Source organism: Anomaloglossus baeobatrachus, chromosome 1 (assembly GCF_048569485.1).
Source record: "Anomaloglossus baeobatrachus isolate aAnoBae1 chromosome 1, aAnoBae1.hap1, whole genome shotgun sequence".
In the NCBI taxonomy this organism is placed as follows: domain Eukaryota; kingdom Metazoa; phylum Chordata; class Amphibia; order Anura; family Aromobatidae; genus Anomaloglossus; species Anomaloglossus baeobatrachus.
Window position 1 is genome coordinate 530,916,949 of NC_134353.1, and position 72,089 is coordinate 530,989,037.

Here is a 72,089-nt window from a genome sequence, read left to right on the forward strand (position 1 = left end):
TGCTGCAGGGGCTGGGGGCGGCATGTTTGAGGTCCATCTATGATATGCTGCAGCAGCTGCGGCATCTCATAGCTGGATCTCACAGGATCGCACTAATTCGGGCATTATTTTTGCCGAAATTAGTACGATCGATGTGGTTGGCGGTTCAGATTTGAACAGCCAATCACATCGATCGTCGATAGGGGGTGGCGATGCCGCCCCCCCTGGGGTCAAGCAAAGGTCCCCTGCTGTAAGAAACAGCAGGGGACATCATTTGAAAGCCGTTGCTATGGCCACGGCAATCAAATGAAGTTTAGGCAGTAAAATTACGTCCCTGGTCGTTAAGTCACGTTAAAATAGGACGTAATTTTACTGCCCGCGGTCGTGAAGGGGTTAATGTCCAAGTGGGCGGGGCCTGATCTTCGTGTTTCTCAAGCTAGGAGTCAGGTCTCCTTGTGTTCCTGTGAGATATTCACCTCTCTCTCTTCTAGAGCCGAGCCTGCCTCGCCATCCGGTCCTGCCGAATCCCGAACCCCGAACGCTGCCTATCTGCCATCCTGACAGTCCGTACCATCTCGGATCCCTGCGGTGACCCGTCATCTCGCTCCAAAGGTTCCGGACCCCGCCTGACATTTTCTCGGCTTCCGAACCTGAGCTCCGTCACCCGGACTACCATCAGTGACTCCGTGGTCCCAGGGACTTCTCCGTTATACTCTTGTGCACGGACTGTTCTGCTGCCTATAGTGCTCCAGCTACCGGACCCCTTACCATCATCAAGGAGTTCGGACCAGTGGATCCACCTCCTGGGTCTGTCCGTCCACCTGGCCCTAACAGCATGGGGAATCTAATTAGTAACATACCTGGTTGCCGTCTTCCCAGACTGTGGCTAGATGCGCTGTGTCACCCGGTTTGCAGGCTATTTAGCACTGCAAACCGGAAGTAACGTAGGACGCCCGCGCATGCGCAGTAGCGATCTGCGCTTCCACTAGGATATGTATGGTATCGTGCAGTGTGTAATAGAGGCGCCTGCGCATGCGCAGTGGGTGATTTTCCGTACTTAGATGAAAAACAGTACTGGGAAGACGTACATTGTGATAGAAGGTGGTTGCCTGTATTGTTGTAGTATAGCAAATGGCAGAGTAGTCAGATAGAGTCCGGAGAGGACTAGGAGACGTACAAAAGGAGGGGTTCTAGGAGATGTATAGAATTTAGAAACGTTTTTTCAGGAGAATGTAATAATACTATAATGCCTATATAGACATATAGTTATATATGAGTGATGGTGGAATGGTCTGATAGAGTCGGGGGGGAGGGGCGGACATGTATAATAGGTTCTAGGAGATCTATAAAACAATTAGAAGACATTTCTAAAGGAGAATGTAAGAATGATGTACAATTAACGTATAGTTGTATACATGAACTTCAATCATAGGTGATAGAACACATGTCCTCATAGTTAATATATTGCAACATATAATCCATCTTATATGATTCCAATATTCATAGGGAGAATAAACCTAGAAAAAAATTTTGTTGAATGAAACACAGTAAGGGTCCCAATACTCTAAATAGGAACAAGACTATATTGATTAGACTATATAGAGGGTGTCGACTTATACATTACTGTCACGCTCCCCGGGTCCCCTGTCACGCTCTCCGGCTCCCCTGCCTCGCTCCCCGGCTCCCCTGCCATGCTCCCCGGCTTCCCTGCCTCGCTCCCCGGCTCCTCTGTCAGGCGTCCCCCGCTCCACAGCCTCCAGGCCTTATCACCTGCGGTCCCCAGGCGGCCCGGTCCCCGCTCCCGGCGCCCGTCGGCAGCTTTGCTCCAGCCCGGCTCTCCTGCCTCCTGTTCACCGCTCCCTGCCCTGGCTTCTGGCACCCGGGCCTCGCGCATGCGCATTAGGGCGCGCGGTCATTGACCCTTTCTTAAAGGGCCAGTGTCCTCCAACAGGATATTGAAGGATCAGGTACTGGGTATATAGGGGGATCCTTTCCAAGTGGGCGGGGCCTGTTCTTCGTGTTTTGCTAAGCTAGGAGTCAGGTCTCCTTGTGTCTTGCGGTATACTTACCTATCTCTCTCCTAGAGCCGCTAGAGGATTTTTCGGGTGTGTGTGTTTTTTAACTGTAATTTACAGATTAATCATGGAAGGAATCTCGGGGAGACGCCTGACATGATTAATCTAGGATTTAGTGGCAGCTATGGGCTGCCAATAACTCCTTATTACCCCGATTTGCCAACGCACTAGGGTAAATCGGGAAGAGTCGGGTACAGTCCCTGAACTGTTGCATATAATGTATGCGGCAATTCTGGGCGGCTGCTGACTGATATTGTTAGGCTGGGGGGCTCCCCATAACATGGGGCTCCCCATCCTGAGAATACCAGCCTTCAGCTGTATGGCTTTATCTGGCTGGTATTAAAATTGGGGGGGACCGCACGCTTTTTTTTTAATTATTTATTTCACTTCATAGTATAGACCCGCCCACCGGCTGCTGTGATTGGGTGCAGTGAGACACCTGTCACTCAGCGTGGGGGCGTGTCTCACTGCAACCAATCATAGGCGCCGAAAAGCAGGAAAGCAGGGAATATGAGATTGTTTAATGAGCAGCCGGCTTTTTCAAAAGAGGAAAAGCCGCCGGAGTTTAGTGAACAGCAGTGCAGCGCCGCGGCAGTGATCGGGGAACGGTAAGTAAGAGAGAGGGGGGAGAATGACCGACAGACTGTGAGAGGGGGACAGACAAGACAGAGCGACAGACAGAGCGAGACCGACCGACGGGAGATAGAATGAAAAAAAAAATGACCGACATCGCTAGTAAAAAGCACAAAACGTGCGTTTTGTACATCGGAGTGCCACACAATGTTTTACGTAAAATCTTTCATGTATTAATCTCAAAAAGTAACATACACCAGCTCTATCTCACTATTGGGTATGTGCCCTTAACATTTCCGCCATGAAAATTCATTTTGGTGTCATTTTGGAAGGTTTTCTGGTGAGTCCGTAAAAATGGCGTAAAACTCGGACAAAATTGTTCACAGCTGTGACTTTTGAGTGATAAATGCTTCAAGGGGTCTTCCCCATGCTGTTGCCATGTCATCATTTGAGCACTCTTCTGAGACTTTTGTGACATTTTTAGGGTTTCTACATGCTGCCGGGGGTCATTTCAGAAAAATACTCGGGTCTCCCATAGGATAACATTGGGCTCGGTGCTCGGGCCGAGTACACGAGTATCTTGGGATGCTCGGCCCGAGCCTCGAGCACCCGAGCTTTTTAGTACTCGCTCATCACTAGTCTTTAGATGCACAGTGAGCGGAGTTTCCATATCATTCACTTTGCATGGACAGCTAAATGCAATAGATTTTGTGAACACAGTATTTATGCTATGTGACTCACAGATCCACGCCAACCGGTCCGAACATGGACTGCAAATGCACGGAATGGCCATGGGTCTGCCGACCCGAGTGTGACAGCTTCATCAAAATGTACAGATAAAAAGCAGCTCATAAAAAATGTAGCATTTACACAGCTTCAGCATTTCTTTTTTTAACAACACCGCCATCGGCGATCCCTTGACGCAAACACAGGCTGTCGATAAGTTATAATGACAGCCGGGGGTCATCTGATGACCACTGTCATGAGTTAGTTTGTGTAGACAAATATCATACAAGGGAGGTAAAGCATAAGAATAACGTTCTACCTGCCTTGTCCGATTTTTGTGTGACATCATGTTTATTATATTTTTTATATTTTTTCAATAAAAGAAGTTTTAAGGAATTTACTGGTTTTGAAGCTGCATCGTTTTTCTTCCTCTATATGTACAACTCAATGCCCAGCAGCGGTGAATTCTCGTACTTCCTCCTGGTTCCAGAAGATATGGACAACATACTAAGGCCCCCTTTACATGTCAGAGAAAAACACACGTTTTTCACCGAGGTGTTAAAGATACAATTGGCCCTCCGTGTGCCACGATTTTGGCATGTGTGTGTTCTTCGTGTGCTATCCGTGATCGCACACGGAGATCAGGGACTTCTATATTCACCTGTCCACGCCTCTGCTGTCCATGGTGCTGATGTCTTCAGCCGCTGCTGTTACTTCCGGGTCGGGGGTGCAGTGAATATTCATGAGCATAATTAGTCGGCCTGGAAGCAGGAGACAGCAACGACCGTGACAGCATCGCTGGAGACAGGTGAACTTAAAAATAATTTTATTTCAATGATATGTTTTTTTCTGGTACATGTTACACGGCTCACCCCACTGCGTGGTCCTCGTGACATCAGTGATGCCAGAGAAAAACTGACTTGTCTCCGTGCGGAACACGGTCAGTGAAAAATCACTGATGTGTGCTCAGACCCATTGATTTTAATGGGTCTGCATATGTCCGTGATTCTGGTACATGTAAAAACAGCATCATACGTACCAGAATTAGTGACATGTGAAGGGGCCCCAAGTGTGAGCTGATTTTCTTGTTTTTCTCCTCTACTAAAGTAGTCAGTGTACAGCTTGTATAACAGTGTAAATTTTGTGTGCCCCCAAATAACTCAACACACAGTCATTAATGTCTAAACCGCAGGCTACAAAAGTGAGTACATCCCTAAGTGAAAATGGCCAAATTGGACCCAATTAGCCACCTTCCTACCCCAGTTTCATGTGACTCATTAGTGTTACAAGGTCTCAGGTGTGAATGGGGAGCAAGTGTGATAAATTTGGTGTTATCGCTCACACACTCTCTCATACTGGTCACTGGAATATACACCTCAGCAAAAGGGATAAGACTTAACTTTTATTCCATACGTGTTAAAATTATTATTTAGGTCATTTTATTAATAGTAAATAACCACAGACAAAAATGTCTCAAATATCTCTCACATTTTTGTTAGTCTTGTCCATCATCCCACGAAAGGACTTTAACCCCTTCAGCCCCCAGCCTGTTTTCACCTTAAAGACCCGGCCATTTTTTGCAATTTTGACCAGTGTCACTTTGACAGGTTATAACTCTGGAACACTTCAACGGATCCTGGCGATTCTGACATTGTTTTTTCGTGACATATTGTACTTCATGATTCATGACAGTGGTAAATTTAGGCCGATATGTTTTGCGTTTATTTGTGAAAATTTCGGAAATTTGGCGAAAATTTTGAAAATTTCGCAATTTTCAAAATTTGAAATTTTATGCCCATAAATCTGAGAGATATGTCACACAAAATAGTTACTAAATAACATTTCCCACTTGTCTGCTTTACACCAACACAATTTTTGAAAAAAAAAAATTCCGTTAGGAAGTTAGAAGGGTTCAAAGTTCATCAGCAATTTCTCATTTTTCCAACAAAATTTACAAAAAAAAATTTTTTAGGTACCACATCACATTTGGAGTGATTTGAGAAACCTAGGCGAAAGAAAATACTCCATTCTAAAATCTGCACCCCTCACTCTGCTCAAAACCACATCCAAGAAGTTTATTAACCCTTTAGGATCTTCACAGCAACCAAAGCAATGTAGAAGAAAAAATGAAAATTATACTTTTTTAAACACAAAAATGTTACTTTAGCCATTAAAATTAGTATTTTCACAAGGGTATCAGGAAAAATGCATCATAAAATGTATCGTGCATTTTCTCCTGAGTACGCAGATACCTCATATGTGGTGGAAATAAAATGTTTGGGCACACGGCAGGACTCTGAAGGCAAGGAGCGCCATTTGAATTTATGAGTGCAAAATTAGCTGTACTCATTAGCGGATGCCATGTCGGGTTTGAAGACTCCCTGAGGTGCCTAAACAATGGAGCTCCCCCATAGGTGACCCCATTTTGGAAACTGGAGCCCTCAAATATTTTTTCTAGATGTTTGATGTGCACTTTGAACCCCTGGGGGCTTGACAGACGTTTATAACGTTGAGCCGTGAAAAGAAAAAATTTTTTTTTTTACCACAAAACTGTTGCTTCAACCAGGTAGCTTTTTTTATCACAAGGGTATCAGGAAAAAATGCACCATAAAATGTATTGTGCATTTTGTCCTGAGTACGCAGATACCTCATATGTGGTGGAAATCAAATGTTTGGGCACACAGCAGGACTCGGAAGGCAAGGAGCGCCATTTCACAGCAAAATTGGTTGGAATTATTAGCAGACGCCATGTTGCATTTGGAGACCCCCTGAGGTGCCTAAACAATGGAGCTCCCCCACATGTGATCCCATTTTGGAAACTAGACCCCCCATACAAAAAAATTTGTTTGGCGAAATAAAAAATACAGACATCAGTAAACAAAAAAAATGAATAAAAACAAAAAAATATGAGCGCCTGCCACTAAGACCAGTGCCAAACGTGAGAGCAATGCACGAGTCTCGCATTGCATCATCCACTCCAGTCTGGAAGCGAGCAACTGCGCTGGATAATGCGATGCGAGAGGGCGGGGCGGCAGATGAGAAAGGGCGCAGCGGATGGAAGATGGGAAAGGGCGCAGTGGATGGAGGAGCGGCAGAGGATGGGAAAGGGCACAGCGGATGGATGATGGGAAATGGTGCAGCGGATGGAGGAGCGGCGGAGGATGGGGGGAGGGAGGTGAGATGGGGATACCTACCTTACAGGATGGATCTAGGCAGCAGGATCACAGCAGACAGAAGAGGCAGCAGATGAAGGAGGCAACAGATTGAGGAGTGTGAGAGGGGGCAGTAGATGAAGGGGATGGGAGAGAGCAGGCAGCAGATCGGGGAGGGGGGCAGAGTCTGATGGGAGAGAGAGCTGGCACATCGAGGAGGGGGGCCCCGGGGGGAGGGGGCCCCCAGAACATGGAGGGGGGAGGGTGGCTTGCAGCACATGTGGGGGGAGGGTGGCTTGCAGCACATGTGGGGGGAGGGTGACTTGCAGCACATGGAGGGGGAGGAGGTGTAGTGGCGATGGAGAAGGGGCAGCCGATGAAGGAGGCGGCAGCGGCCGATCGGGAACAGTGGGGGCCGATTCGGGGGCAGCAGCGGCTGAAAAAGGTGGGTGCGACGGCGGCGGGGACAGTGGCGAACGTGGTGGCGGGGACAGTGGCGGGCAGGGAGATCGGGGACAGCGGTGGATCGGGAGCAGCGGCGGGGCGATCGGAGACAGCGGCAGGGCTGGCGGTGGCGATGGGAGCCGCGGCAAGGCTGGCGGTGGCGGGCGGGGCGATCAGAGACAGCGGCGGGGCTGGGGCTGGCGGGCGGGGCGATCGGAGACAGCGGCGGGGCTGGCGCTGGTGGGCGGGGCGATCGGAGACACAGTGGCGGGGCTGGCGGTGGCGACCGGAGCCGCGGCGGGGCTGGCGGTGGTGGGCGGGGCGATCGGAGACAGCGGCGGGGCTGGGGCTGGCGGGCGGGGCGATCGGAGACAGCGGCGGGGCTGGGGCTGGCGGGCGGGGCGATCGGAGACAGCGGCGGGGCTGGCGGTGGCGGGCGGGGCGATCGGAGACAGCGGCAGGGCTGGGGCTGGCGGGCGGGGCGATCAGAGACAGCAGCGGCGCTGGCGGGCGGGGGCGATCGGAGACAGCGGCGGGGCTGGCGGGGCGATCGGAGACAGCGGCGGGGCTGGCGCTGGCGGGCGGGGCGATAGGAGACAGCGGCGGGGCTGGCAGGGCGATCAGGGACAGGAGCGGGTGGCGGGAGCAGCAACTTACCGATGGGCACCCGCAGAGACCGCTCTCCTCGGCTTTCAGGGACGGACACAGGTCACCGGCACCAGATCCACGGTGATTGGAGAGATCGGTCACAAGACTGGTCTCCAATCAGAGCTGGGGGCGGGTGAAGCACCGATCACCCAGCTCCAGCCAAAGGCCAGTGCTACAGCAGCACTGATCAGGGCTGGATTTCAATGTTCCAGCCATTTTCAATGGCTGGAACATTACAGTGACTGTAATTGGCTGAGCGGCGTTCGTCAGCCAATCACAGCCTCTGTAGGTTCGGGGAGGAGGCACCACCCCTCCTGAGGTCAGGCAGAGGTCCCCTCCTTCCCGAATCTACTGTTTAATTAAACAAATTTCACTCCCCGGGGCTCCGGGACCGCGATTTCGCCATGACGTACTGGGTACGTCATGTGTCGTTTAGCACCATGTCACCATGACGTACCCAGTACATCAAGGGTCGTTAAGGGGTTAAGGATTTTGTTCCTGTAAATCAGGAAATCAGTTTTATTAGTGCACTGGTTATTATTCAGGTCATTTTATTAATAGTAAATAATTTTAATAAACTGTATGTATGTATATATATATATATATATATATATATATATACCAAAAGTTTGGACACACCTCATTCAAAGAGTTTTCTTTATTTACAGGACTCTGAAAATTGTAGATTCACATTCAAGGCATCAAAACTATAAATTAAAACATGTGGAATGAAATTCTTAAAAAAGTGTAAAATAACTGGAAATATGTCTTATATTCTAGGATCTTCAAAGTAGTCACCTTTTGCTTTCATTACTACTTTGCACACTCTTGGCATTCGCTTGATGAGCTTCAAGAAGTAGTCACCGGAAATGGTTTTCCAACAGTCTTGATGGAGTTAACAGAGATGCTTAGCACTTGTTGGCCCTTTTGCCTTTACTCTGCGGTCCAGCTCACCCCAAACCATCTCAATTGGGTTCAGGTCTGGTGACTGTGGAGACCAGGTTATCTGGCGTAGCACCCCATCACTTTCATTCTTAGTCAAATAGCCCTTATACAGCCTGGATGTCAGAGTTCCGGGATTTCCAGTTTTCTTCTGAAGGATCTTGCCCTTTGTTAACATGGAGTTTTCTGTTCTGTTGCCCTACTTCCTGTTCATCTGTTTAAAAGCCCGCCCCTAAGCTTTGTCCAGTTGCCTGAGTATACTGCTTCCTGTGTACTCCTGCCCTGCTGCTCTCATCTCCTGATTGCTGTTTGGATCCTGTTGAAACACCTGACACCAGCTCTGGACTTCACCTGTCTCATCAAGCTGTGCTCGGACTCTGTCTGCCGTCTCTGGTCGGCACTTCTGCCCGGTCCCTTCCGTTTCAGATCCACCCTAGGACTCACATCACGTACGGACATTTTTTGGACTATACCTGTTGCCCTTTCGTGTCCCGGCTGCTGCGCATTTAGGCCTTCTGGGGTGATTGCCAGACAGCCCCTGTATAGGGGTTCGCTCCTGGTGGTCTCCCTGGGGGAGTCCGGTGCGCGGTCCCGGGAATTCCCCTTTGCTCTGAACCCGGCAGGTATTTACTGTGTTTATGTTCTACTGTGTATATTCTGTTCTGTGTACATATTGTGGTTACATATTATAAAACGTCTTTGCACCAAGAACCCATCTCTGGTTGTCATTGCCCTAACGCAATCGAAATCCTCAGTACATACAATAGTATTACATTATACTCAGGCCAATAAGAGGATTTCGCTGGGGCAATGACGGAGACACGAGTAGATCAGCTTTTCTCCATGATTAACTCCTTGCAGCAGGAGATGGAGGCGGTGCAAACTAAGCTTAGAGACGTGGAGGTACAGCTGGGCCATGATCACCAGGTACTGGGTCCGGCTATTCAGGATTTGCAATCCAGAATGAAGGCTCAGGAAGCCACCCCCGCTACATCCGTATCAGCTGCCGGTATGCCTAGGTTACCTCCATTTCGTTTCAGTGGTGATTGAAGTCAGTTCCGTGGGTTTGAAAACCAGTGTATACTGTTTTTTGATGTACATGCTGATTATTACCGGTCTGACCGGTCAAAAGTGTTATGTATAATCATGTTGTTAACCTCACGAGCACTGGCTTGGGCTAATCCTATGATTGAGAATCGTGATATCCGTTTAAATAACCTGGATGACTTTTTAACAGCAATGGCGCAAATGTTTGATGATCCTAATCGCCGTGCTACCACTGAATCGGCTCTGCTTTCCTTACGTCAGGGAAAGCGGTCTGTCGTCGAATACGCCACTGAGTTCAAAAGGTTAGTGGTAGACACCGACTGGGGAAACAATGCGCTATTGTCAGTTTTCAGAAAGGGTCTGTCCGGTACCATCAAGGACGAGTTAGCTCGTGCCGAATCTCCACAGGATTTTGAACTATTTCTCCAACACTGTGTGCGTATCGATACCCGCTTGACGGAACGCAGACAGGAAAAATGGGCAGCTGTAAACCGGGTAACCAACTTTGCGTTTCCTTCTAGAGAACCCGCTCACAAGACGCCACGGGAGGCCGAGGATGTTCCTATGCAAGTGGACTCTCTACAAAGGCGAGAGACCAACGAACGTCGTGAACATCGGCTCCGTGAGCGTTTGTGTTTCTATTGTGGTCAATCGGACCATTTTCTGATTGACTGCCCAAAACGTCCAAATCGCCCGAATAAGGTACTGGCAGCAATGGCAGAGTGTGACAACACGGACGCAGAGTCCGATATCTCTGAGGCAAGTTTACACCTGGATGCGGTATTTCCCTCGACATTGATGTCAACTTCACCTAAGGACCCAGAAGGGAAATACACCCATTGCTCGCTTCCCATTCAGATACGGTGGGAGGGACAGTTAATTCCTACATCTGCTATGATAGACTTTGGGGCAGGGGGAAATTTCATGGACTCTTCTTTTGCCAGGAAACACGGTATCCAGACTCAACAAAGATCCTCACCGGTTACCATGGAGACGGTAGACGGTTCTCCATTAGTTTACGGACCAGTGGATCGGGAGACAGTACCCTTTGAATGTGTGATGAAACCAGGTCAGCAGGAGACCCTTGTTTTCATGTTGATTTCTTCTCCCCATTTTCCGATAATTTTAGGAATTCCTTGGCTGCGGTCTACAAATCCAGTCATCGATTGGGAGACTAAAGAAATATCCTTCCCACCCTAGAGTGGTCCGACCATTAGTCCAACTGTACCGGTTCCAGTAACACCGAATGCGGAGGGCACTGTACAGGTACGTGTTCTACCCCCGGTTTATAATGACTTCGCTGATATATGCGACAAAAAAAAAAGCAGATCGGCTTCCCCCGCATAGACCGTATGATTGTCCCATAGACTTACTCCCAGGGGCAGAGATCCCGTTTGGTCATGTCTACCCGTTGGCGGCACCTGAGTTACAAGCACTAAAAGATTACATCGATGAAAACCTATCCAAGGGATTTATTCGACCTTCTACCTCACCAGCAGGGGCCCCCATCTTTTTCGTGAAAAAGAAAGAGGGGACTCTGAGACCTTGTATCGACTACCGGGAACTAAATAAGATAACCATCCGGAACCGGTATCCATTACCGTTGATTCCCGAACTATTGGAGAGAGTACAACAGGCCAAAATATTTACTAAATTGGATCTCCGTGGGGCATATAATCTACTCCGCATACGTCCCGGGGACGAGTGGAAAACAGCGCTCAGATGTCGGTATGGACATTATGAGTATCTAGTGATGCCTTTCGGACTTTGTAACGCCCCTGCGGCTTTCCAACACCTAGTCAACGATATTTTTAGGGATATAATGGACCAGTTCATGGTGATTTACCTGGATGATATCTTGATCTTTTCTGATTCCCTACAGGAACACCAGGAGCACGTCAAGACAGTACTTACCCGTCTGAGGGCTAACCACCTGTATATTAAACTGGAGAAGTGCGAATTCCATTGCTCAAATATACAATTTTTAGGATATGTCATCTCTCCTCAGGGACTGAACATGGAGTCTGGCAAGATACGGGCAATTCTAGACTGGCCGGAACCGGGAAACATCAAGGAGGTACAACGCTTTGTCGGTTTTGCTAACTTTTACAGACGCTTTATCCGCAACTTTTCAGAGATCGTCCGTCCTATCACTCTGTTAACCAAAAAGGGGCAGACGTTTGTGTGGTCCGCCCAGGCCCAGGAAGCTTTCAATCGTCTCAAGGTTTGTTTTTAACTCAGCGCCAATACTAATACACCCGAATCCCGCACTCCCTTTTATTGTGGAAGTCGATGCTTCCGATTATGCATTAGGGGCTATCCTTTCACAAAGGACTGGGGACAAGAGTCTCTTGCACCCGTGTGCTTTCTTTTCTCGCCGGTTGTCCCCTGCAGAAAAAAACTATGACATTGCGGACAAGGAATTGTTGGCGATTATTTCTGCTTTTAAGGAATGGAGACACCACTTACAGGGAGCAGCGCAACAAGTGATAGTTCTCACAGACCATCGTAACCTAGAATTCCTTAAATCTGCCAGGTGCCTGTCTCCACGGCAAGCCCGTTGGAGCCTGTTCCTTAACCAGTTCAATTTTATCGTTACATACCGTCCAGGGTCACGTAATGGGAAAACCGATGCCTTGTCCCGAATCCACGCAATGGACTCCGTGCCTGGAAACCCGTCTCAGACCATTTTATCAGATGCCAATTTTGTTGGAGTAATCCGGGACCAGGACTTGTGGAAGGACATCAAGCTGGCCTATGATGGTGACGTATTTCTTGCTGCCCCCCCGAATGATGTGACTCTTGTCTTTCGGAATGGTGTGTGGTTGAGAGAGCAACGTATTTATGTCCCGGAGGCTGTACGACTTCGGGTTCTCAAGTTGGTCCATGACTCCATGTTGGCAGGTCATAGGGGGGTACAGAAGACACAGGAATTACTGGGTCGTTTTTTCTGGTGGCCTACCTGTTTAAAGGATGTGAAAGACTATGTCCACTCATGTGTGGTTTGTGCCCGGTGCAAGGTCCCTCGTGTGGCTCCTACTGGACTCCTTCAACCGTTACCCGTACCATCTCGCCCTTGGGGATCCATCTCAATGGATTTTATTGTGGAGTTGCTCGTCTCGGGCGGTAACAATACCATTTTGGTGGTAGTGGATCGGTTGACAAAGGCTGCTCACTTTATTCCATGTACCGGTCTTCCCTCAACCGCAGAGACAGTGGATTTGGTTATCCGGAATATATTTCGGTTGCATGGGGTACCGGATGAGATCATCTCTGACCGGGGCGTGCAGTTCACTTCTAAGTTCTGGAAGGGTTTTGTTCGGCACTCCATATTGATGTCTGTTTGTCTTCTGCATACCATCCCCAGACAAATGGGCAAACCGAACGGACTAATCAAACCCTGGAGCAGTACCTGCGATGTTATGTCAGCCATCTGCAGGACGATTGGTTGCAGCTGCTTCCTTTGGCGGAGTTCTCGTATAACAACACTCAGAGCAGCTCCACTAAGGTAACGCCCTTTTTCGCTAACTTGGGTTACCATCCGAATATTTTGCCTAGGTCACCGGTGGCGGTTTCGGTGCCAGCGGTGGAGGACAGATTGACGGAGCTACAACGGAATCTGGAGGTTTTAAAGGACTCTTTGGCTTCGGCTCAGGAGCATTACAAGAAGTCGGCAGACACTCACCGGAAACAGACACCCATGTATAAGGTAGGGGACTCGGTGTGGTTATCCACCAAGAATCTGAAACTAGGTGTTCCTTCGCAGAAGCTGGGGCAGAAATTCATTGGTCCGTTCAAGATCACCGGGATAGTGAGCTCTGTGGCCTGTCGGCTGAGGTTGCCGCACAATTTAAAGGTACACCCGGTCTTTCACGTTTCTCTGCTGAAACCAGTTTCCCCTAATACGTTTCAAGGTCGTATCGTGCCTCCTCCTCCACCAGTGATGGTTGATGGCCAGGAGCAGTTTGTGGTTGAGGACATTATTGACTCCCGGCTCCATCGGCATCGGCTTCAGTATCTGGTACGTTGGCAGGGGTACTCCCCCGAGGACGATTCCTGGGAACCTGTGGGTAACATCCGAGTGCCCCGCAAGGTTGCTCAGTTTCATCGGAGGTACCCGGACAAGCCTGGCCCTGGTCCGTCCTGAGGCCGTTTCTGGGGGGGGGGAGTACTGTCAGAGTTCCGGGATTTCCAGTTTTCTTCTGAAGGATCTTGCCCTTTGTTAACATGGAGTTTTCTGTTCTGTTGCCCTACTTCCTGTTCATGTTTAAAAGCGCGCCCCTAAGCTTTGTCTATTTGCCTGAGTATACTGCTTCCTGTGTACTCCTGCCCTGCTGCTCTCATCTCCTGATTGCTGTTTGGATCCTGTTGAAACATCCGACACCAGCTCTGGACTTCACCTGTCTCATCAAGCTGTGCTCGGACTCTGTCTGCCGTCTCTGGTCGGCACTTCTGCCCGGTCCCTTCCGTTTCATATCCACCCTAGGACTCACATCACGTACGGACATTTTTTGGACTATACCTGTTGCCCTTTCGTGTCCCGGCTGCTGCGCATTTAGGCCTTCTGGGGTGATTGCCAGACAGCCCCTGTATAGGGGTTCTCTCCTGGTGGTCTCCCTGGGGGAGTCCGGTGCGCGGTCCCGGGAATTCCCCTTTGCTCTGAACCCGGCAGGTATTTACTGTGTTTATGTTCTATTGTGTATATTCTGTTCTGTGTACATATTGTGGTTACATATTATAAAACGTCTTTGCACCAAGAACCCGTCTCTGGTTGTCATTGCCCTAACGCAATCGAAATCCTCAGTACATACAATAGTATTACACTGGAGGTGTGTTTGGGGTCATTATCCTGTTGAAAAATAAATGATAGTCCAACTAAACGCAAACCAGATGGAATAGCACGCCGCTACAAGATGCTGTGGTAGGCATGCTGGTTCTGTATGCCTTCAATTTTGGATAAATCATCAACAGTGTTCAACAGTGTCACCAGCAAAGCACACCCACACCATCATACCTCCTCCTCCATGCTTCACGGTGGGAACCAGCCATAAAGAGTCCATCCGTTCACCTTTTCTACAAAGACACGGTGGTTGGATCCAAAGATCTCAAATTTTGACCCATCAGACCAAAGCACAGATTTCCACTGGTCTAATGTCCATTCCTTGTGTTCTTTAGCCCAAACAAGTCTCTTCTGCTTGTTGCCTGTCCTTAGCAGTAGTTTCCTAGCAGCTATTTTACCATGAAGGCCTGCTGCACAAAGTCTCCTCTTATCAGTTGTTCTAGAGATTAGGTGTGTCCAAACTTTTGGTCTGTACTGTGTGTGTGTGTGTGTATATATATATATATATATATATATATATATATATATATATATATATATATGCACTAAAAATATTCTCTTTTGCAGTGAGGTGTACATTATCCAGGGATTTTTTCAATACTTCAGTGAATAGTCACTGAAACCTCAACATGACACCTTATGGCAAAGAGTATTCTGTGGATCTAGAAAAGAATTGTCGCTCTACAGTAAGATGACCTAGGCTATAAGAAGATTGTCAATACCCTGACACTGAGCTGCAGCACGTTTGAGAAGATCATATAGCGATTAAAGGGAATCTGTCACCACATTTTTGCTCCCCCATCCCAAATATAAAGCAAAATCTACAATGTAATGGTTCACAAATAAACGTATACAGGTGTTAGAATAGCCAAGTCAAAGTCCAGACCTGAATCCAGTCGAGAATCTGTGGAAAGAGCTGAAAACTGCTGTTCACAAACGCTGTCCATCTAACCTCACTCAGCTCGACATATTTGCAAAGGAAGAATGGGCAAGAATTTCAGTCTCTCGATGTGCAACACTGATAGATACATACCCCAAGTGACTTGCAGCTGTAATTGCAGCAAAAGGTGGCGCTACAAAGTATTAACTTAAAGGGGCCGAATAATATTGCACACCCAAATTTTCAGTTTATTATTATTTTTTATAAAAGTTTAAAATAAGCAAGTAAAATATATCTTTGTACCGTGTTAGCCAGTAGAGATAAAAAAATTGTTTAAAAGAACAGAGAGTCCTCAGTGGTTGATACCTTTTAATGGCTAACTGAAAAGATGGTAATAATTGCAAGCTTTCGAGACTACTCAGGTCTCTTCATCAGGCATGGTATAACACAAAATCTGAAGAGTCACGTATTTATACACAACAGGACTTAGAATAGTGCAGTAAAAAAAAAAAAAAAAAAAAGAACAAGTTATATGAAACAGAACTATCTCTATGGCAGGGGGACAAGCTGTTCTAGCCATAAATACTGCTGCAGTTCAGTGTGAAAGTTTTATTGTCCTTTGATAAGGGTCTGGTCCAGGGCTGTGACACGCTCGGATGGTCAGAGGAGCACATCTTTTAACTGATGTAAAAAGACATGAATCCATGAGACACATTCATTCCTTCTCTGAATGTGTCAAAGGTCATCATAAGTTTGTACTCCCATAGTCTCCTGTCTCTCTGGGACTTGAAGTTTCCTTTCAATACCAGCAATTTCATGTCCATGATGCTGTGGTCTGGGTTACAAAAATGTTTGGCCACAGGTAGATCCATCCTTTTTTCTCTAATTGTGTGGCGGTGAGAATTCATCCTTGTCCTGAGCTGTTGTCCTGTCTCCCCTACATACAGACCCCCAGTTGGACATTTGGTACATATAATTAAGTACACCACATTGGTTGTGGTGCAGCTGAACGTACCTGGGATCTTGTAGTCCTGATGTGATCTGGGAATCTTTATCTTGTCCGTTGTCAATATTAATGGACAGGTCTTGCATTTTTTCTGGTTGCAGGGAAATGTTCCTGTTGGTGTTGGAGAGGACAGGGAGCTTCTGACAATGATGCTTCTTAGATTTGGGGGCTGTCTAAAACACAGAAGTGGGGGGTCTGGAAAAATAGATTTTAACCGGGCATCTTTTTGCAGTAATGGTTGTAGTAGTACAAACTTATGATGACCTTTGACACATTCAGAGAAGGAATGAATGTGTCTCATGGATTCATGTCTTTTTACATCAGTTAAAAGATGTGCTCCTCTGACCATCCGAGCGTGTCACAGCCCTGGACCAGACCCTTATCAAAGGACAATAAAACTTTCACACTGAACTGCAGCAGTATTTATGGCTAGAACAGCTTGTCCCCCTGCCATAGAGATAGTTCTGTTTCATATAACTTGTTCTTTTTTTTTTTTTTTTTTTTTACTGCACTATTCTAAGTCCTGTTGTGTATAAATACGTGACTCTTCAGATTTTGTGTTATACCATGCCTGATGAAGAGACCTGAGTAGTCTCGAAAGCTTGCAATTATTACCATCTTTTCAGTTAGCCATTAAAAGGTATCAACCACTGAGGACTCTCTGTTCTTTTAAACAATTTTTTTAAAATAAGCAATAAATTTCGTTCAACTTCACAATTGTGTCCCATTTGTTGTTGATTCTTCACCATAAAATTTATTTTTTTTTATCTTTATATTTGAAGCCTGAAATGTGGGAAAAGGTTGAAAAATGAAAGGGGGACAAATACTTTCGCAAGGCACTGTATTTCCTTTCCTCTGGGCCGTGACCCATCCAGAGTACCAATTATTGGAGAAAAACTGTAAACCAAATGAGAATCGACGACTCTTGTCACGTAACAGAAAACAGTGGTGGAAAAAGGGTTTTCATAAGCAGCGCCACTGGTTCAAGTAGTCCGATTAATGAATCTTTATTTAGCACAGGTCTACGCGTTTCTGGAGGCTCAGCTCCCTTCCTCAGGACCGTCAGGCATAAGATACAGTGACTACAAGTAGTATTCAACCCCCTGCAGATTTAGCAGGTTTGATAAGATGCAAATAAGTTAGAGCCTGCAAACCTCAAACAAGAGCAGGATTTATTAACAGATGCATAAATCTTACAAACCAACAAGTTATGTTGCTCAGTTAAATTTTAATAAATTTTCAACATAAAAGTGTGGGTCAATTATTATTCAACCCCTAGGTTTAATATTTTGTGGAATAACCCTTGTTTGCAATTACAGCTAATAATCGTCTTTTATAAGACCTGATCAGGCCAGCACAGGTCTCTGGAGTTATCTTGGCCCACTCCTCCATGCAGATCTTCTCCAAGTTATCTAGGTTCTTTGGGTGTCTCATGTGGACTTTAATCTTGAGCTCCTTCCACAAGTTTTCAATTGGGTTAAGGTCAGGAGACTGACTAGGCCACTGCAACACCTTGATTTTTTCCCTCTTGAACCAGGCATTGGTTTTCTTGGCTGTGTGCTTTGGGTCATTGTCTTGTTGGAAGATGAAATGACGACCCATCTTAAGATCCTTGATGGAGGAGCGGAGGTTCTTGGCCAAAATCTCCAGGTAGGCCGTGCTATCCATCTTCCCATGGATGCGGACCAGATGGCCAGGCCCCTTGGCTGAGAAACAGCCCCACAGCATGATGCTGCCACCACCATGCTTGACTGTAGGGATGGTATTCTTGGGGTCGTATGCAGTGCCATCCAGTCTCCAAACGTCACGTGTGTGGTTGGCACCAAAGATCTCGATCTTGGTCTCATCAGACCAGAGAACCTTGAACCAGTCTGTCTCAGAGTCCTCCAAGTGATCATGAGCAAACTGTAGACGAGCCTTGACATGACGCTTTGAAAGTAAAGGTACCTTACGGGCTCATCTGGAACGGAGACCATTGCGGTGGAGTACGTTACTTATGGTATTGACTGAAACCAATATCCCCACTGCCATGAGATCTTCCCGGAGCTCCTTCCTTGTTGTCCTTGGGTTAGCCTTGACTCTTCGGACAAGCCTAGCCTCGGCACGGGTGGAAACTTTCAAAGGCTGTCCAGGCCGTGAAAGGCTAACAGTAATTCCACACGCCTTCCACTTCCGGATGATGCTCCCAACAGTGGAGACAGGTAGGCCCAACTCCTTGGAAAGGGTTTTGTACCCCTTGCCAGCCTTGTGACCCTCCACGATCTTGTCTCTGATGGCCTTGGAATGCTCCTTTGTCTTTCCCATGTTGACCAAGTATGAGTGCTGTTCACAAGTTTGGGGAGGGTCTTAATTAGTCAGAAAAGGCTGGAAAAAGAGATAATTAATCCAAACATGTGAAGCTCATTGTTCTTTGTGCCTGAAATACTTCTTAATACTTTAGGGGAACCAAACAGAATTCTGGTGGTTTGAGGGGTTGAATAATAAATGACCCTCTGAATAAACTTTTCACAATTTAAAAAAAAATAAAAAAAGAAATAACATTCTTTTTTGCTGCAGTGCATTTCACACTTCCAGGCTGATCTACAGTCCAAATTTCACAATGCCAAGTTAATTCCGAATGTGTAAACCTGCTAAATCTGCAGGGGGTTGAATACTACTTGTAGGCACTGTAATATCAAATCTATTGCAACAGGAATGGACAACACATATATACATTTGCTGACGTCAAAGGACCGCCTCTGTTAGAAAAAAACGGACGGGAAAGGGTGCATTGCAGTATACTGTGACGCAATACTTGTAACTTCATAATAAATATAAAAAACCAAATACGAAATCCCTGACATCATTATATCATAAATGGTCATACGTTGAAATTCGTGACGAAAAACATAAAACAAAAATACATGTGGTAATGAGACTCTGAAAAAACACAATATATATATTTATATCCACAGATAGTGTCAATCTACAACATAACAACGTGAGATGAGCCTAGAACTCACCTAGAGGTGTCAGCGCTGGAGACGAAATAGGATCAGAAAACAGGAGCATGAAACCACACCGCCAGCAGAGCGTGTAGTGCTTCAAAGAAAAAAGTCACCATCATTTCCCCAGTATCGGTATGATAACAGAGAGAAAATATTCCAAAAAAACTCAAATGACATCCCATCATGAAAGTAAGATAGAATCCACACATCCAGGAGTAGCTCATAACCTCAAACAGTGTAGGAGTTCATAAGTAGTAGGGGTGGGGGACAAGTCATCAAAAGAAATCTGACAGTTGCCCCGCCCCTATCAAAGTGTATTAAACACGCCCCCCTTAATCAAATGGCTATCATTTTATATCCTTTTGATATCAAATGGCTATCATTTGATATCCTTTTGATATCAAATAAATATCATCTGATATCCTTTTGATATATCCTTTTGATATCAAATGGCTATCATCTGATATCCTTTTGATATCAAATGGCTATCATCTGATATTTATTTGTTAGGTTGTTATGTTTCCCCTTAATCCTGTCCTATTATTTATCTGTCCAATAATTGTTCTCTTTTATATAGGTATTTTGATACTGTAATTTTCCGTTAATCAAATTGATATTCAAAGTGTATTATTGATATCAAATTGTCTTACTGACACGCTTACCCATTAAAAGAAACTTTATTCCTATAATAGTAGAATGTTCCCCATGATATTGTCAGTAGAATTATATATAGTATAATGTTCCCCATGAGTCTTATTGATACGATTACCCATGATATTAAATGAGAGAAGTCGGTCTTATTGATACGAGTACCCACGATATTAAATGAGAGAAGTCATTTTATTTCATATAATAGTATAATGTTTATTGAACCAAATCCACAATACACAGCAAATATCAAATCATAATAGTATAATGTTTATTGAACCAAATCCACAATACACAGCAAATATCAAATCAATTATCATGTGAACAATATCAAAAATCAATACAGTTGAATATCCGCAATACACAGCAATTATCAAAGCCGCAAATAACTGAGCAGTTGAATTTAGGATTCAAGCATCTTGTAGAAGCATTAGGGACAACAGCTGACTTTACAAGAGACCAGTTCTTGTGTTAAGTGTTTTCAATAGCAAATGTGTTTTTTCAGCTTCCTAATGACGTTGCAACAGTTGTGAGTCTTGAAGCGAACATTCATTCACCATCACCTGTTTGCCGTGTATTCATAGTTTTTCAATAACAGAGAGAAGGTACAGTTGTAGTTTTTTGTCAATTACCTCTCAGTAATGTTTTTTCAAGTGCCTAATGATTTTTTCAAATGGATCATAGTCAGAGACAGGATTCACTGTAGTGTGAGAACCCCAGTTGTCATTTTGAATCTCGAAAGGAACAGAAATTAACACATCGTTGAACAAAGTTAAAATGATTCATACAACTATAGCCTTTTGGATCAGATGAAATTTTCTTTACAAAAGCAAGAACTATATTATCGTTTTGCTTTAAATCATTACTAAATTGTTCCAATATTTCACTATATGTCCGTCCTCTTGCTAAATGCCAAAGCATAAACACACAATATTGACCGCAAGCAGTACTAAATGATTGCTGAAGCTGCTTATCTTGAAAGCAGTATAATTCACTATTTCTCTTTAAAAACTTTACAAAATCACGAGGAAAAATTTCATTTTCCGGGGGTAATCCATAACTGTCAAAAAATATGGACTTCTTATCATCGCATAGTAAAATTAATATCCAATGTTTGCCACTCTGATTGGATTTGTCTGTATTGACGATGTACGCAGCGGGTCTCTGAGTGACTCTGGTTGACGGAAGCAAATCACACGGATACACCCCAGAAAATATGCATTCTGTATAGAGATCGGCCTTCATCATGTTTGTGAGTTGTAGGGAATCCATCAGTAAAAATCATACAACACTTCACGACGATTATTAATCTCTAGAATAGTTGAGTTCAGGGCATACACTATCATATTTACGGTGTGTGGCGTAGGTAGAGCAAAGCGTATTTCAGCCCGCAGGTTGCCCGTTTTGATGAGTGAGAAGTGACTTCCAGGTTCTTGATCGGCTGATAAATCAAAAGCAAAGAACGTGAAGCCGTCCATAAATTCTTCTCGATCGATCGACAGAGCGCAGTCCGCTTTATATTTCCCTGAAATTTGCGCTAAAGACATATATTCTCTGACGGCTAGATCAATATTAAAATTGGGTTGGAAGGGTTGAGATGGTATTTGATGCCCCTCTAAATATAAAGAGGCGTGGTTAATGTTGTAATGCGGAAAGTACAATGGATTTTTATTATACGCACCGCTAAATGCTTCGTTATCTACAAATCCCAATATAACAGTTTTCGGTATGACGCCTAAGTATAAATTTTCATGGTTTGAGATGCGAGTACCTGTAGGAATACTGTACACTTTCATGCAGGCCCTATCAATAGCGTATTTTGCTGTTGCATTTAGCAACGCCTGACTATGGCCTATCCGGACAGCCGGTGAAACTTGTACTCTCTTTACATAGAGACAAGCATGCATGATTTGTACTTTAAGCGGATCAACTTCAGCAGACATCAAACAGAAAGAATCCTTGTTTCTCGTCAACTTGATCTTAAGGTCAAGACCATTCAATATAAGTTTCGGTTGATTAAATATATCACCAAAAATTGGTCCCAACAGATCCACAGGTTTTGAGTGCATAACTGCTAGAGCTCTCTTGTTGAATCCCACATTTGCACCATCCAGGATTCGGACATTGTGTTGTCCCGCAGTGTCTTTATAAAATAATCCCGATGTAAACTGAGAAGCCAAAGTCTGTGCGCTGTAATTCAATAATGTTTCAATGTAGGCTCTATAGCTGTAAAGATTGTCTGATTGAGAGATGAGGCGATCTCCCAAAGTAATATCAACCTGATTAAATAATGTAGCGATCGGGTAATTTATCATAGCTACACGAGCTCCATCGGCTATATTCGAATTATCTTGTTTTACGACCCGGCAATTTATGTAGAGTAGGGTATTGTTCAAATCATAATAATATTCTCCGCTTCCTGATATGAAAAATTCTAGCGGGGCATTGTCCGCCAGAGCCGCAATAGGTTGCACTTCTACAAAAAGCGATTTCTCGATACTTGTTTGCGTAGGGGGAATGTCAAAAATATCCAGTTCCGATTTTGTGCACTCTACAGAAGCATCGTGTACGAAAGCCATGATAATTGCTTAGAAGATGTCTTCAACAGAGCGCCTTATTCTTTTCTGACGGTTACGTCTTGCGGGAGTAATTTTATTCATAAGAAAAGGAAGAGTACGCCTTTTTCTCTTTTTCTGTTTTTTAGCGACATAAACAAGGCCAGATCCTTCCTGAGGAGGCGTGTTTAATCTATTCATGACGGTTGTAGAGAGGGAGGTAACGGCATCTTTAGCGATATTTTTGACTGCTGTTTTTACATGCGGTTTTACTATTTCTAATCCTTTTCGGAAGAGGGGCATGGCTTTTCGAAACAGACCCCTAAAAATCCCAGCCAGACCAGCTCCATACATGTACTCATCACCGCGAAATCCCTCTAAGCCGTTGCCCGTCTGAGCTATGTAATAGCGGATATAAATGCTTGGATCGCCGTAAACCCTATGAGACACCATTTTATCGTGTCAATCACGTCGCTGCCTAAAGTGTAATCGTACGATTGTTTTTCCGTACTTGAATTTAACAGGGGTACCCTGATCTGTCAAGATAGATATGGTTATAGAATCAAAGCTATGTTTGCATAGAGGTACATAATCTGGACGCGTGTACTGGAGGGTGATAATATCCGAGCTTTTACCGCTGACTTGTGCGGTTCTCAGAAGTTGAACATAACTGTCTCCAACAAGTTGGTGTTGAATTATATCTGTGTAAACAAATAATGTATAAAATCCGTCTTTTATATCGGCATACGACTTCTTTCTCTCTAACAGGCTATTATCATACGCCTCAATATACGGTTGCAATCCTAAAATATGAGCCAATTTTTGTCCTGGAGCAAACTGAATCGTAGGGGAATCCGATAGAGTCACACTTCTCTTCACTTCATCATAACGAAGTTTAAAACCATCGGCGGCTACCTTCAATGTGTCAATACGTTCATTAATGGCTCTTATGAGTTCAGAAATATTTAAATAATATCCTGCTTTTACGAAATATTCCCTCTGGATATCTCCTCGTTTTCCGATATAAAATGAGCCTTCGTTATTTTCAAAGGTAAACCAGGTATGGGGGTACTGAATTTCTGTGAGTGCTACTTCATACGTTCCTGTAAGGTATACGGGTTTTGCCAGTTTTGTAGTAAACGTAGATATCGTGTTGTCTGGAAAAATTTTAGAGGAGGCATTGCTAGGTAATGTAATATAGAATGAGCCAGAATCCATAATTACATGTCCGTCAACTGGTCTTCTTTAATCCAACTATTGAAGGATGATGGGTATCCCAACCACTTAACGAGAACCAGCGATATATTTTTGACGCGTCTTCGTCTCAAAATTTTTTCTACTTTGTAGAGTCGATTCTCATCCGCTGAAACTTTTTGTAGTTCCTCCTTATAAAATGTTCCCTCCACAGGGTCTCCGCGCAAATCAACAATTTTGTAGAGAGGTATTTGAAATTTTGTATTAATGCCACTAATCATAAATATTTCTTCAGTGTATGTTTGTTCATATCCCTTAGCGAAAGTACGTTTATATTGAGACAAGCGTACATTATCACCAATTTTTAAAGAAGGTTTAATCGACTTATTATTCATACTAGAGCTGTAAATATTTTTCCATATTTGTAACGAATTTTTGCTCGTAACATCAACAGGTCTACAGCGAATACTCGAATGAAAAGTATGATTGTAACTATGCACCAAATCCGGTAAAATATCAATGTACCTAAACGTGTTTTGTCTTGTAAGGTAGCGAAACATCCTGGATTTTAACGTACGATTAAATCTCTCCACCACAGCGGCTTTTACTAAATTGTTCGTATAGAAATGCAAAATGTTATACGTTTTACAAATACGTTTCATAGAGGCGTTCACAAATTCTTTACCCCGATCCGTCTGTAATTTCTTCGGTATGCGTTTTTCATTTTGAAATATTCGTTCAAAAGATCTGGCTACACCTGATCCAGTCTTGTTTGATAAGGGGACGCACCATGCAAATTTTGATAGAATATCTATAATTGTCAGGATATATTTGACATTATCATTTTCCCTTGAATATTCAATTAAACTTACGAGATCCGCTTGCCACTGTTGGTCTATATTTGAAACTAAGATTTTATTTGTCTTAAATCTCTTTCTTACAGGCTTGTGCAAAATATATGAATCTTGTCTATTCAACCAATCACGCACAATCGCTTCTTTAATCGCCTGATTTCTTCTTGTTTCTCTATATAATTTGTCAATTCCACCAAAGGAACCAGCAGCTTTAGGTGTGAAATACTGCTTATTCAATATTTTTTCAAGGTTTCTAGAATCCATGATGAGGAATTTGACGTTTGATGTCTTTATCAGAATGGCCTCTGTATGAAATGATATTAAATGGAAACTTTAATACCAACTATATTATGCTTGAAAAGTAATTTCATTTAAAAGACAACAGCTGAGGCGTCTAAATATAAAGATATCATGATTGGCTGTTACCCTGTGGAGTGACGCCCCTGACTGTTTTTGGTGGGTGTGATTTTCTGAGCTGAAGCCCTTTAAATAGAGTGCAAAGGCCCATTCATAGCAGTGCAGATTTACCAAGAAAGTATTTTTCCAGTTCTACTGAACATCGCTTCATCTCTTTAAACAGTAAGTTTACTTTTTTAATTCCCATTTCTTGTGTAGTGATAAACTGTAGCCTTCCATATTTCAATTATCTAGTCTGTATGATATGAGACTGAATATATACCATAAAGTAAATCTCATTGCTTCATATATCAAGGACCTATTGCGTTATAATACAGGTAATATATATCTTTGTACTGTGTTAGTAGAGATAAAATTTGTTTAAAAGAACTGAGGCCTTCAGTTCTTTTAAACAAATTTTACTGCATTATAGTTATCTTGTTATCTTATATGCTTTGCTAGTCAATTATAGTGGTGAATACTAGTTCTGTCCTATGTTTAATACATGAGTAATATATGGTTATTGAATAGTTCATCCAAGGCTTAGATAGTTATTTATTTTATTATTATAACTTATTTAAATATTTAATATACTGTTTATTATAAGTTATTTACCTTTGTAATATTGAATAGATAAGTAATTTTATATTTAATACATGCGTAATAAATATTGCTGATGAATAGGGCAATCATTGCTTAGATATAGTTAATCATTTTTATTATTATAACTTATTCAGATATTTAATATAGACCCTTTGTAATATTATATTTTGTCGTATATTACTTTCATAGCGCATATATATATATATATATATATACATATATATTAATGTGTTACATTTTATTTCAGATGGAAAACCACAATTCCGGAGATCATTTCGATACCTTTCTTACGAATTCCCAATTAGGTATTATATTGAATATATTGAAAGGAGGGTCATCTCACTCTGATTAAGTTCATATTTTGTATATTAATTATCATATTTTGTATATTAATTATATATTCTTTCATTCTTTCTTATTTAAGAAGAGTGTATGAGTCCAGGATTTAACAACATTTTTAGTACTCTGAATTATGGACCCAGTGAAGATGTAATTGATGAGTCAAATGTTCCAGGTTTTCATCAATCGGTCACAGGTAATTATGTATATTATCAGCAGCTTTATTACTATTTGTATAATAACTGATTAAATATGTGCTTCTAGACCTGATGCTAAGTAAAATTTCTCATTCAGATACTGAAATGATGCGGTCAGTTTTTATGATGGAAAACAATCAAGACTTTGAAACAGCTGAAAATCGGGACTCGGATATCGAACTCGTAGAAGTGCACTGTAGTTCTGTACTGCCCCTGTATGCAACAGCTGAAAATCGGGATTCGGCTATCGAACTCGTAGAAGTGCCCTGTAGTCCTGTACTTCCCCCGGCTCCTAACGCTCCAAAAAAATCCGGAAAATCAATAAGAAGGGACCTCAAGAATAGAAAAGGTAATTTACGATTATCAGGTCCGTGAAGAAAAGCTTTTCTGTTGTGTTAAAAGCATTTCTGATGGGTCTAATAGTTATGTTTTATTTACAGATGTTCAACTAGTGGCCAAAAAACTTGAATTTGCAAAAGAGAATATTCCCATCCCGTCGACATCGTTCAATGAGAAGACTACTAATCCAGGGCCTGTAGAAGTACAATATGCAACTCATGCTTGTAAGTATATATTTATTCCATTCTATACTGCCTTTATACATACAATGTCGCAATGAAAATTGCTTAACTGGCACCTGTAACTTTTCCTATGTTGATCCTATGTTGTTTTCTATGTTACTCTAACTTCACGATGAACTGACGCTAGTATCTTTTCTTTCAGCAACGTCGTCTCTGCAGAGGTGTAATTATGACTCGCCGCAGATAACTCCGCAAAGAGCTAATGTGATCGTGAGAACAACGCCTCTTTCACGAACAAAGCCTCTTTCACCAAGCAATATTGTGAATCGTGAAGATACGACTGCGTCCATCAAGTATCCCAGGAATTCAGTACCGAAGAAACGTGAGGCTAGAGCTACATCCCCCAAGCAACCCGGGAATTTAATTCCAAAGGCTATAAATATGAACACTATACGGGTGCAGCACACTGAGCAACCATCAGTTAATACTTCTGAAGGTTCGTCTAGTGATTTTGGTATTGTAATGCCTCTAAAAAAACGTTCTGATTCAAAACGGAGAGTAAGCAAAAAGCAGAGAGTTGACTCTACATCAGCTTACACAGTGAGACCTGTGTGGGCTGATGAACAGGACATCATGCTTACTGCTATGTCTGGACAGTATGTCCAATGCAAACTTTACCAGAACAAACTAAAATATTTTTGTGATACCTATGAAAGATTCATGAATGCATATCCAACATCTGACATTATCGCAGAACTATCTGAATTCAAAAGAGAGCATGCTATTGTATTATCACAACCTAATAAAAAGGAATCACTGTGACTATGCATGGTTGGTTACGGGATGCAGAAATTACCAAAAAAAGGGACGAAATTATTTAAAATGGGTCCACAGAGGGCATACAGATCGAGAATACTTAAACGGGCTCTAAAGCTGTTGATTAGATCTAAACGATCGCTAGCAGCTAGAAAACGACGACAGGCAGCTCACAGATCTATATCTACACAAAACCCACAGATGCTGATACATGCACAGAGTCCTTCACGTAACCAAGATAACCCTGGAGGTGTTAACCCCACTGTGTCTCCAAATGCTCAAAGCAGAGAGCCTCTGGAAACACATGCTGAAAGGGCACATAATGCAGCACCTGTTGGTAATGTTGATAATGATAATGTAGTGAATGCAGATCAAGCAGTATTTTTACAGCATTTTTTTCATCAACAAAGAGATGTCCGCAATTTCAATGCCCGCTTGCACATTGATCATTTTAGATTTGTAAATTTAGACCGCATCCAATCATTTGTAGAGGCCATAAATGTCGTACATGACACTATTCAGTCATTACTGGACAGAATCATCAGGGACATTGATCCTGGGGACTTTGTTCAATTAAGACTTGAAGGTGGGGCCACATTAGATCCCATTTTCACTACAAAACAATCAAGGGATGATTTCAGTTCTGTATCATTTTTAAATTCTGTTGCTCGCACATTGCAAAGTAATGCTGAATGCCTAGCATCCAATTCACTCAAATTAGTCGTAACAATAATTAAAAACAGACGCGGTGGTGCAAAAAGACGGTTGAAATCTATAGCGAGTAGTCAAATCATTAAACAAAAGAAGCGCTGGCTGTATGACTTTAACAATTACAACACAAATCTGTGCTTCAGTGCTAGTGTGTGTGCCCTGATGGACGACACTGATGTCGGTGATTCAGTTATACTGAGTCGTGCTAAAGCCATACATGCATCCCTGGGTATTCCTGAGGAACAACTAATAAGCTTTAGTGAAATTGTGGATTTTGAGAAACTTCTGGGTGTCAACATTAAAGTACTGTACTACAGTCAGGGTGACTGGCGTTACTTTCAATCAGGTAAAACATCTGGTACTAAAAACATTTTCATATTGCACCATGATAATCACTACTACGGTATCAAAAATATGAAGGGTTTTATCGGTGAGGATTACTTTTGTGAAAGATGCAATTCGGTGTTTCATCACAAATTTAATCATTCGTGTCAATATTTTTGTAAAGCTTGTCAAAGAGAGAGCTGTGTGGAGAGCAGTGATGAGCAGTACCCACCTCGTTGCCCTATATGTCGGGTTTTTTGTCGCTCGAGCGAGTGCTTAGATCATCACACACATTTAGCTACAGATAACCCAACATTCTGCAGACTTAAAACATTTTGTGATAAATGTCATCATTTTGTGTTCAAAGATAGCGAGTCCGAGCATAAATGTAAAGGCATGTGTTGTCCTGTTTGTCGCATACGTCTAAATGAATTTGATGACCATCTTTGTTACATGCGGAGGTATGTACCAAAGGAGGAAACAGAACAATATATATTTTATGACTTTGAATGTATGCAAGAGACAGGTACGCACATACCAAATTACATTTACGCAACAACATTGCATGGCAGGCCTTCCTGGGAGTTTGAAGGTAAATCGTGTACTCATGACTTTGTACTGTTCTTTACAAGCGGTAAATTTTCAGGTCATACATTTATAGCCCACAATGCCGGCAGATACGATGCTTACTTTATTGTTAAAGAATTGATTTCTGAAAAACTCTGCGTAAAACTGATATCCCGAGGTGGACGCCTCTTGTGTGTAACGCTGCCTGATTTGGATATACGATTTATAGACTCTCTAAATTTCATACCCATGAAACTTAGTAAGCTACCACAGGCTATGGGTTTTTCAGGTTCAAAAGGGCATTTTCCCCACTTTTTTAACACTGAAGAAAATCAAAACTATGTGGGGCCCCTACCCGCTGTAAAATATTATGGGGTAGAGTACATGTCGCCTAGTGAGAAAGGGGAATTTATGGAGTGGTATGAGACCGAGGTAAATACAACTTTTGACTTTAAGTCTGAACTAAAAGCTTATTGCAAGCAAGATGTTGAGATTCTGAGGCGCTCTTGTGAACTCTATAGAGAGCGTGTTATGGAGATGACGCAGAAAAATATTCAAATATACTGTAAACAGGAAAAGAAAAAGATTGAAGTGACCAGATGCATTGATCCTTTTCAACTCGTGACCCTGGCCTCTGTATGTATGGCAATGTACAGGTTTAAATTTCTTCCAAAAAACACAATAGCCATTTTACCTGGGGATAATTATCACAAGACAAAAAAACGTTTCTCGTCCCCCGCTATACAGTGGCTCATGTATGTAGCACACACAGAGAACATAACCATTCAGCATGCTTTGAGAGGCGGTGAAAAACAAGTCGGAAAATATTTCTTAGATGGTTACGCCTATGTTAACAACAGTCACATAGCGTTTGAATTTCAGGGCTGCTTTTACCATGGATGTCCTGTATGTTATAATGAAAATGACTCAAATAAGGTCACAAACACATCCTATGGTCAATTATATTACGCCTTTTTAGCTAAAAAACGTTACTTGCAGTATTGCGGCTACACAGTGAGAGTTCTGTGGGAACATGATTGGAAAGAAATGGTTGAAAAAGATTCTAATCTTCAAACATTTCTTGACCAAATGGAATTCCCCAAACCCTTAGATCCCCGCGATGCCCTTTATGGGGGCCGTACTAATGCCATTAAACTTTATCACCAACGGGAATCTGGAGAGATGCTACATTACTATGATTTCACCAGTCTGTATCCCTTTGTAAACAAAACTAAAACATATCCTGTTGGTCATCCTCATATTATCTATGAGAACTTTGGATTTATTAAAAATTACTTTGGTCTTGTCAAAGTCAAGGTCTACCCTCCAAGGGATTTATTTTTTCCAGTTCTTCCGGTAAAACTCAACAAAAAATTAATGTTTCCCCTTTGCTATACATGCGCTGTCAATTCACAAACTGAGGACTGTACACACAGTGATGAGGATCGCTCTCTGACAGGAACTTGGTGCACAATAGAGGTTGAGATGGCAATAGAAAAAGGATATAGGATTGCACACATCTATGAAATTTGGGATTTTACTAATACCAGTGATACTCTGTTTGCGCCGTACATTAAATTACACCTTAGGGATAAGCAGGAGGCTTCCGGTTATCCCAGCTGGTGCACTGATGATAACAAGAAACAACAGTACATTGACACCTTTCTTGAAAAAGAAGGTGTACAATTACGATCTGAAAATATAGGAATGAACTCTGCAAAGAGACAGATCTCCAAGCTTTTCTTAAATTCTTTATGGGGAAAGTTTGCACAGAGATCTAATTTATCATGTACCAGCATTATCAGCGATGCTGAAGCCTTGTTTCATCATGTTTTTTTACCGTACTATGACATTTCAATGTTGCATTTTATTGATGATGAGACAACCACAATTGACTGGAAATATACAGAGGGACATCACACTGTCAACAAAAACACAAACATTTTTATAGCGTGTTTTACAACGGCGTATGCCAGACTAGAGCTATACTCTGTTCTGGATAAATTGCAGGAAAGGTGCCTATACCATGACACAGATTCTGTTATTTTTGTGCAGAAAGATGGTGAGTGGAGTCCTCCTTTAGGGGATTACCTGGGGGAATTGACCAGTGAGATACCTGATGATACGTACATCACTGAATTTGTATCTGCAGGTCCAAAAACTTACGGATACAAACTCAACACTGGTAAAACTGTCTTAAAAGTGAAGGGTATAACGTTAAATGTTGGTAACAACCAATCTATTAATTTCAACAGTCTAAAAGATCTAGTTCTGGACTACCCGCGTAATTCTGATTCTGAAACACAGAAACGAATTATCGTTGAACAGCCAGGAATTGTGAAAAATAAAAAGTACTGGGACATTGAGACAAGACCATTACGCAAAACACAAAGGTGTGTTTACACAAAACGACGCCTATTTGATGATTTTACTACCGTACCATTTGGCTATTAGTTGTGACTTGTGATGGATACCCGTCTGCAACACCCATTCTCCTGCATTCTAGCAGGTCCATCTAATTCTGGAAAAAGTTATTTTGTAAAACAACTGTTATATAATATTGACACTCATTTTTCTCATAAGCCTGATAATATTGTTTGGTTTTATTCGTGCTGGCAAAAACTATATGACGAAATCTCTCTTTCTTTTCCAATCATCAGATTTGTGGAGGGTCTGCCTCATACATTTGTAGATGATGAATTATTCCCTCCCGAAAAGGTAAATTTGACTATTGTTGATGATCTCATGGAGAGCGCGAGTGATAATAGTGAAGTAGAAAAAGCTTTTACCAAGTATGTACACCACAGAAATCTCAGCATTTTCTACCTGGTACAAAACATATTTTGTCAAGGTAAGAAAAGTCGGACGATAAATTTAAACACAAAGTACATGGTACTTTTTAATAATCCTCGGGATAAATTACAAATTGTTACGTTAGCGCGACAGATGTATCCAGGAAAAACACGTTTTTTCTTAGAAGCTTTTGAGGATGCAACGCGGGTACCTTATGGTTATTTGATGCTAGACTTAAGAGCCGATACCCCTGAGGATCTTCGCTTGAGGACGGGCCTGTTTCCACCAGCTTTACCCGCTGTGTATGTTCAAAAGAAAAATACTTCTAAAAAGTGAAATTTGCGCAAAATCAGACATTCTACGCTGTGGACATAGTGTTGTAAAGATGTCTGAGAGAATCCGACGTAACTGGGATCTCTTAAAAACCCTCGTGAAGGCCCCTCCTTCTGTCAGAAAATCTATTTTGTGCAATGCGAGTCATGATTTAATTACAGCCATAGGGGAAATTGCATTAAACATCTTAAAAGGCCGTATTCCTCTGAAAGAACGCCAAAAAAATATACTAAAAAAATGGCGTAAAGCTATAAGAGCCATGAGTAATAAGTCCCACAGCATAAAGAAAAAGAAACGTATACTAAATCAGACCGGTGGGTTTATAGGTCCTCTTTTAGGCTTTGCGATTCCGATAATAACAAGTCTTCTCGCCGGTAAATAATGGAACATACTGAGAAAATGTATCTTGTTCCTAAGCAGGAACTAATTAAACTACGAGCCCCTATTACAGACAACATACGACAGAGTGTAATCCATCGTCTCGATGCTGAAATTAGTGAAATTTTACAAAGACGTGACATACCGGACGACATCAAAATTAAAAAATATAGTGATGTACTACAGAGATACTTGGTTCATGCTAAACACGATGCAAAGGAATTATCAACTTTAAAGTTTATTAACGCTCCTGAGATTGATCATCAACAATTGTCGAATTCAGAACCTGATAATAATACAACCGTTAATGAAATTGTAAGTCATGTAAATCCGCGCTATAAAAAGAACGCAGAATTTTTACTAAACAGACTGTTGCAGAACAAAAATATTACATCGTGGAATGATAAAAGTGAATTTATATTCAAAGGAAGTGTAATTCCAGGCTCTAACATGATGGATTTGGTACGTAACACAACTCAGAGCCACGCCCTGACCAACAGGAATTTACCTCGGGGCTGGGATACATTTATGCAGGCCATGGCTGAGTTAAATATGCCCTCCACTGTTGTGGGTAATTCCACTACCAGAGAACAGTTAGATCGATTAAAAATACCATTGAATGAATCTGATGGTACATCTAAATCTCGAACTCTATTCACACCGCGACGTGTGAACCATCCTTTACACTCCTCTCCAATAGGTATTGCTCAAGGCCCTTTAAGGATTAAAAAAAGAGTATCACCGATTCTACAATCCACGTGGCTCACTATGTAACGACAACTTTGATTTGTGTATTGCGGATGTGCAATTGTATTGATTTTTGATATTGTTCACATGATAATTGATTTGATATTTGCTGTGTATTGTGGATTTGGTTCAATAAACATTATACTATTATATGAAATAAAATGACTTCTCTCATTTAATATCGTGGGTACTCGTATCAATAAGACCGACTTCTCTCATTTAATATCATGGGTAATCGTATCAATAAGACTCATGGGGAACATTATACTATATATAATTCTACTGACAATATCATGGGGAACATTCTACTATTATAGGAATAAAGTTTCTTTTAATGGGTAAGCGTGTCAGTAAGACAATTTGATATCAATAATACACTCTGAATATCAATTTGATTAACGGAAAATTACAGTATCAAAATACCTATATAAAAGAGAACAATTATTGGACAGATAAATAATAGGACAGGATTAAGGGGAAACATAACAACCTAACAAATAAATATCAGATGATAGCCATTTGATATCAAAAGGATATCAGATGATAGCCATTTGATATCAAAAGGATATATCAAAAGGATATCAGATGATATTTATTTGATATCAAAAGGATATCAAATGATAGCCATTTGATATCAAAAGGATATAAAATGATAGCCATTTGATTAAGGGGGGCGTGTTTAATACACTTTGATAGGGGCGGGGCAACTGTCAGATTTCTTTTGATGACTTGTCCCCCACCCCTACTACTTTCATAGAAGTTCAGAAGCGTGGGAAAAAGACAGAACCCGCATGCGCAGGAAGCAAGTGCAGAAACCAGGGGGTGAACTAAGTTCAATACCGTGGGAAAAACCACACGGCGCCTGCGCTAACAGAAGGACACAGAGCAAGTGTAACATTGAAACTAAGTGTATAGAGAAAATGGAGGTGGCCCGAGAGCCGATCAGTGCAAACACTTATATCAGACACACGGAGACATAAAACATTAGATGTGTCACCAACATCATGAAGTGAAATAGGAACATGAATTCCAATAGTATACATTGAATAAAACTGCCGAAAAATAAGAGACGAGAACGGAAGGAAAGCCGTGAAAGTAGAGTGCAAAGGTGCAGTGATACATATTGAGCTATTAATATCACACCAATAAATTTATATTAATGCCGCTACCGCAAAAAATTGGCAGACAAATGTAAAGAATAAATATGTGCAGGGTTGACAATTAGAAGAACAAAGACACAAATGTCAATCGTGTTCGGACACGATATAAGATAGATATCAAAAATTAATATTTAAAAGCCACAGGGGGGAGTCCAAAATGGCCGCCGATGCAGGAGGACGTATCTGACAGAGCTCTGAGACATCCAGAGACATCTGAGCCCCTGCCTGACTTAGATCCATCTGAAGCCTCCATATACCGTCCCTGAGAGCCAGCGGACCCCAGGAGACGAGTATTGTGGGACAGGACCCTACCTGAATCCCAGCAGACATCATTCTCCAGGGAGGCCTGGGACCACGCTGCAGACGCTGAGACCAGGAGCGCAGTGAAAACCGCCCAGAGGAAGGAGAGCCGACGGGTGAAGAGGGAGCAGAGGCTTGAAAATCCGGGAAGAACACAAGGGAGGAAGGGATACCCAGAAGTCCCAAAGCGGAGGAGAAGCAGACACTTACCCGGCCTGGAGGAGGGAGAGACGCTGAAGCAGAGTGGAGCACGAGCCGGACACAGTGAGGGGGAGCCGCCTGGTGACTGTCGGGCCTGAGAGAGAGCCGGCTGGAGGCAGGCAGTGAAGTGACAGGCGACCGGCAAGAGAGAGGAGGCTGGTGAGTGGAAATCCCCCGTGCATAGGGGCGACAACCAGCCGGGTAACTGGCTGGTCCTAGGATGCATACACCCCCTGGCTCTAAAGCCAGTACCACGCACTAGAGCACCATTATTCATTAGGGCTGTAAATTAACCCTCACCCCCGCAGCACGAGTCGCATTGCTCTGATAAGAAACACAGGGGCTGGTTTCCCTGGAGGGGGGGAGAAGAGGGAAAGCTAAGACCTCCAGAGACGAAAGTAAGCCATGAGATCTGATAACATCCGGTGCCCTTATAACATCTGAAGAGTTAACCCTTGACTCAAGTCTGATCCTGTGGCAGTACAGGGGGAGGGGTGCTACGGTTTCCTCTTCCACGATATAAGTTAAGAAGGGAGAAGGAAGAAAATTCGGGGTAGTGCTGTAGAACTGTCTTTTCAGAGCCTGCCTTTTCTCTATATAGAGATAAGAAATCTGTGGAGAGAAAAGCGCATATAGGGTCTTACCCCAGTATATAAGGGGTGGGAGGAGGGTGAAACTACTCACCAGATGTCGTTGTGAGAGTCACAACAACTGTATTCGCATGTAGAATCTGATCCAAGGCTGCAGCCACCCAATTGGCAGATAACAGAGAGCAAAAGAGAAGGGTGTTTGATACTGCGCCAAAGGATCACAGGAACAGATGTTTAGATTAATGCATCTTTATTTCATCCAGGTCTACGCGTTTCCGGAGCCACTGCCCCCTTCCTCAGGACCGTCAGGAAAGACAAAACATCAAATCCCTTGATTTGATGTTTTGTCTTTCCTGACGGTCCTGAGGAAGGGGGCAGTGGCTCCGGAAACGCGTAGACCTGGATGAAATAAAGATGCATTAATCTAAACATCTGTTCCTGTGATCCTTTGGCGCAGTATCAAACACCCTTCTCTTTTGCTCTCTGTTTTCTCTATATAGAAAAATCCCTCACTTTCTGCACTGTACTCTGCTGCCATCTTGTGGACATTAGAATAATAACTTGCTGCAAAGAGATTTTCACTGAACGGAGCCATGAAAGAGATGTGCACCCCTGTATAATGTCTGAGTAGAGGGGGGCTTGTCTTACCGCCCAGATAGAGGACATAAGTGAACAACTATAACTTTAACGGTCTTATATCAATAAACAATATTGAAAGGTGACATAATATATTGTGCAGACCAGGTGACGATCTGGCTGGGGTGAGGAGGAGAAGAGGTCCAAGCTGGTCATATAGACTGAAAGGGGGGCAGTCGTTTGTGACCCCTCTAGACAAGTTTCTTACTAAAAGAGACCGTGCAGTGAGTGACCCCATGCCACCAAAGTCACGACAACAATCACCCCATAAAAGCAATCAAGCGAAAAATAAAACTACGCAGTCGGGTTCCGTGGATATGGACCTAGACTCTACGCCTTCGATGTCTGCTTTGATGTCTCAACAGGAAGACGGAGGAGGGTCACGCGACTCCCCATCAGAATCTGAGCCGGGAGATATGGAACACCATTTTGACCACAGAAAATTAAAAAAGTATCTGGATCTCCTTCCTACCAAGGAAGACTTCAGATCCCTGATCTCGGAAGTAAAAGAAACCTGTAAGTCAGAGATTAACTCAATCCGCCAAGATGTTGGGCTATTAGCAGATAGAGTGGACTCGGTGGAAAAGGATCACGATACCACTAGACAGTACATCATCAAATTACAAAAGAACGTGACCTCTTATGCTCGGGCTCTGAGTGAAACTAACAAACACCCGGAGGACCTAGACAATAGGGGGCGCCGTAATAATATCCGAGTGAGAGGCGTCCCTGAGGCTACAGGTAGTGAAGACGTCCACGCCATACTTGAAACCATATTCAACACTGTACTGGAGCGCCCTACAACTCAAAGGATAAAATTGGACAGAGCACATAGAGCATTACGCCCCAGGGGGCCTCAAAATTACTCTCGTGACATTATTTGCTGTGTCCATGACTTCCAACTAAAAGAGTCTATCATGGCCAAAGCCCGCACTTCGGAGGGAATTGAAAATAAAGGGACTCGGATCCAATTATTCCCTGATCTATCTTGGATCACCTTACAGAAAAGGAGACATCTGCAACCACTACTTGCATCCCTAAAAGATAAGGGCATCCGATACCGCTGGGGGTTCCCGTTTGCCCTCATAGCCTCAAAAGATGGTCGTTCGGCTGTGCTACGCTCTACTCAGGACCTCCCAGCCTTCTGCACTGATCTGGGAATCCCTTCGCCTTCCCTGGTGGACTGGGAATTGGAGATGCCATCCAATCCACCCCGTCCGATCTGGCAACAAGTGGACTCTAAGGGGGGTTCTCCCTCATCACGGCCTAAGGCACGACCGGCTCCGACCTGAGACGACAATTTTATTTTTTCTTTCTTCTAGGAACAGGAGCCCTGAGTTTGAGTCTCTGGTTTCAGGCTGTAGTCCCCCCCTTGGGGGGTGGCTTCATGCCTTCCCCGATTTATTATAAGGACTTTGGTTGGTCTTTTCTTTCATAACTAGTTGTTCACTTTCTTTTTTCTTTTCTGATATTGATATATCTGGTTACGATTCCTCATATCATTTGCATTGGTTTGCTACTAGGGTGGTGAGATCCGAGTGCTCCCCTCTCTTAGATGTTTAGAATCTAGCTTTAGACACTGACTGTGATAGCAGTGTGTCCATAGCCACAAACTCCCTTTAAGGGTTAGAATTACCCTGGTTCCTCCTACGGAAGAGTGGGTATAGGAGGTTAGGGTTTAGATATTGGTAAAGTTTTAAATTATGCCAATTTTTTCTTCTTTGACCCTGACCGGGGAGGACGGAGGCGGAGGTGAAGGCTTTTGCCTGCGGCTTCACTCCTCACCGGTAACATTTATGACATGTAAATGTTATGCTTTATATGTTATGTGTTTTGTCATTGTCGTTTACCATTCCTTATGTGTTTACCCTGATTGTGGTGAGGGAATCTTTAGTACCCCATTGAGAGCCATCCATCATGGGCCGTCAGGCAAGTTTGAGATGGGCAATACCCGGTTAGCCTTTGTATGTAATGCTAATTTTGCTTTATACTACTATAACTTAAAATATGGTTAAAATTTTAACACTAAATGTTAAGGGTTTAAACTCAAACATTAAGAGGCGAATGGCATTAGGTGAGATGCGGACCCAGCGAGCTGATGTGGTTTTCTTGCAGGAAACGCACTTGAATCTCAACGGGAACTGCAATTTCGCCAAACACCTTTACCCTACGATTTTTTTAGCCTCTCAGGAAAGGAAAAAAGCCGGTGTGGCGATCTTGATATCAAGGACCTGTCCCATTCAAGTTACTACCTCCCTGGCAGACCCACAGGGTAGATACCTTATCCTACAAGGGACATATAAGGAAGTTCCAATCCTTTTGTGTAACATTTATGCCCCTAACACCTCCCAGATCCTTTTTTTGAACCGGGTATTCCTCAAATTAACACGCCTTCCCCCTTCAGTGTGGATAGTGGGTGGAGATTTTAACACTATTTTCTCTGACTCTTTAGACAGGTTGACCATTAACAATCAATTGTCGAGCCCGTCTCAACGTAAATTGACAGCTGCCTTTCGAAGACTGATCCGCAGGTTTGCCTTATTTGATTTGTGGCGAGTTAAACATCCCTCAGAAAAAACCTTTACCTTCTACTCTCCCCCTCATGGTACACACACCAGGATTGATTTCTTCTTTGGCAACATTCAGGCCCTTAGATGGACGAGCAAAGTGGATATTGGTGCAATAACGTGGTCAGACCACGCGCCAATGACTCTCACCCTAGATCAGACAACCCAACGTACAAGAGTCTGCCACTGGAGGCTCAATGAGTCCCTCCTCAAGAGAACTTCCTACAGAGACAAACTGGAAGCAGGATTGATGGAATACTTTGAGAACAATGAGGGGTCAGTGCCCAATTTTTCTACTATCTGGGAAGCCCATAAGGCCGTCTTTAGTGGGCAATGCATAGCTTTAAGCTCCCGCATCAAAAAAGATAGACTATATCAGAGAGATCAGCTCCTTAAAAGTCTCAGAGACTTAGAAAATAGGATGACCCTTAACCCATCAATACGTACCCTTAGAGGTATAGTAAAGACTCGTGCCCAACTGAAGGACCTAGAGGTCAATATAACAGAAAAATTACTACTCTATAGCAGGCATAAATACTATGACAAAGGAAATAAATCTCACTCTCTTTTAGCCCGCCAACTTAGGGAGGAGAGGGGGAACTCATCCGTTTATGCCTTGAGAGATTCGGGAGGGAATACGTTATATGACCCCACTAAAGTTGCAAAGATTTTTCAGGATTATTTGTCAAGATTGTATTCTTTGCCCAGCACCTTTCCTACAGACCCAGGAAAACAGAGGGAGCTAATCCACTCCTTTCTTGAGCAGTGTAAGCTGCCTACCCTTACTACGACTGCCGTAAACACACTAAATAAAGAAATCACATGTGAAGAGGTAGGGGAGGTGCTTAAATTACTTCCTAATGGAAAATCACCGGGTCCAGACGGCCTGACATACTTCTACTACAAGGCATTTGCGGATCGACTTACCCCCTATTTAGTTAAATTATTTAATAGCTTCCTCACGGGCTCCCCTATACCCACAAGTATGTTACATTCATATATTACGCTTATACCCAAACCTGGGAAGGATGCTATGGAATGTGCCAACTATAGGCCCATAGCACTCCTTAATGCTGATTTGAAAATCTTCACTAAACTATTAGCTCTACGCCTTTCAGTTCTACTTCCTCACCTAATACATAAAGACCAGGTGGGTTTTGTCCCTTGTAGACAGGGAGGGGACAATACTAGGAAGATCATTGACTTAGTAGAGGTTGTTAATAAGAGAGAGAGTGAAGCACTCCTTCTTAGTTTGGATGCGGAGAAGGCGTTTGACCGTCTGGGGTGGCCATTCATGTTCGAAATATTGCATCAATTTGGAATTTCAGGTCCATTTATTACTGCCCTGAAAAGTCTATATTCACGCCCCTCGGCTTCGGTTAAGCTTCCTTATGCCACATCCCAACCCTTTCAAATACACAATGGCACTCGTCAGGGATGCCCTTTGTCCCCCCTTCTCTTTGTCATGTGTATTGAACCATTGGCGGCTGCTATTTGCAATGACCCTAATATACATGGAGTAATGGTACGAGATAAGGAGTTTAAGCTATCTCTATATGCGGATGATGTCCTATTGATCTTGTCCCAACCACATATCACCCTCCCGAATTTGCATTCCTTGTTACTACAATTTGGAAGGTTGTCAGGGTATAAGGTCAATCAGAACAAAACAGAAGCTCTGCCTCTTAATATTCCACAGATGCGGGTCTCCTCCTTACAGGGAAACTACAATTATAAATGGAAAAATATATCCTTGACATACCTTGGGATACAATTAACATCTAAGTATAAGCTTTTGTATCAGCAGAACTATCCTAGTTTATTTACTGAGATAAAAAGGCTCCTGCTCAATTGGAACAAGCTCCCATTGTCTCTGTTTGGAAGAATCTCTGCAGTCAAAATGTCTGTTCTGCCAAAGCTCCTTTACCTGTTTGAGACCCTTCCGGTGTGTGTACCATACAAAGAATTGCGCAACATTCAGTCTAGTATACTTCAATTTGTTTGAGCCCATAAGAGACATAGAATCAAGAAAACAACATTATTTGACAGTAAACTGAGAGGAGGCCTGGGGGTCCCTGATATTACTAGGTACTATTGGGCAGCACACTTATGTCACATCCCTGCATGGTCTAATCGCAGTGCCTTCTCTAGATGGATGGAAATAGAGAAGTTATGGCTAGCCCCAATACACCCTAACTCCTACCTTTGGGGCACCTCATCTAATAAGCCTGACCCACATACCCTGGGCCCTATAGCCTTCACGAAGAGGATATGGGACTGTTGTGTCAAGAAGTTTCCACTTAAATCTGAACACTCTCCATTGACTTCTTTTCTTTTTAATCCCAGAATGCTAGACGGTATGCATGGTATAACGACAAAAACATGGTTTGACAGGAAACTCTTTTGCTTTGCTGACATAGTAGACGCACACTCCAGAGTCCTTCTCCCATACGCCACCATAGCTGCTAAATTTAATCTCCCAGGCAATTCCCAATATCGGTATTTACAAGTTAGACACCTGATGCACTCCCTTTTTACCTCATTAGAAGTCTCTATCCCTACACTTTTTGAGAGATTGTGCAGAGCCGGGGCCTCTACTAAAGGCCTCATCTCTGACATATATCGTATTTTAATGGCTCCGTGCCCAGAAGACAAGCCAAATCATACATATATGAGGAAATGGGAAGATTTCCTTGGTGAGTCCATTCCCTTGTGTATGTGGAGGCGGATCTGGGATACGGCCTCTAAGACATCTTCATGCTATGTCTATAAGGAAAATCAGTATAAATTACTTATGTATTGGTATCACACCCCATCACTACTATATAAACTAAACCCAGCTATACCTGACAACTGTTGGAGGTGTGGAGCCACAGGAGGAGACATACCGCACATATTCTGGGTATGCCCCAATATCCAGTGTTTCTGGAGGTTGGTGCAATCTCTTATTTATAAAGTAACTAATCTTCGGATTCCCCTGGATCCTAAATTCTATTTATTAAATATACCACTTGCTCAGCTGGGGAAAAGAGTGAAGCGGTTACTATTACACATGACCACAGCAGCTAGATGTCTGATTGCCCGTAACTGGAGGTTGGCCCATCCACCCTCACTTACAGATCTCCAATCTCGGATCCAAGATGTGAGAAGGATGGAGTATTTATCTGCCCTGTCAAATAACACAGTAGGTCTTTTTGAGAGTGTTTGGTCACTTTGGGATACTTATTGGGCCAACAAAGAATAACAGTGAAGTACGGCCTTGATGGAAGCCTGATATGCTCACCCTCCCCAATCCATCCCCCCTCCCTTATGTTTCCCTGTCTAGTATTGTATTGTTCGTCTTGTCATATTCCCTGTTTTCAGTGTATTAGTGGATAATATGGATACTGATTTCTGGTTTACAGTTATTAACAAGTTTGTGAGACATATCCATGCATCCATGTATTTTTTTTTTGTATCTGTTTTAAAAATCTTAATAAAACATTCAGTTATAAAAGCCACAGGGGATCGATAAGGTGTAAACCTGCTGACAAACAAGATGTATATAAATACAAGAATAAATATACATATTATCGCAAGAATATAATATAATAAAAAATGCACTGGGGTATGTAGAAAATATATATTAAAAATAAAAAATAAAAAAATATATATATCTAAAAAATATTAATATAATAAAATAGGAGACCTGTCATAAAAACCATAGCTAAAAATATATATATATATACCGTATTTTTTGGACCATAAGACGCACTTTTTTTCCTCCAAATTTGGGAGGAAAGTGTGGGGTGCATCTTATGGTCTGAAGCTGCTGGGTAGGGAGCTGTGGGGAGTCAGCGCTATGCAGTGGGATCACAGAAGGCAGGGAGGGTCGCAGCTACAGGAAGCCGGCGCTGGAGAAACCACATGTGCCCGCTGCTTAAAGTAAGTGAATATTCATTAGCTGCTCCCCGCCCACCTCTCTCTGCAGACTGCGGGGGTGAGCAGCAGCAAATCGATAGTTTAATGTAAACAGCGGACACACGTGGGAGCTCCAGACGCCGGCTTCCTGCAGCTGCTGGGGAGACTGTGTGTCCGCTGTGAAGGAGGCAGGAGCAGGGGGGCCGCTGCAGCCATATCTGGCCCGGAGGAACTGCACATCACTGCAGTGTCCGGGGCCAGAGCACGGCATACCTTCACAGCACAGCCGCAGTCTCTGTGCTGAGGGCTCACATTACTTTCACTTTGCTCCTGCTGCCTCTGCACTAGAAACGAAGTCTCCCGTAGCTGACAAGGACCTACAGTGATGTAATGCAGAGGGGTGGGCCAGAGCAGCACAGAACAGCACAGTGCCCGCCTCTTCATTACATCACTGCAGGTCCTTGAGAGATGGGAGACTTTGTAATGCCAGGACCAAACTGAAGCATGATGAGCATCACATCAGTAAAAGTAAGGCAATAAATAATATAGTATAGGCATTACTTTACACCTGGATGGGGTTGGATTATATATATATATATTTACACACACACACACACACACACACACACACACACACACTATGTAACTCTATACACACACTATATAACTCTATACACACACATACACACACCCACAGTATATAACTATATATACACACACACACAATATAACTATAACTATATACACACACACACACACACTATATATAACTATATATACACACAGTATATAGCTCTATATACACACACACACACACACACACACTATAACTATATATACACACACACACCAGATTGGAGGATCACACATATAATGATGGGGAACATACATATTCCACGATGGGGGCCATATATACCTGGAAGGTACCCAGAATGGGGGATATTACCTCAGTAACACTGTCAGCAGTAAAATAATAGTGTGTCATGACCACATTCTTTTACTTTAATTTTATTTTTTTCCTATTTTTTCCTCCTCTAAAACAAGGGTGCGTATTATAGTCCGAAAAATACGGTATGCATTTTTTTAATATATTTTCATATATCACTTCATGATGTTGGTGACACATGTAATGTTTTATTTCTCCGTGTGTCTGATATAAGTGTTTGCACTGATCGGCTCTCGGGCCACCTCCATTTTCTCTATTTACTTAGTTTCAATGTTACACTTGCTCTGTGTCCTTCTGTTAGCGCAGGCGCCGTGTGGTTTTTTCCCCACGGTATTGAACTTTGTTCACCCCCTGGTTTCTGCACTTGCTCCCCGCGCATGCGGGTTCTGTCTTTTTCCCACGCTTCTGAACGTCTATGAACTCCTACACTAAGTTTGAGGTTATGAGCTACTCCTGGATGTGTGGATTCTATCTTACTTTCACGATGGGATGTCATGAGTTTTTTTGGAATATTTTCTCTCTGTTATCATACCGATACTGGGGAAATGATGGTGTCTTTTTTCTTTGAAGCACTACACGCTCTGCTGGCGGTGTGGTTTCATGCTCCTATTTCCCTGTTTTCTGATCCTATTTCGTCTCCAGCGCTGACACCTCTAGGTGAGTTCTAGGCTCATATCACGTTGTTCTGTTGTAGATTGACACTATCTGTGGATATATATATATATTTTTTTGTTTTTTCAGAGTCTCATTACCACATGTATTTTTGTTTTATGTTTTCTTACTTCACGAATTTCAACGTATGACCATTTATGATATAATGATGTCAGGGATTTCGTATCCCTTTCCCGCCCGTTTTTTTATAACAGAGGCGGTCCTTTGACGTCAGCAAATGTATATATGTGTTGTCCATTCCTGTTGCAATAGATTTGATGTTATCTTATGCCTGACGGTCCTGAGGAAGGGAGCTGAGCCTCCAGAAACGCGTAGACCTGTGCTAAATAAAGATTCATTAATCGGACTACTTGAACCAGTGATCATTTGGCGCGGCTTATGAAAACCCTTTTTCTACCACTGTTATCTGTTATCTGCCACTCGGGTTGCTGCTGCCGTGATCCAATTCATCCATGCCTTTATAGTAGTTGTGACTTTCACAACTACATCTGGTGAGTATTATTGCTCCCTGTCCTCCTCCCCATACATTATTGGGGTAAGACCCTATTGCGCTTGTTTTTCCACAGCTCTTCTTTTATTGACTCTTGTCACGTGAAACTCAAGATTGGTGTTAATTGGAGGCGGTGGTAATGGTGTCGGCTCCAGAGATGCATCAAATTTCTGTGAAAAACATTATGTATGTTAAGTGCTGGGTGTAGCTCACGCTGAACGGTCACAGTGTTAATAATGGTGATCACTTTCTATGGACAAATGAACCTATGAAACCTTCAACTTGATATTCTTAGTGACCAACCATATGTAAGCATTCCCACACAGGTCCGGACTTGACAAATTTCTTTTCTCAGCCATGCGTTAATATCAATCCCCCATAACCCTCAGGTTGTTCAGAACTCCATGCCATATTGGAGAGGGTGATGAATGTTTATTTTTTGTTTTTTATAATTCTTTATTTAGCTTGACAACGATTGATTGTACAACAGGAAATCACATTTCAAGAAAAGATTACTTACAAATTGCAAATTATCACAGAAAAAGTCACATAATTAAAAGGGGGAGTAGTGGGGGTGTATGAGAGGAGGGTGGAAGAAGCGTTGATTCACCCAGAAGTCAGCAGGGCGACGCTTTCCCCGAATTATCTTCGTGCCCCCTTATACTCGTCTGTCTGCTGAAAGTCCATCCAGTAATACTATGTGGCCCAGAACTTTTCATAGGTGTCATGGATCGAAGAAGTCAAGTCCTTCATGTGCATAAGGTCATTGACACTTGAGATCCATAGAGCTACAGTTGGACAGGTGACACTCCTCCAGTTTAGGGGGACACATGAACGAGCCGCCATAATCAAAAATCTCAAGAGAGAGCATTTGTACTTGGACCCATTTCTCCTGTAAACCCTGTCACTGTGCGGAGAATTTTACATACCCTGGTGCAGAAGGGTTGTAACACATTACAGTCCCAGAAAATATGTAGGAAAGTGCCTTCTGCCCTGCTGCACCGCCAACATACTGGGTCCACTGAGGGAAACATAGTGTGCAAACAAGAGGGGACTCTATACCAGCATGCGAGGATTTTGTAATTGGCCTCTTGCAGTCTCGAGCTAATAGACGTTTTATAAGCCAAACTACATACAGTCATATGAAAAAGTTTGGGCACCCCTATTGATGTTAACCTTTTTTTCTTTATAACAATTTGGGTTTTTGCAACAGCTATTTCAGTTTCATATATGTAATAATTGATGGACTCAGTAATATTTCTGGATTGAAATGAGGTTTATTGTACTAAAACAAAATGTGCAATCTACATTTATGTTTAATCTCTTTTTTATTGAAAAATTAAGGTTGGTTACAATAAGCAGGGCTGCAGACCAAGGCAAACCCCCAAATAGAGACAAAACAAAAAAACAAAAACAAACCAAGAATGCAATGAAACATGAAAGGCTTTGCATGGTTGCAGCCATATACAGTTTGTTACAATAAAGAACATTTAAGAACATTTATATAATTCTGTCTTGAACCATTATAAAAGTATAAAATCCATAAACTATACCATAAACAGCAAAGATTTACCATTCATACCATAGAGGCACATAATGGTCAGTCGAAGGAAAAGAAATAAAGAGAGAAAGAAAGAGGGAAGTAGACAAAGTGAATGATGACGGGGAAAAGGATCATGGGGAAGGGCAAGAAAGGGTCGGGAATAACTAGCAGGGAAAATCTAGGTAGAGTCTCAACTCGGCCCAAAGAGGGACCTGAAGTCTGGAGAATCCAAAAAAATGACCCAGGGACTCCAGATCTTAATAAATTTTTCAGTAGCGTCCTGAATTTCAGCAGTGAGACTCTCCATTCTGTAAAGGGAGGCCATCTCCTCAAGCCACTCATCCAAAGCGGGGGCACGGGTGGACCTCCAGTGTCTGGGGATAATGGCTCGGGCAGCCGCTAGGCAAAACCGCAATAGTCCCATTTTCTGAGATTTAACAGACCCCGGTAGTATAGATAAGAGGGCGATTTGTGGAGAACCAGAGAGGGCCTCCCCACTAATGCTATTGTATGCCAAGAAGACCGCACTCCAAAAAGGCTTAATGAGGCTACAGCTCCACCATATTTGCAACATATCCCCCCTCTCGTGATTAAACCGCCAACATCTGTCTGACACTGAAGGGAAGATTGCATGTAGGGCATGAGGGCAGCGGTACCAGCGGGTGAGAATTTTATAACCCTTTTCCTGGACCGAACAAGCCCTAGAGAATTTGTGAGTGAAAAGAAAAGCAGTCCTCCATTCCTCAACCCGGATAGTGACGCCCAAGTCTCTACTCCATCCCCCCACAAATTTGAGCTCGTCCACATCCCCCTTCTGGATCAAAAGGTTATAGATAAGGGACAGGGTATGTCCCGGAGCCTCTTCCAAAAGAAAGAGCTTTTCAAACGAGGAGGGGGGGGGGCAGCATAAAGTGCCTCCCGGCCTGATCCGGTCAAGAAAGACCTGATCTGGAAGTATTCAAACCAGGGTATGGCCCCTCCCAAGGCAGAGGCAGAGAGCAAGTCGTATGTGGGCAATGGGGATCCCTGAAGTATTTGAAAGAAGCGCACGTCCCCACTCCTCCCCCGGCACAGGAAAACATCGGCCCCAACTGCCGGGGCAAAATCTGGGTTTGAAAAGATAGGGGAGAGGGGACCGCACCCCCTGGACAGACGACCCCTTTTGACTTTGACCCTGGCAGAGGGATTCCTATAAAGGGAAGAGACCCTTTCAATGAATTTGTCTCCCAGTCCCACCTGCCGCAGAGAGGCCATCACAAACTCCCAGCTGACTCTATCAAAGGCCTTCTCTGCATCAATGGAGAGAAGGCACGTAAGGAGACCTCTGGCCTTAGCCCGCGCCATAAGAATAAGGGTTTTGTTGGTATTGTCCCTGGCCTCACGACCCAATACAAAGCCAACCTGATCAGTGTGAATAATACCAGGAAGAAGTGGAGCCAGTCTATTGGCGAGAGCCTTGGCAAAAATTTTGATGTCAGCATTGATGAGGGAGATGGGTCTGTAGTTAGAGACAGATGAATGATCCTTCCCCGGTTTGGGTAGAACACTAATATGTGCTGCTAGGGACAGGGCGACAAAGGGGGAGTCTCCAGATACAGAGCCAAAAACCCGCGTGAGGAAAGGGACAATTTGGTCACCAAATATCTTATAAAACTTGGAGGTAAATCCGTCCGGACCTGGACTCTTACCATTCGGGGAGGCTTTAATTATGGCGAGGATCTCTTCTGTGGAAAAGTCCTCTTCCAAGGCTACCGCATCCCTTTCAGAGATCTGAGGGAGTGCAGTTTGCTGCACATATTCGTTAACTTTACGCTGGAAAGATTGTGGCGGCATATCTCTAAACTGCCCCTTCAAATTATAGAGGTCATCATAGAACGAACGTGTTATGGTTAATATTTTATATTAAGTTTTGATTATCATTTAAGCAATTTATTTATGTTTAATAATTTTGTATTTTTGTATTAGCTTTATAAGTGTTATTCATAAAAGCAATAGCACTGGGTGTAGTCTCTTTAAAGAGGTCTTTGTCTAAAGTTTCTTTGTTACTGAAGGTCCAGAAAACTGGACAGATCTGGTTTTAAGGAATTCAGCAGGATCCATAATTTACGATTTTGTTATTTCCAACTTTCATTCCATTTTTGGTCATGTACTAAGCCGTCCCCTTTTCTTTTGTGGTTTTAATAAACTACTGTTTGGGCATCTGAGATTCAGACAAAGCCTGGTACACGGACATTGACTGTGTGTTCTTGTGTTTGTCTCCGATGCATCGCTATTAATTGGACCAACATTGGCAGGTCTGGAGATCACTTTGCATCTCACCCTAAATTAGCTCTCCCAGGAAAGGGGTTTCCACGACAGAACATGGTGCAGAAACCCGAGATGGTTAACTGGACCTCTCTGTGACCCGACTACAAAGACCTTCCCAGGAACCACTGAACAAAATCCGCGGTGAGTAACCCATTGTGTTACAAATGTTTCAGTGCTTTCTAGAGGTCCGAGACGGGTACGTAGTAGTCCAACAAGACCATTCTTATCAAACCTCTGCCAGTGTTTGGATTTTGTGTGTATGATTGAAATAATAGAGATATGCCATCTGTGATCTGTTATATGTTTCAATGTGTTTTTAAATGTGCGAATGATTGTTAAAGGAAATTGAATGAAGAGTATATCATTTCAGCAGTTGAAAGATTATATGTTGTCCTGTGTTTTCTATATGACTGTTATGTCTGGAATTATATTTTAAGTTATGAGGATCCTTTAATGTGGGACTGATTGATGTTTGAGTGACGGATGTATTGTAAAAATCTGATAAACCATTGTGCTGGTGTTTATGTTCTCTTGCATTTGCATTTAAGATAGGAATTGGCTTAATAGGAGTTGTAGTTTTTAATCATCCAGTTTATCCAGACAAAGAAACATATAGCCAGAGAGGGAAAACTTATTGTAGATTTTATTTTTGGAGCTGCGCCCTCTACAGGACAAGAAAGGGATCTTGTTTGAGTAGTTGAAATCTGATATGCTCTGGTCTGGATACACTGTCTCTTTTGTGTTTGATGTAATCTGTTTGAGTCAGAGGTAGATGGAGATTTTGTAGGAAATTAGCTTAGTCTCCCATGATATATTATATTGAGAAGTAGAAGTAATCCCAATAACTGTTGGTAGTAGAGTTTATGAATTGTTATTTGTTTGGTTCTGTCTCAGAATTGTACGGGTACAAAGGGCTGGTAACCTGATGCTTCCTAGAAATTCTTCTCTTGCGAGAACAGTGGTTCTGGGAGTAGAAATCCTTCTCTTGCGAGCAAATTGGTGCTGGGAGAAGAGTAGAGTCTTCTGCGGTTAAGACTCTATGGCCCATTTCAGTTCTACGGTTAACTGCGGGCATTGAAGTTGCAGTCAGAGGACTGGCAGCTATAGGACGTAATCAGCCTCAGAGGTACCACCCATGTCCCTACAAAGGATATAGAAGAAAGACGAAAAGGGAATGAAGCAATGGATTGATGCAAAATGTTGTTGAAATTTTTTTTTGTTTTGGGAGACATTTTTCTGCAAATGTGAAGACTGTTTGGAAGATAAAAACAAACACTTTAGAATGTGGTAAAGTATCCAAGCGTCTCTCACTGAGTGACCATAAATCAGATTAAACCATTCATGGTGGTGTATATGTAATCTGTGATAGTATAAAGGCCCAGGGAACCCTGCAGTCTCTATAACTGATGTAAAACCTGCACGGCCTCCCCCCTTCAGCACCCCTGCCATATGCAGGATCATTGGGATAGACCTGCAGACACTGTGGCCAACACAGTCCCTCTGGAGCTAATATTGCGTGTCCTGTGTTTCCCCATGCCCAGGCATATTGTCCTTGCTACCTAGATCCTGAATCTCCTGTAAAATTACCCTTACATTTAGAACATATCTACAGGGTATTCAGGAGGTATATCTGGCCACATAGGAAAACCTAATCTTGGTAACTTTCCAGAAAATGGAGTTTAACAGAGGATTAGACACTGGTTTTAGGCAGAATAAGCGACAAGATCTGTTGCAGATTGTAGCATAGGACCATACTCCGTTTTGGGTATGAACATAATGATAAGAATCATGGACTATTGCTGCAGTGTGTTATAAATGCCCATAGACCTACAGTCCAGGGCGCTGTACCAGTCTCCCAAAGTGGAGCAATATGAAATGGATGTATTTGAGGGAAATATCCCCTGGGGAGCTGAACTAGAAAGGAAAGCGTTAATTTGGCCCCCCTGCAGCCAAATAGAAGAAAAGGGAGGGGTAGAGGGGGAATCCACCACAAGAAGGAGATAAGAGACTAAACTACAGGAATACACAAAAGAGTGAGGAGGAAAAAAATAGCCTATATGTAACCATTATAGAGGAGAAATAACACAATAATTTTTATTGAGAACAAGTAAAATGGTGCAGTGGGTACAACCGAGAAAGGGCAGCATCACAACAATCAAAATATGTAAAAGGAATATTTATAATGTTAATGTTGGATTATAAAGGAATGTTTATAATGATGACCACAAGCAGCAATGTGAATAGACCCATATTGACCTGTAATGATACAAAAAGCAGCATGAGTTATAAAAAGTAACATGCTGCGTGTGTATGTAAGGCAATGAGTTTATAGAACAGAATGGAATGATGGTGAAGTATATTACAGCAGCAATGTATGAAGAACCATACAAAAGTACATGGTGTAAATGTAAGGTGCTAAAAAAAAAAGAGAACATGTGCAAGCAGTAGCAATGGTAACTGTGTCAGCCATGCTGCATAGGAAGATAGCACAATGTGTGAGAGGATGGTGCCTCGCTACGGACATCTTGTTGGTGTGTGATGTCCAGAACCAATGTGTGGTTTTGTGATTAGTGTCACCTTCATCAGGGTGTGGGGTTGTCGCAGCCCTAGAGGCTTTAAAGGCTTAGACTACAGCAATGTAAAAGGTTGGGCTTGTGGGCAAAAAGGTTTTATTGTTGTTTTTTTTTTTTTTGAGGGGACAAATGTCCCAAAAAGGCAACAACTACTATCGTGACCCCCACCACCATAAGAAACTGACAATTCAGATGTCTCCCACAACCCCATTGTCATTCCCCGGGGACTATATTTATTGTTCCTATTTTGTGACCCAGGTTTTAGTTTTCTCATATTCACTTATTAATTTAAGGACAGACGTGTTGCAGAAAATTGGGACCTGCATAGAATTTACCCTAATTGGGCCCAAGGTGACCACCCCCCTTAAAAGAAGGCACTCTGTGTAGTCTCCGAATCCTGACTGACAATTCCCAAAGCTAGTTGTTTGACTCGAGAATAAACCCAGACAGTTGTGGTCACATAAGCAAAATAGACGTGGGAAAATCCTTTAACCCTTTACCGCCACAAGCAGGTTGGACATATAGCCGGCGTCCTCACCCAAGAACACGGTGGCAGACAGCACCCTCCAGAGTATTACTCTGGGATACTACATTCAGTTATTACAGTGACCCCTGCTTGTGTAAGAGCTGGACAGCTGTTTCAGGACTCTATTAGACAGACAGAGGACATAGTGTTCAGCTGCCCCCTCACTCCAATCTCCTCATGCTGTATCTGAAAGACTCCAACAGGCTCAGACCCACCATCTTTCAGTATAAAGGCCGAACAAATATTAAGCTTTTCCCTCTTTACATTCCCCCATAATGCTCTCAAACTGTAATGGTCTAAATCCAGCTGCATGATTAACAGTAGATTGTAGAAAAGGGAGGAGAATATTTGGATTGGGAAGTGGGAGGGACTATGAGACAAGACATGTCCCTGTGGGAGGGACCGTGAGACAAGACTTGACCCTGAGGGAGGGACCATGAGACAAGACATGTCCCTGAGGGAGGGACCATGAGACAAGACATGTCCCTGTGGGAGAGACCGTGAGACAAGACTTGCCCCTGAGGGAGGGACCATGAGACAAGACCTGTCCCTGTGGGAGGGACCGTGAGACAAGACTTGCCCCTGTTTTTTAAACTAGCAGATGAAGAAGTTCAGTTTGATATGACACATGACTGTCAGGCATTGGTGGAGGCAGAAACAAAGGACTTGGCAAATATCACTGATGTACCACTCACTAACCCCTCTGCTGAGTATTTTATAGATGGTTCCAGAGCTTTGGACAATGATCAAGGACTGTTCATCACCGGGTATGCAGTAGTCCACAATGGTAAAGCAGTAAGAACCATTCCCTTCGAGCTACTCTGCGTAAGAGGTTGAGCTGAAGGCATTCGCTGTAATGTGCAGTCTGGGAAACGGTAAGAAGAGTAATGTATTTTCTGACTCACAATACGCTTTTGGGGTAGCACACGACTTTGGCGTCATTTGGCGGAGCCGTAATTTCCTGACCTCTGTTGGCAAACCCATAAAGTATGTGCAGGCGGTAGAGCAGCTACTCGCAGCACTCACCATTCCCCAAAGGGCAGCCATAGTCAAAGTATCGGCACACGCACGGGAACAAACTCCCCTTGCAGTAGGGAATGCACTGGCCGACAAGCTGGCTAAAGAAGCAGCAAGACTACCTCTGACAGGAATACTGGCCATAACAGACATAGCCCTCTAAGGGAGCTTAGTGACCGAGAGTGCGGGGCGCCACCTTTCAGCAAAGGAGGCTGGCACCGTACCGGCCCCAGTGGCCGTTGATCGTGAACTGTTTCAGGTCTTCCAGACCCAGGCCCCCTCAAACGAACAGAATGCAATGCGCTGTACGGTCAGAGTCAGTGGTATGGCAGGTAAACACCGGGATTTGCCTCCCTTGCTGCCTGTTCCCCATGATGGCTGCCCTGGCACATTCCCCGGTGCAAAGGTGTGACGTGTGTGGTAGTGCTGCAAAACTGATGTGCCCCAGGGTTCCCGAATATGGCTGCAAAGTATGTCTTGTTTGTGCAAAACACAGCCCCGGTAGGCCTATTTGAGTTCCGCAGAAATTCAGCACCAAAACCAGATTACTCATTTCAGAGACTGCAGGTGGACTACATACTGCTGCTTAAGGTGGGTACTTATGAATATGTCCTGGTATGTCTGAAGCTTAGACCGTGATGAAAGATAATACAAAGACCACAATTACTATCAAGAAAGTAATAAGTAAGGTGGTTTGCAGATATGGGTTTCCCAAAACTATAGAAAGTAACAGAGGTGCTTACTTCAATGGAGAATTAAATGAAACAGATCATGGCTACTTTGGGAATAGAACATGCTTTCCACGTTCCCGATGACCCACAAAGTAGTGGGAAGGTGGAACGCTTTAACGGTACTCTTAAATTAAAGTGCATGGAGGAAACACACTTGTCCTGGGTAGATTGCTTGCCCATCGCATTGCTTTCAGTGAGAACTGCCCGAAGAGGTATAAAGAAGCTGTTCCCATATGAATTAATGTTTGGTAGTATTCCTGAGACAGAATTATATTTCCCACAGCAATTGCAGGCCTCGTATGCTTTTCTCACTGAATATGTCCCTGAGTTGCACAAACATCCGACTGTTACTCATAACTGTGTTCTTTCCTCCATCCCAGACCTCATGTTTATAAGCGGCACACATACACCGGCACCAGGTGACTGGGTCGTGGTCAAGAGACACATAAGGAGACCATTGGAGCCTAGATCCAGGGAGCCATTCTAAGTGATGCTAACCACTGCCACTTCTGTCAAGATCCAAGGCAAAGATACAAAGATAACCACTCTGCCTTTTGGATTATGCTGATGGCAACTGTACCTCTTGTCTTATCAATGAGGCACTAAAAGAGGACTGTGATAACAAACTGATAAAGCATCACCAAGTTCTGTTCCAAGATATGGACTCTAAAGCACTAAGAACTGTTGGATATGCACTCCGAGCCCAATATCTTCTAATTCTACGCCATATCTTGCAGATCCCCTGACCCTATATGAGGACTATAAGTTAAGCCTGTGATGCTCCAACTCTTAGGACTGGAAAAACTGTGAGAGTACTTCAATTACTCGTGATTATTTGTAATGATAGTTGTTTCCAGAAAAGTGACCATGGATGTTTGGAGCAATAGTGAACTGTGGTTTACACATTCTGTGTAGACTTGTGAACAACTTTACCAATTTAACTAACATTTTGAGTCTAAGACATTCTGAAGGAATGAGGTCTGTCTCAAAAACTGCTGAAATTGGTGTGCCAAACCTTCGAGGCAAAGGACGTTTGACTTATATGTGTTGTGTTGGGAGAACCACTGACATAATACACTGCACAATTCCTAAGGATTTATATCTAGTGTGTGGTCACCAGGCCTATAAATGACTTCCCCGGGGCGCAGAGGGGATCGACACCTCTGCACGCCTTATGCCGCTACCTTCATATTTCCTCATGGTGTTCTAGATATAGGTGCTTTATCCAAACATTCCCTATATAACCGAGCTGCAGACAAATGTCTCCAACAATTTGGTTCTCAGGTATCACTGGGTGGCTGATGGGCATTCTACAGATGGGAATGTTGGGACTATTAGTGTATGTAGCTGCTAGAATTGGTATATTTGTAATGACAACACTATGAAAAGAGACATGTAAGATCAAGTATCACAGGCCGTCAGTTACCACATGTGAAAAATACCTCAGTGCTCCCTTAGTAAATATATATATGATGAAATTTACAAACAAGATATCTATCGGTGAACGGGGTTGGCCCCTCCATGCTGTCATAGCATGGGGATATAGCTGATGGATAAATTGTCTGTAAATAATAAAAAGGGAGGAATTGTTATGGTTAATATTTTATATTAAGTTTTGATTATCATTTAAGCAATTTATTTATGTTTAATAATTTTGTATTTTTGTATTAGCTTTATAAGTGTTATTCATAAAAGCAATAGCACTGGGTGTAGTCTCTTTAAAGAGGTCTTTGTCTAAAGTTTCTTTGTTACTGAAGGTCCAGAAAACTGGACAGATCTGGTTTTAAGGAATTCAGCAGGATCCATAATTTACGATTTTGTTATTTCCAACTTTCATTCCATTTTTGGTCATGTACTAAGCCGTCCCCTTTTCTTTTGTGGTTTTAATAAACTACTGTTTGGGCATCTGAGATTCAGACAAAGCCTGGTACACGGACATTGACTGTGTGTTCTTGTGTTTGTCTCCGATGCATCGCTATTAATTGGACCAACATTGGCAGATCTGGAGATCACTTTGCATCTCACCCTAAATTAGCTCTCCCAGGAAAGGGGTTTCCACGACAAACGGAACAGGTTTGCAATTTGGATGGGATCTTGGGTCGGGCCCCCGCCCTGATCTGGATTTTTGGAACATGGCCAATAGCATTTCTGGGGTGCAGAAAACGAGCCAAGGCTCTCCCACACTTGTCTGAATGCTCATATAAATATCGACTTAACTTGGCCCTTTGTCTCCTGTACCTTTGATCGAGAAGGTCCCTCAGCCCCTCCCTAGCCTTTGTGAGGTCCGCATAAACCGTGGCGGAAAGGGATTGCTTGTGTGCGGCTTCCAAAGAGGCAATCTGCTGTAGGAGCTCTGTGATAAGGGAAGACCTCTCCCTCTTCAATCTAGAGCCATGTTTAATTAATAAACCTCGAACTACACACTTTAGCGCCTCCCACTGTGTCGGAAGAGGAGTCGGGTCACTGGCATGATTTTCCAAGAATTCAGATATGTGGCTCCGTATTTCACTACAGCACAATTGATCATTAAGCAAATTTTCATTGAGGCGCCAAGTCCATGGGCGCTGTGAGCTATTTGGACGAGTGAAGTGAGCAAAGACCGGGGCGTGATCAGAGAAAGGTTCCCAATAGACGCTCCAACCTGCCACGTCAGGACATGTTGGCTCAGGAGGATCATGTCGAGGCGGCTATATGATGAATGGGCTGGGGAGTAGTAGGAGTAATCTTTTGTGGTGGGGTATAGGGCACGCCATACATCCACCAACTGCATATTTTGAATGTCACGTTTAAGGGCCTTAAGTTTTCTGCGTGGTATAAAATGACGCCCTGACGAGGTGTCTATGTCTGGGTCCAGTGTGAGGTTAAAGTCTCCACCAGCTAATAACACGCCCTCAGAAAATTCAGCCAGACGGGACAGAATAGAGGCGCAGGCCCGAGAGGGATCCCTGTTGGGGAGATACCAGTTGGCAATTGTATATACGGTGGAGCCAATGCATAATTTCAGAAAAAGAAACCTACCTCCGGGGTCGGCCAAGGAATCCACAATCGTGTGGGTCAAAGACCTGTGAAGGGTAATAGAGACTTCCCCAGACCTGGAAGCCGGGTTGGGGCTGTGGAACCAGGAGGTGTAGTTCCTGTCCTTCAGTGCAGGGAGATGGCCTTCTTTGAAGTGAGTCTCCTGCAACATAAGTATGTGGATCCGTTTTTTGTGCATTTCAAATAAAATTTGCGATCTCTTCCGAGGCGAGTTGAGACCCCTGGTGTTGTAAGAGGCAACATTAATCTGCGCCATTGCTCCACGATATGAGGTATTTAGTCTAGGGATGGGGGAGGCAAGGAGGGTGGGAGAAAGAAAAGAGGGATGAGAGAGGAAAGGGAGGGAGCTAGGATTGAAAGGAGGAAGAGAGAGCAGGAAACAAACAAAGGGAAAGAAGGAAGGATTAGAGGTTAAATGAGAGGAGGATCGAGGAAGTAGAGATAGAGTAGAACACTAAAAAGATGTGGACTAATGGGCTCAGTCCACTAGCTGGGATAAAGAAGTTAAACATCCTAAAGACGTTGGACCCCTGTGGGCGGCTAGGCTTTCTACCAAGGGGAGAGGGGCCCCCCTTGCTGCCCCGGATTAAGGTGTTCAATACAGAAGTGAAAGCCCACTAGCCATGGCCCAGAAGCAGAATTGAGAGAGAAAGCATAGAGAAAGGGAGAATCAGGAGAAAGACATCTTGTCAAGCTTCGAATCTGGGTCCCCAAGTTTATGGGCCAGGGGGACCTCAAGGTGGACTCCCCGGGCTCATACTGCATAAGAGTCTCCACACACCAGCAGAGCATACAGCCTAAAAGAAAAAGTTAATCGACATCAGTGAAAATCAGGCAAATGTAGAACGCCACAACCTCAATTGGCAAAACTGTAAAATGAAAAGTCCCTGAGATAGAACACCCCCCATAACTCAGGAAAACAACCAGATTTATACGGAACCAAGAAGCAGGGATTCTGTTGACGAAAGTTCATATATCTCATTGACGGCGGTCTCTGGAACGATGTCGCCGCGGGCCTCCCTCGGGCTCCAGAGGGATGCCCGGCCAGTCCATGATCTCAATCCGCGGGATGCGGAGGGCCGCTGTGAAGGAATCAATGTCCCAAGGGGAACGAAGAATATGCATTTGGCCGTCATGTCGTACCTGCAGGCGGAACGAGAATCCCCAGCTGTAAGTGAGGTTGTGTGCCCTAAGCAGATCCAGAAGTGGTCTTAGGGCTCGTCTCCTCTGAAGGGTGAGGCGGGATAGGTCCGGCAGGATCTGGAGCTTGACCTTTTGGAAGAGAGCTGAGGCGCCGTCTCTGAGCTTTTGCTGGATGGCCTCTTTTTGCACGTAGTGATGGATCCTGCAAATGACGTCCCGGGGACGGTTAGGGTCAGACAATCTGGGCCCCAAATCTCTGTGAGCCCTATCCAGCTCTATCTCATTAGCAGGGGGAGCATCCAGAATTTTGTTAAAGACGCGTTGTAGAACCCGTGGGAGATCTCTGGAGTCTACCTCCTCAGGAAGGCCTCGGATTCTTAGGTTATTGCGGCAGCCCCGATTCTCGGCATCATCTAATGCTTCTGTGAGATAATGTATTTGCTGAGAGTGCGCATCTAGACTTTGCTGGTGAGAGAAAACGTCGCTCTGGATGGATTGTATTTTATTGGCTTGAGACTGGACCTGGCTATCAATTTTCTGCACATTGGTGCATAAAGTAGAGAGTTCTGCGCGGTACACTTTTTCAAGCCTTGCTACAATCATGTCCATGTCTTCCCTTGAGGGGATGGTATTGATGCGGGCTCGGAGGTCTTTTAATTCGGACAGGACTTCCATCCCCTGGGAAGTCAAGACAGGTGAGGCACATGAATTATCAGCATCAGTACAGCTTGCTGTGGTTGCTAGGGCTGCAGGCCTGGTGTAAGTGGTTGCCCCCTGCTGCTGATTCCCGAGACTCTGCACTGGAGGGGGAGGGAGGGGGCACAGCAGGGCTATTTATCAGGATCATTTCCCCAAGACTCTCACCCTCCCATCCCCCACTGGTACCTTGTGCTTCTGAGTCCAGGATAAGTGGGGTAGACGCTGCTAAACTGCTTTGAGCCTGGATAGCAGTACACAGTAAAGGGCCAGGAGAGAGGTGGAGGAGGGGAACAGTAGCAGGAGCTGGTGTTTGCTGTTTGTCCCGAGGCTGTGCAGTGTCCTGTCCATTATCAAAACTCCCCAGGGGGCTGTTACATGTCTGCTGGGGCTGTGGATCTCTGAGGCCCCCTCCTGGAGTACTGATCTCATCCTCGCTGCAAGGGGGAGGAGGGGAACGGAGGATCACTGGAGCTGACAGGTTTATACCTTCTCCAAGGGCTGCACTCCCGTGCTGGATGTCCAAGGAGGGCAGAGACTGGGGTATACCTGATCCTCCTACTGTGTTTCTCCGACCGAGCGGATCCCCTAGTGGAAATTCCCTCGCTGCGGGACCGCAGGTGGCAATCAGTGGATCTGCTGCGGGTCTGTGGAGCCTCACCCAGGCTGTATGCTGCCTTGTGGCTGTGAAGGCTGGCAGCCATATTTGGTGGAGCTTGTCTGGAGGAAGCTTCGGAGGCCCTGGGGAAAAAACGTTGTATGCCACTGCTAGCTGTCTGAGCTTCAGAGGACCGATGCCTGACCGATCTCCCTCTCTTTCTGTGGCTCATATTCCAGGGCCAGGGACCTGGGGTGCTGTATAGTCGGCTGTTATCCAGGGCAGGTTAGGGAGCCGAGATGAAGTGTGTCCTCACTCCTCCATAGCCAGGCCACGCCCCAGTGCAATCTACATTGAAACAAAATTTGACTGGTGCAAAAGTATGGGCACCCTTATCAATTTTTTGATTTGAACACTCCTAACTACTTTTTACTGACTTACTAAAGCACTAAATTGGTTTTGTAACCTCATTGAGCTTTGAACTTCATAGGCAGGTGTATCCAATCATGAGAAAAGGTATTTAAGGTGGCCACTTGCAAGTTGTTCTCCTATTTGAATCTCCTATGAAGAGTGGCATCATGGGCTCCTCAAAAAAACTCTCAAATGATCTGAAAACAAAGATTATTCAGCATAATTGTTCAGGGGAAGGATACAAAAAGTTGTCTCAGAGATTCAAACTGTCAGTTTCCACTGCGAGGAACATAGTAAGGAAATGGAATAACACAGGCACAGTTCTTGTTAAGCCCAGAAGTGGGATGCCAAGAAAAATATCAGAAATGCAGAGAAGAAGATTGGTGAGAACAGTTAAGGACAATCCACAGACTACCTCCAAAGACCTGCAGCATCATCTTGCTGCAGATGGTGTCAATGTGCATCGGTCAACAATACAGCGCACTTTGCACAAGGAGAAGCTGTATGGTAGAGTGATGCGAAAGAAGCCGTTTCTGCAAGCACGCCACAAACAGAGTCGCCTGAGGTATGCAAAAGCACATTTGGACAAGCCAGTTACATTTTGGAAGAAGGTCCTGTGGACTGATGAAACAAAGATTGAGTTGTTTGGTCATAAAAAAGGCGTTATGCCTGGAGGCAAAAAAACATGTCATTCCAAGAAAAGCACTTGCTACCCACAGTAAAATTTGGTGGAGGTTCCATCATGCTTTAGGGCTGTATGGCCAATGCCGGCAAAGGATTCAACTCAGTATCAGTAGATTCTTGACAATAATGTGCAAGAAACAGTGACGAAGTTGAAGTTACGCAGGGGATGGATATTTCAGCAAGACAATGATCCACAACACCACTCCAAATCTACTCAGGCATTCATGCAGAGGAACAATTACAATGTTCTGGAATGGCCATCCCAGTCCCCAGACCTGAATATTATTGAACATCTGTGGGATGATTTGAAGCGGGCTGTCCATGCTCGGCGGCCATCAAACTTAACTGAACTGGAATTGTTTTGTAAACAGGCATGGTCAAATATACCTTCATCCAGGATCCAGGAACTCATTAAAAGCTACAGGAAGCGACTAGAGGCTGTTATTTTTGCAAAAGGAGGATCTACAAAATATTAATGTCACTTTTATGTTGAGGTGCCCATACTTTTGCACCTGTCAAATTTTGTTTAAATGCGGATTGCACATTTTCTGTTAGTACAATAAACCTAATTTCAATCTAGAAATATTACTGAGTCCATCAGTTATTAGATATATGAAACTGAAATAGCTGTTGCAAAAACCCTATTTGTTATAAAGAAAAAAGGTTAACATTAATAGGGGTGCCCAAACTTTTCCATATGACTATATCCTAGTGTAGCACCCCTGAATACAGGGTGCAGGGCCTACTCCCCCATGGTTCCAGGTACCCAGGAAGCTGGTGTCACTCCCATCTGCACAACAAAACCCAATCACCTCACATCAGTCACTGCCAGACACACCAGGGGGGTTGGACTAGCTGGAAAATGGGCCAGCCACTTGGGAACTGGGCAAACTGAAAGGGGAGAGGGAGAAGTGAGCTCCAGAGAGTGAGGAGCTGGGAGAATTAGCTCCTGGGGAGCTAAGAAAAACTGATTGAGTTGCAAGCAGTGATCCGGGTCCAGAGGAGTCGGGACCAGTTGCAGGGACATTGGACAGGGGTGTGATGGACGTAGTCTTGGAGGGACTGTCGGCACTAGAAGAGCCCAACAGAACTGACCGGTACCGAGCACGACGGGGTACCGATTCAACGTCCTGACAATTCACCTGAGAGGGAGAGGATCTTCAAGGACTTCCCTAAACGCTCAGAGACTGAGGGCAACAGCACAACGAAGGAGCAGGGTTTTTCCAAACACAGAAACACACTGAGGTCCCAAGTGCCAGCCCTTAGGAGCACGGCTACACTACACATAGTGAGCAGTGCCCCCAACAGCTTCAAGCCACGGGGACCATCAACAGATAACAAATTGTGCACGGAGGCAGGCTCCGAATCACTAAGCGACACCCGTGGGACCGGGTACTTGGACGGGCTCCCGGCAGCTGTACTCAGACTTTGGTTTACCTACAGTGTGTGTGTCTCCTTTCTCCACCTCATCCGACACCACAACTACCTGCAGTGAGTACTCTGGTCCCTGCCCCCTGTTCTCCCAAATGTACCAACCCCCTGAGCCCGCGGTCTTCCATACCTGTGGAGTGACTGACACCTTGCTGCTTCACACCATCTGCCCCGGTCCTCCCTCCAGTAGCGGTGGTACACCCATTACCGCAACCCGCAGGTGGAGTCGCAAACTTGAGCCCTGTAAATAACCCATTTTACGGATCAGAGTGTCCGCCAAGCCTTGTCCGGACCCCTCGAGCCATGACGATCCCGGATCCGAGCAGCCCGATTAACACCGGGGCGGCACACTAGTATATTGCTCTGAGGAGAAACTTATACCTAAGTCACTTTCCCATTGCAGGATGAAGGGTGCGGGTAGCTGGTCTGGAGGTGAGATTAACAAAGCGTAGGACATAGAAAGTGTATGCCGCCTAGGTCCCGATGCCAGACACGTAGATTCACCAAGGGTCCTATTCGACAAGAACTGCGTCCTAGGGTGGAGAGTGTTTAGAAAATGTTTCAGCTGGGTGTACTTCCAACTCCCTAGTGGGATTGGATCTGTAGCAGTGTTCAGATCGGCAAATTAAGGCCAGTCCGTGTCTCCATCCCAGCCAGTCACTCTGTCAAAACCCGCCCTACTCCATGCCCTAAAAACGGGGTCAGTAGAGATCGGGCTAAAACCCGGGTGGCTAATAAATGGAGTAAGGTTAGAAAGCGGAGGAATCGCCACCCCACACACTAAAGGATCCAGACAAATTTTTAGTGTGTGCCCAATCATAGGATGTATTTTCAGAGTATTAGCGGTGGCCGAAGCGGCCCAAGGGAGGGTGCACAAATTTGAAAAACTGTGTTCTATCTGGACCCAGGTCTTTTTGCATTTGTTTCTACAGCAGTCAACAATCCATGACAAGTCGCATGCAATGTGGTAAAGCTTAAAGAAGTTGTCCAGTTACCAAAACTGATTTTTTTTTCTCTCATAAATCTTGCTAATATGTGCCTCTCCACACATCTATTATGTTATTTCAGCAATATTACCTTTTATCGTGCTCTAGCAGCACATCCTCATTTCTGGCTCCAGCTCTGATCTCTCCTGACTTCCTGGGTTCAGTTCCTACAACTCCCATAATTCTTAGGACTGTATCTAACACACCCACTCAGCTCTCCACCCAAAGACTCCTCCCTGCCGTCTTCCCTGTGTGGAAGCACTGAGAGAAATCACAACAGAGACAGCAGAAGCTCCCAGCACAACCAGGGGAAGAAAGCGTCTATCTTCTGCTTGTTCTATACAGTTTATAGTGTGTGCGTGCGTAAATTATGATTAGCTGCTTTCACACATCACTTTTTTGGCATCATGCACAATCCGGTGTAAAAACTGATGCAATGGATCAGGCGAAAAAACGGATTAGTTGCATCAGTTTTTTCCATCAGTTCCTTCAGTTTTTGGACGGATCCGTTGTGCTACTGAGCATGCTCAGTAGAAAAAAAACGGAATCAGTCGCTGTAATGCATTGTATGGTGCATTACGACGGATTCGGCGCCCATAGGCTTTCATTGTACATGACGCCGGATCCGGCGTGGTCCGTTTTGTTGCTACTGCCAAAAAACATTGCATGCTGCGCCCGTTCCGGCAGCTGGACACATAAATTTCGCCGGATCTGTGCTCGACGAATGCAACACAAGGGCATCAGGCACAATCCGGCGCTAATACGATTCAATGAGGAAAAAAAAACGGATCCGGCTTTATACGTTTTTCGCCGGATTGTGCCTGATGGCAAAAAACTGCTACTGGCTGCTAACCTCCTCTGCTTGGTGTTACTTTCACTGGCAATGGAAAATCCAGGGAAGACCTTTTTTTTTTAAAGTTTTTTTGCCTAAAAACTAAAAAAAAAATGACGTGGGCTTCGCCATATTTTTTATATGCTTGCCAGGTACAGCAAGCAGGTACTTACCGCCCCCAACCCCCAGCTGCCTATTTGTATTTTACCCGGCTGGGAACCAAAAATATAGGGAAGACCTTTTTTAAATGAAATTGCTGATTCAACATGGGCCAGGTATTCGGCTGCATGGTTAGAATGGCAAATTTTTTGTGCTTTTCTAAAAGTGGATTGTTTTCAGAGATATGTGGGTTTAGCGCATGATGTTTTGAAATTTTTGATGAGAAAAAATTTAGCTGTATGGTCAGTTTCTAATATTTTTTAAGGTGTGTCCTTTTTCTTGAGATTGCATGGTCTGTTGTCATTCAAAATGTTTTTTTTTTCCCAGTTCAATAGGCATTGAAAGGTCATAAGAAAAGGATGTGGAAGCCAGATAATCGTAGACCTATTTCTCTTAAGTTGTTGGTCTCATTTAGGAATGTGTTGCCATATATTTGCTTTAATGATTTTGAGTCAATGGTGTTTAGGGTGGCTTTTGTTTTGGCATATTTTGGAGATTTTAGTATTAGTGAGTTAGTTTCCGTTAGTAGGAGTAGGTTGTCAGGATTAATGTTTTTAGATGTTTTGGTTACTGATAAATTGTTGAGGATTTTTATCAGTAGGTCAAAATCAGATCAGGAGGGTCTAGGATCAAACATTAGGTTATTTCGGATAAGGAATTCAGTTATTTGCCCTGTCTCCAATGTTAACAATTGGCTTCAAATTAGACCTCCATTTGATTGGGGGTTTCTTATCCATATGGATGGGAGTCCAGTGACAGTTTTTCAGTTTAATTCAGTTTTTAAAAAATGCTTGGTTAAACTGAATTTAGAGCATCTTAGATTGTCTTCCCATTTTTTTCATATTGGGGCAGCTACAGAAGCAGCCAGAAGGGGTTTACTGGCTAGTAAAATTATGGGGATTGGGAGATGGGAATCAGAGCATTATAAAATCTATGTTCGTCCAAGGTTGTTGGTATAAATTTTCCTTTATTTCTTTTTGTTTCAGGTCCCATTGTCATATGGGTAGTGGGACACTCTTACATATTTTGGGCCAAGTGAAGAGCGTCAGGAAGGTGTGAAATTAGCTGTTAATATGGATCATTTTAACATTTTGTGGTAGTGTTAGGGATATGAGATGGGACGGACTGATGAAGGAGATAAGCTGTTTAAAAACATTGTGGCCTTCTCCGAATTTGATCATTTTGCATTTGGGTGGGAATGATATTGGGAAAGTAAAGCTCTTGATTTAATTGCTGCCATGCAAATGGATCTTTCAATCATTAGGTCCTGGTTTCCTGATGCGGGTTTGATCTTTTCCGAAGTCGTTCACTCTTTACAGTAGAATTGTGACAGGCTGAGGTTCCAGGAGCGAATTCAAAAAAGGATAAACGACGCTATGGAAAGATTTTTACCAATTATAAATGGGTTAACTTACAGGTATTTTGATCTGGAAGGATTTGTGAGCGGCATTTACAGGGACGATTTAGTCAATCTGTCAGACGTGGGATTGGACATCTTCAATTTGGGGCTCCAAAATTGTGTTGAGAAATGGCTGTGATATTTGTTAGTGGGGGTGGGCCAAGGCCTGTTGGTCCTTGGCGTGTGGGTAAAGTCACCAGTTTTACTGGCGGACTGGTATCTATGGAATGTAATGGAGAAATTTAAATTAAAAAAATATTGATTATATTGAATAATTTATGTAACCCTTAATAAATGTCATGGCTATTTAATGCCATTTATTTTATTTAAGTGTGGTGTCTTTTATTTCATAGGTAGGCCTTGTGTTGGCATGTACAGAGCACGGTATCTTGTATGCCGTAGCGACCGCATGATAACACAGGCTTCACTATTCAGTTGTATTTTTGGTGGTCATTTTGTCTGTGTGAGGAAAGGGTTAACAAAATTCTAGTCAGTAGCTCTGTGGTGTTCTGGTCCTGACTGGTTTATTCCGGTTTTTGCACTCCCATTTTTTCTGCCAGCTGATTGGATCAGCTGGTAAAAAATGCAAGAAGTTTAAGTATAAAAGTAGCGGCTTTCCATCAGCTGGCTGTCAGAATATTTGAAGAGCAAGAAGAACACCTACCCTCTCTCCCTGGAGAAAGACTGCTTTCGTCGTGAGGTTTGTTAGAGGGAAAGTCGCCAGTTTTACTGGTGGACTGGTTTGTTATGGACTTCTCTTATTAAAATATTGGGTAAAGTTACCAGTTTTACTGGCGGACTGCTTTTTATGGAATGTTATGGAGGAATTATTCTTACCGTTAATTCGGTTTCTAGGAACCTTCCACGACAGCATAGGAGGTTGCCTCTCCATGCTCTAAAAGGGACAGGAAGTACAAGATAGGTTAAAAGGACCCACCCACCTCTCATTAGCCAGTGTCTTACAAAGATCCAGAGCACATGAGAAGTATTAAAACACATTCCAGGAATATTGAGGAACAGGGAGGGAATGAAGTGCTGTTGTGGAAGGTTCCTAGAAACCGAATTAACGGTAAAAATAATTTGTATTTCTCTAGTCCCTTTCACAACAGGATAGAAGAAATACCAACGAATTGATACCTAGAGGGGACCACAGCCTGCAGAACTTTCCTGCCAAAAGCCAAATCCCTGTTGGAATTCAGGTCCAGACGATAATGCTTCGTGAAAGTATGTAGCGAAGACCATGTAGCTGTCTTGCAGATCTGCTCGGGAGAAGCCCTTGCCCATTGAGCCCAGGAGACAGAGGTAGATCTGGTGGAATGCGCAGTAAATCCAGTTGGTGGTGACAGATGCTGGTTGAGGGTTAAGGTAGGCTTCTTTAATGGCTCACATGATCCAGTTAGCTATAGTGCTTTTAGCCACCTTTTTGCCCTTATTCCGACCGAAGGGTTGGATGAAGAGGTTATGATCAATACACCAAGGCACCATCAGTTTAGATAGTGTAACACCATCCTGCGAACATCCAGAGAATGGAAGACTTCCTCCCCTGGAGTTTGAGGAAGGAAGGAAGGAAGAACGATGGATTGGGAGCGATGGAAATCCAAAACTACCTTGGGAAGGAAGAAAGGGTCCAGTCGAAAGACAATGCTGTCTTCTCTGATGGTCAAATATGGTTCCCGGATGGATAATGCTGGAAGCTCCCCAACTCTCCAAGCAGAAGTAATTGCAAAATGAAATGCAGCCTTGTGAGAAAGAGAGAGTATACTACAGGATGACAGAGGTTCATAAGGAGCCCGAGAAAGTCCAGTAAGGACCACATTAAAGTCCCAGGAAGGTGCGAGAACCCTCTGTCGAGGACAAATCCTGCTAGCAGACACCATAAAGTGAGAATCCAGCGATGACTTGCCAGATCCGTATTGAGGACAGAACTGAGGGCTGAAACTTGCACCTTCAATGTGCTGGGTTTAAGGCCCAAGTCCAATCCATTCTGGAGGAAGTCTAGAATTTGCGCTATGTTAGGAAGGAGTAAGTCAGAAGGATGAGCACCACACCAGGAGGAGACTCTTATCCAGATTTATTGTAAATACTGTTAGTAACAGGTTTACGTTTTCTTGCAGAGTAGCCACGACCTTATCAGAAAGGCCCTGGGCCCTTAGCACCTGGGCCTCAGAAGCCAAGCAGCCAACTTGAGCTTGTGAGGATCCGGGTGGAATAGCGGACCCTGGGATAGCAAGCTAGGGTCTGGACTCAGGAGGATCGGGCCATCAACTTTGAGAGCCATGATCAAGCCGTACCAACTCTTCTTCAGCCAGAGAGGAGCTACTAGGATACTTGGGACTCCATCCTCCCTGATCTTTCGCAGGGCTCTTGACAGAAGAGGGATAGGTGGGACGGCATAAGCGAGACGAAAGGACCAGATGTGGCAGAAGGCGTCCACCTCCACCACGTTGTCCCATGGATTCAGGGAGAAAAATGTTGCGACCTTTCTATTTCCCTCTGACGCAAACAGGTCGATCTCCGGAATACCCAACCTTGCCACCAGAGAGCAGAACTCTGCTTGATCCAGGCTCCACTCCCTTGTGTGAACATACTGACGACTTAGAATGTCTGTCTGAAGGTTCAAGGACCCCTTTAGGTGGACCGCAGAGAGGGACAGCAGGAACTTCTCTGCCCAGAGGAAAATCCAGGACAATAACCTCAGGGCGCCGGATCTTGTACTGCCCTGATGGTGGAGATGCGCCGCCGTGGTGACATTGTCCGAATAGACCAAAACGTCAGAGACCTTGAGATCTTGAGCTGACAGGAGGGCTTCCCAGACCGCCCTCAGTTCCCGGTAGTTGGAGGACTGGAAGTTGACGTAATGACACCAGACTCTTTGAAATGGGGTGTTGGCAACCATAGCCCCTCACCCCCGCTGGCTGGCATCTGTTGTCAGAGTAAAGAGAGGCGTCTGTGTCCATGCAACCCCAACTAGCAGGTTGCTGGGCTTCTACCACCAGAGAAGAGACGAGGTGACACTCCCCGACAGCCGACATCTTTTGTTCAGGGAGGAAGGGAGTCTGTCCCAATGTGACAGGATATGATCCTGAAGACAACGAGAGTGGGCCTGGGTCCACATGACAGATGGAATGCAGAATATCATTGATCTCAGAGCCGACATAGGTGATCAAACAGTGGAAGATTCTTGCTGATGAAGAGCCGATATTTTGGATAGAAGGGTCAACCTGTGGTCCTCTGGGAAAAAGGATGCCCGCCTGTCGGAGTCTAACAGCACCCTGAGAAATCGTTGTGTGGGGGAGGGCTGTAGCTGAGACTTCTTGAAATTGGGGATCCAGCCCAAAGACTTTTCCACATGGCTCCTGAGGGTGTGGGTGGAGGGAGCAATGAGAAGGAGGTCATCCAGATATGGCACCAGACAGATACCCTGAACCCTTAGGAAGGCAACTATTTCGGCCATGATCTTTGAGAACACCCATGGGGTTGAGTAGATCCTGAAGGGGAGCACATTGAACTGGAAGTGAAGGACTTCCCCCTTCTGCAAAATTGCAAATTTGAGGTACTTCCTGTGCTGAGGATGAATGGGCACATGTAAGTAGGCGTCCTTCAAGCCGATTGTAGCCATCTGGTGATGTCGCGCTATCAATGGAATTGCCGATTTTACAGACTCCATCTTGAAACGACAGTATCAAACCCGTTGGTTGAGACATTTCAGGTTGATGATAATACGGAAGTCTCCAGACGGCTTCCTGACGAGGAAGAGGTGCGAGTAGTGGCCCACACCTACCTCCTGACTTGGAACCGGGGAGATGACTTTGGAATTAATTAACTCCTGTAATTTTGAATACAGGAGATCCTGGGAACCCTGTGATGACAGGGCAGTGACTCGGAGACCTGGTGGAGGGGGAGAGAGGAATTCTACCAGAAGACCTTCTGAAATGACTTTCAGTACCCACTGGCAGTTGGTGATGGTCCGCTATTGGGGAAGAAAATCCGATAGATGCCCCCCCCACCAGAACCGAGTCACGGTTTGTCATGCTGCTGCTGGGAAGGGATGAGGATATTCTTTCCTCTACGCTTGGGGTAGCTGCACCGACTAGACTTCCCATTCCCCTTGAGCTGGAAGGTCTGAGGCACCGAGGGACGAAAGGGCCATTTGCTGGGGGGTTTCTGCTCCAGAGGGGCCTTCCGATCAGTCGAATTATCCAGACTGTCATCTAGCGCTGGCCCAAACACCAAGTTCACTTTAAAGGGAAGAGAGCAGAGTCTCATTTTGCAAGTGGAGTCTCCTATACACGCCTTCAGCCACAAGGCACGTCTGGCAGAGCTGGACAACACCGAGGTCCTGGCCGCCAGGCGGACTGACTCCACAGACGTGTCTGCCAGGAAACTGGTAGCCTTCCTGAGAAAGGAAAGTGAATCCAGCAGATCATCCCTAGTGGTCACCTTGGAAATATGTGCTTCTAACTGGTCAAGCCACTTGAGAAGGGACCTAGAGACACAAGTGGAGGCAATATTTGCCTGAATGGTGGAAGAGGATGCCTCCCAAGATTTTTTTATAAGGCTCTCGATCTTGCGGTCCATCTGGTCCCTGAGCTGGAAAGTATCCCCAAAGGGGAGTGCCGTCTTCTTAGCCACACGTGCTACCTGCACATCCCCCCTTGGGACTTTCCAGTGAGTCTTATTGTTCTCTAGGGGAAACCTGTGGCTGAGGTTGCTCCTGAACCGTTTCTCAGGAAATTCCTATTCCTGAGAAATTAGGCTCAAAATGTTAGCGTGGACCGGAAACCCAACTTGTTTTGTCATTTTCAGGCTGGCGAACATTTCATCCTGAACCGAATGAAGGGAGTGGGACTGCTCCTCTTCCAAGCTCATAGTGCTCCAAACTGCCCCAATGAGATCTCCCAAATCATCAGAGGAGAATAGGAAAGATCGCTCAGATCTCCCAGAGGGCAAGGCCTTATCAGGTCCATCAGAAACTGAATCAAGGGCCTCCTCCTGATCAGACAAGGCTGTTTGGATCAGCAGTAGGGATCGAGGCTAGTGCGGCTTCTATTTCCTGCTTCATCATGGACCCTAACTCATCTACCAGAGAAGGCTGTTCAGCTCTAATAATCTGGTCCGTCCACTGCTGGCAGAGCTTCTTATCCCAATTTGAAGGGAGTTTCTTTGCGCAGACTGAGCATTTTTTTAATTTTCTCAGACTTCCTAGGGGCAGGCTTGTCTTTCTAAGGGAAAACAGATAAGGAAGCAGTCAGTAAAAGCCTGCATCCAGGCAGGAGGGACCCCTCCCCTTCAAACTTACTATGGCAGGGGGAGCACTGGGTTCTGTAGATGCAGGGAAATGCATGTCAGCCAGACCAACCGCAGTTCAGATGCCTTCAGGGCAGCTTTTTATGTAGAAAAACCTGCCCCCCCAGTGATCGTCACATATTCCCCGCCTCCTGCCACAGTCCCGGACAGGCCGCCATTATCATTGGTGTGTCCAATACGCCATCCATGTCAGCCGGAAGTGCCCCAGCCGGGGAAGCGTGTGACCAGGAAGTCTCATTCCCCGGCAACACTTCCAGGCCATGCAGGATAGTGCGCATACAGGAGGCGGCCGGTGAGCCCACATCGCCACAGAGGGGATCTGGAAGGCTGGAGCGGCGATCCCCCACCAAGGTGAGGGAAGCAGCAGGAGGAGGAGTAGAGAGCCCGATAACAATGCCCAGCTGTAAGGTAAAAAAAAAATATATGCTCCAGTTCGTCGGCCACTACACCATAGGAAAAAGAAAAAAACCTCTCCATGCCCCATGGGGACAGGAAAGACACTGGATAATGGGAGGTGGGAGGGTTCTTTTAACCTCTCTTGTACTTCCTGTCCCTATTAGGCCCTGTGCGCACATTGCGTTTTTACCCGTGGGTTTTTTGCGTTTTTGCCGCAGAAATTTCTTGAGAAAATGTTTGTAACCTTTCTGCAGACATTCCCCAAAAAAACCTATGGAAAAAAAAATAGCTGTGCACGGACTGCATTTTTTTTTTCTCAAGAACATTCTTTCTGCAGAATTTCTTGAGAAAATGAAATGTTACTTTTTTTTCTGGAGGTACCTGTGTTTTTTCAATAGATAATGGTAAAAAAAACACAGGTACCAACCTGCGGAAAAAAACCACAGGGACCAACCTGCGGAAAAAAACCGCAACAAAATCGTGTAAAATATGCGGTAAAAACGCATGCGTTATTGGTGCGTATTTTTTTAACGCAAGTGTGCTAATATTTCAGACTCTGAACAAATTTCTTGAGAAAAATCCTTTTTCTAGTGCGCACAGGGCCTTAGGGCGTGGAAAGGCAACCTCCTATGATGTTGTGAAAGGGACTAGAGAATATATTGGTTTATTTATTGATTAATTAATTTATGTAACCCTTAATAAATGTCATTTAATGTCATTTATTTTATTCAAGTATGGTGTCTTATTTCATAAGTAGGCCTTGTGCTGTCATGCAAGTTTGTGCGTGTTGTGTAAATTTCTTTCAAGGTTTGGTTTGAGACAATAAACTGTGGAAAAAAGAAGCGCAATAGGGTCCTACCCAAGCAGCAATGGGAGAGAGAGAGATAAGGTACTACTCACCCATAGGGGTTGTGACAGTCACAACCCCTATAACAGCACGCATGTAGATAATTCCAAAGCCACGGCAGCGGTCCCTCGGTTGGCAGATAACAGAGAATAGTAGAATGAGGGTTTCCAGGCCGCGCCAATGACAAGCCGATATTAAGATGTTAGATTAATGTTGCTTTTATTCCAATATACAGGTCTACGCGTTTCGGAAGGCACCCCTTCCTTCTTCAGGACCAAATGGCAAGAAAACATCAAATCACTGTCATGGTTTCTGGAAAAAATCATTACCAGTGAGTAATTTAAGATTTTTCCCTTCACCACGACAGCGCCACCCGAGAGATTCTGAAGACAACAACCTTAGGGAGGGACCATAGCCTCTAGAACCCTTCTACCAAAGGTCAGATCCACTGTGGCCGACAAGTTTAAACGGTAGTGCTGAAAAATGGTCGTAGGAGAAGACCAGGTAGCCGCCTTACATATGAGATCCAAGGGGACATCAGCTCTCTCGGCCCACCGCTCTGGTAGAATAAGCTGTGATACCTTGCGGGATGGGTTTATTCTGGGCTACATGAGCTGCCTTAATCGCCTCCCTGACCAATCTAGCTATTGAACCCTTGGAAGCGGAACACCCCCGTCTAGAACCCTGAAAACACAGGAATAGAGACAGACTTTTCCACCAGGGCCTAGTG

The 72,089-nt window shown here is 44.0% G+C and overlaps 1 protein-coding gene across 3 annotated transcripts; it reads left to right on the forward strand.

The window, feature by feature from the left end:
* The first annotated feature begins 20,454 nt into the window (after window positions 1-20,454).
* On the forward strand, window positions 20,455-31,358 carry LOC142244198 (uncharacterized). 3 transcript variants are annotated; one of them, XM_075316418.1, is made up of 7 exons: window positions 25,052-25,129; window positions 25,797-25,854; window positions 25,974-26,084; window positions 26,183-26,434; window positions 26,526-26,648; window positions 26,809-27,102; window positions 31,280-31,358. In XM_075316418.1, the coding sequence occupies exons 2-7, from the start codon at window positions 25,797-25,799 to the stop codon at window positions 31,282-31,284; spliced, it is 843 nt and encodes a 280-aa protein (XP_075172533.1). In that variant the 5' UTR covers window positions 25,052-25,129; the 3' UTR covers window positions 31,285-31,358. The 3 variants fall into 3 exon arrangements, with proteins under 3 accessions (XP_075172527.1, XP_075172533.1, XP_075172521.1); XM_075316406.1 differs by lacking the exon at window positions 31,280-31,358 and having other exon boundaries at window positions 26,809-27,568; XM_075316412.1 differs by lacking the exons at window positions 25,052-25,129; window positions 25,797-25,854; window positions 31,280-31,358 and adding an exon at window positions 20,455-20,552 and having other exon boundaries at window positions 26,809-27,568.
* The last annotated feature ends 40,731 nt before the right edge of the window (window positions 31,359-72,089 follow it).

Excerpts from the sequence above, each read along its gene's own strand:
- LOC142244198 (XM_075316406.1), top strand. The coding sequence starts at position 25,797 with ATGGAAAACCACAATTCCGGAGATCATTTCGATACCTTTCTTACGAAT. Across the intron at positions 25,855-25,973 it reads TCTTACGAATTCCCAATTAG|AAGAGTGTATGAGTCCAGGA; the intron begins GTATTATATTGA and ends TTCTTATTTAAG. Across the intron at positions 26,435-26,525 it reads GGACCTCAAGAATAGAAAAG|ATGTTCAACTAGTGGCCAAA; the intron begins GTAATTTACGAT and ends TTTTATTTACAG.